This window comes from Pinus tabuliformis, chromosome 9, assembly GCF_031772625.1.
Source record: "Pinus tabuliformis cultivar Carrire ecotype Pingquan chromosome 9, CPIR1, whole genome shotgun sequence".
Classification (NCBI taxonomy): domain Eukaryota; kingdom Viridiplantae; phylum Streptophyta; class Pinopsida; order Pinales; family Pinaceae; genus Pinus; species Pinus tabuliformis.
In genome coordinates this window covers 340,148,931-340,221,019 of record NC_142307.1, presented here as the reverse complement: position 1 = coordinate 340,221,019, position 72,089 = coordinate 340,148,931, and the positions used below count along the sequence as shown (strand labels likewise).

Below are 72,089 nucleotides of genomic sequence, written 5' to 3'. Positions count from 1 at the left end.
CTTGACCTGATGGCAAAAGAATTCCCATATTCATAACTTTAATTTTGTGCAAATGTAGAGCAGAAAGATTTGTCCAATTTGACAATGATGTTTCCATATTCATTGCTTTAACATAATGTAATAATACATAAATTGGAGTCCTTCTATTGGCCACTATGTATGTTACCAAATTTTGGGACAAATTAAAATCCCTTAGAGTTAATGACTACAATGACCATGGAGAAAAAACAAACTGACAAAGAGGAATCTGCTCCAACAAGCTCAAAAACTTGTAATGTAATTAAAAGAAGCATGGAACATTTTAGGAATAAGTTCAATAATATGAGAGAAATGGTTATACCAACTTGTGGATTTTTCTTTTTTTATAAACTGTAGCACTTGAAATTCATTAATATATAAAAGTTTCATATTCACAAAGAACCTAGCATTCCATACATGAACAAATATGTCGAAGAACCTAACATTCCATACATCAACAAATATGGAGACATAGCAATAAAGAAGCTCTTTAAGATGGAAATTCACAAAAGGACAACTTAGATCCATCTGATATAAACTCAGTAAGACAATAGACTAAATCTAACCAAAACCAAATCCATTTCCAAAATGACATAAAATCTAGATTTGTCCACAAAGCAGATGCACAAAGGAATGAAACAACAATAAACAGGTACATTTGTTCCAACCAAAACATATTTTAACTGTACATTCATTCCAACCCAAACATTAAGTGAAATTACATCTTTTAGTTGTAAGTGTTATAGAAGAATGAATCGGAAAATGAATTTCACAGATTAATACAGCCACTACATTTAAAGTATCTGTATAAGAAGTTCGAAAGTGAAATCTCTTAATGTGAAATCTTTGCATATTGTCACAGACTCTATTCCAAAAAATACATAAGTGAATTAAAACACAATGCAAATGGGCTAGTCTTCCCACTATGAGCATCAAAATACCTTTATAAATCAATGTACTCCCAATTAAAGCATAATACAAATGGGTCATGCATTCTTGGCATTGAATTTCCCTTATAACCCAATTTATTTGAATCCAAACACAATGCAAAGGTGCTCGTACAAATCAATTTACCTCCAATTTTGCCAACTATGGACATTGAATGACTCTTATAAATGAATATACAATGCAAATTGGGCTGGTATACCAGCCCACTATGAGCATCAGATTACCTTTATAAATCAATGCACTTCCAATTAAAACAGATTACGAATGGGCAATTCACTCTGGGCATTGCATTTCCCTTATAAACCAATTTACTTGAATCCAAACACAATTCTTATAAATCAATTTACCTACAATTAAAACACAATCAATTGGGTTGTCAACTATGGAAATTAAATTACTCCTACAAATGCATATACTACACATCAAATGTAATGCATGTTATGGCCTAAATCTACCTCAGGCTGAGAAAGGCAGGTCTAGGGTAACATCAAACCATGCTTAACCTGGTAGCTAGCCCTACTAGGTCGGGAAAGGGCTCTCTCCTTGTTAATCTTAGGAAAATATGGCCAATAAAGCTTGAGATGACTGATGTAAAGACTAATTTTAGGCTAGGTATATGCTTAGAGGATTTTGATTGAGTTCTATGTTGGTTTGCTAGATCAAATGTGAAAGGCAGTTTTGGGTCTGGGGAATGAACTCAGTCTTGCAAGGGTTTCTGTGGGGCGAGGTAGGAAAATTCTTTAGGACCTTGAATTAAGTGAAATGGAGAGTCTTAAGACTAGGTTGGAGTTGGAGAGGGCATGAAAGTGTCATGATTCCTCTTCAAACAGTAGAAAACATGTAAAGCTAAAAAAACCCTAAGGTAGAGCACTGCAACATCAATGATTTCCACCTTTATACTTGACTGATTTAGTTAAGATGAAAAGAGAGGGATGATGGCACACATAAACACATGATAACTTGAATCACAGAAGGAAAAACAATACTAAATCACCTTGCCACAAGAATCCCACAAAATGCTGCAAACCCTGGTCTATTTCCTTGCCAAACTGCAGAGATGATGTACAATAGTGCTCAAAGCATTCACAAGCGTCCAACCTTTACAAATGACTAAAAAAGTACTAGATATAGGCAACAAACATGCTAGACTTTAGGGGTTGAATTTATGAGTTTAGGAGCTATTTCAACAAGATCTAAACTAAGAACTAAAAAATAGGGAGTGGAGCAACTTGCCTCTAAAACCTAGGAAACTGATTCATTCAGTTCAAAACCACCTATACGTGATGTATCTACCTCCATGAGTGATTTTTCATCATTTTTACGTCAAATTCCATCAATTTACATCATGATTTTGACCATGAGAGAGAAAAAAGTCAAACTGAGAAAAAACTAGGCGAAAAACAGAGTTTTTGGGCAAAAATGGCACTTTTCCATATTCTGCGTAGCGCTTTTTCCTAGCTATTTTTGGAGGCTTTCCACTTCACCAAAATTGCCCCAAGTGGGCTTGTTGGAAATTTATATCTGTCTACTTTCCAAAAAAAGTGGAATTTTTTATTTTGGTGTCCATTTGCCCCTCAAAAAATCAATTCTCCCAACATTGCTTCCTGTGTGGCCAAAAAGGGGCAGAGAGGGCATTTTTGGGGTGTTTTTGACCCTTTTGGAGGCCCAAAACTTGACAAAAATTTCTAGTAATTTCTGGGTATGCATGATTTTTCACAAGGAATCCAAAACTATAAAGTTTTCCTCCAGAGGAGGTCTCTATCAAAAGCGAGCGCCAAGTGGTGCTACGCACCAGACAAAAAAACCTGTTTTTTCCTTCAAAATTTCAAAATTACCAAAAAGTGTGACAAATTTCTTGAAATTTGGCATGAGTGACCTGAATTAAGTACTATGTTGGGCCAAGGAAGCTTCGGCCAAGATCTTGAGCTTATCTTGCTCTTTCTTGCTCCTCAAAGTTTTCATCAATTTGGCTTTTAAGCTCCTTATCCTTGCTTTGCAAATCTTGTTTCTTGCCAAATAATGAAAAGCCATGTGCCTCAACATCTTTTTCTCCTTGTTGGCTTTCTCAAAGAGCTTTTCCAAGTGCATATTTGCCCTCTCTAGTCAAGATTCACGGTCATCGTCAACCTCTTGCTCAAGCGGTGTCAATTTGACTTTCCTCCTCTTTGTTGCTTGCCTATTTTCCCTTATGTTTTGTAGCTCCATGATTGTCTACTTGTCCTCCAACTACTTGTTCCTTTGCTAAAGGTAGTTTATGATCCACTTAGCTCTTTCAAGGTTATGAGACAAGTCATGAATGTCAACTTCCCGTTCTTTGATGATCTCCTTGAGTTTTGAGCTTTGGGAGCCCAAATCAGTGTCCTCATCCTGAATCAAAATGAAATCTCTCTCTTGACCTTCAGAACGCCCTTTATCATGCAATTTTTGTTTCCCTTTGTCCTGTACCTGCTTTGCTGAAGAAGAAGGCAAATCCCCTTTCACCCCAAGTGAAGATAGCATTTGCCTATGGTTTGATGAAGGAAACAAGACCCCTTCCACCCCAGGTGGTGATAGTACTTGTTTGGCAGCTGCAAATAACCTCCTTGTGCCTTTTTGATAAGTGATAAATACTGGCACATTGGTAGTTTGAGTCTCATGAACCTCTTGCTGATTTGAAGGCCCTCCTGCCTCTTGAAACACTGATGGGGTCAATTGAGGGCATTTTAAAACCTCATGTGAAATGAAATCATCCCATGAAACATTCAGCAAACTCAGCTGATGCAAAACAACAATCTTGATCAATGTAAAGTGATAAATGTTGTTGTATTGTTGATGAGGAGGTTTTCTTTGCACCAATGTGGTCATTTTCTCAATATTTTTGCATATGAAATAGGGGAGATTCATCATGCTCACTCTAGTGAAATGCATCAATAATCTGACATGATAAGTGTACAAGCGAGAAAATCTCCCTTCACAGCTAAAGTATTTGATAATGAGCTTCATGAGTGGAGCATATGTGTCGTGTAGTTACCTGAAAGGAAAGACCCTAATAATTTGCTTCTGATAACTAGCCTTGATATAAGGCTCATAATGCTCTTTATCCACAAGTTGTCCTTTATTCCATTGTTCACCCACAGTTGTAATACCTATTGCTTCAGCTATAGTTTCAGGTGTCAAAGTGAAGGTAACACCTACTAAATTGACCTGGCCATTATGAAGATGAAGGAAAAATATTCTAGCAAGCTCAGGGTGGTATTTCACTCTTTCCACCATCTCACAAAACTGGTAGCAAGGTTGATGTTTGAAACATGTTACTACAAGAGGACAAGCCAATAATTTTGTGACTGTAGTGGGCTCCTCCCAGATGTGTTTTCCTCCCTTATGTGGTTTTCTTGGTGTATGAATTTCTTGGGAGGAATCACTCACAGTTTCCTCATCCATTTCATAAGCTGAATCTGTTTCCATATTTTCCACTGTATGGTGTAAAATGATGAGTATGAAGAGATTTTATATCAAGAATAGGTGACTGTTGTTTGATGAATGGGATTGATGAGTGGGACTAATGAAAGGAGGATTTGATGCTGACTATAGGGTTTTTAGGGAGTGATAGGGTTTGGGGATGCAAATTAGGGTTTGGGAATAGTGGGAATTTGATAGGGTTTTAGGGTTTGGGGATAGGGGGGTAGGATGAATGCAAATGAGAGAGGGAAAGGGAAATTAAATTTGGGAAATATAGTGGAGGGGAATGTGAAAATGATATAGAGGGTAAAATGGCAATAATGACAAAATTGCAAACCCTAGACAATTTTTGTAGTGCAACTGTGCAACAAACTACGGTTTATTTTTTCACCTATTAAAATACCATCAAAGCTGATCAAATCTCTTGTAATGGCACAATGAAAGTTTCCACTTACTTGAGGAATGATGATTGCAAAGTTTTTAGAGCTTGGGCAAGTCGATTGGATGAACTTTAGGCTTAGAGTACTAGTGCACCGCGCCAACACACAGGTGCACTGCGCTCAATAGGTGCACCGTGCTTGTTGATCTTTCAGTGCAATTTCTGTGCTCTGTGTGCCGTGTTGAGTAGGTGCACTGCGCCACTACCTAGGTGTGCCGCGCCAGGAAGATTTGAAACTTTTGCTGCAGTTTTTCTCCCTTTGCCTCAAAAACGTGATTTTCGTTTGTCCACTCTCTCATTAGGCACAAATGAAGTCTTTAACATGAAAGAACATTTTATATACAAGTGACTTTAATTTTTCATTTACGAAAAACCCACTTTCTAATGTTTGCTTTTCACTTGGTTCTTTAAAACTCTGTTTTACAGCTTGGCCCTCTTTTTGACTTTTGATGGACTAATGCTTTGAATTTCTTGTCTCTCTTACAGGAGCTGAAGTACAGGAGTTTGGCAAGGTGACTAGGGCTACATTTCCAGACTTATTACATATAGGAAAATTAAAATTACATGAAATTTTATACATAAAACGTAAAAACTCTGTTTTTCCTCAAAACAAGGTTTTGAGAAAAAATCAATCACTGAGTATGTCATTATTGAAGTTTTTGATGCTAAGACTTTATTTGACCTCCTCATGTGCCTGCTAACCATTATTGAGCTTTTACAAGACTATGATGACAAACCCTAGACCTAACGAGACCTAAAACCCTAAAAAAAAAAGTTGCAAATGTAAAGACAGAAAATGACTGTAAATGACTTGAACTTGTGAAAATAGGCCAGCAGGTAAAGACCATGAGGGAAATTTGATAATATGCCACTACCATCAGATGATCCATGATCCTAATGGAGTGCAGTTGATCAGATGGGACACCTAAAATGCATGCAAAAAGAGAAATTTTGATCACTGATGGAGGGATGAAGATACCGACACTAACAATGCAAACACTTTACTTAATGGAAAAAGACTTCCCATATTCATAACTTCACTTTTGTGCAAATGTAGAGCAAAAATATTTGTCCAAGTTGACAATGATGTTTCCATATTCATTGCTTTAACATAATGTAATAATACATAAATTGCAGTCCTTCTATTGGCCACTGCATATGTTACCAAATTTTGGGACAAATTAAAATCCCTTAGAGTTAATGACTACAATGATCATGGAGAAAAAACAAATTGACAAAGAGGAATCCGCTCCAACAAGCTCACAAAACTTGTACTGTAATTAAAAGAAGCATGGAACATTTGAGGAATAAGTTCAATAATATGAGAGAAATGGTTATACCAACTTGTGGATTTTTCTCCTTTTATAAACTATAGCACTTGAAATTCATTAACATATAAAAGTTTCATATTCACAAAGAACCTAGCATTCCATACATCAACAAATATGTCAACGAACCTAACATTCCATACCTCAACAAATATGGAGACATAGCAATAAAGAAGCTCGTCAAGATGGAAATTTACAAAAGGACAACTTAGATCCATGTCATATAAACTCAATAAGACAACAGACTAAATGTTATAGACATTTTTGTGCCTAACAGCATGGAGCATGAAATGTCGATAATCTGAGGGATCCAAAGTCCCTAAACATGTTGTTCTTACCCTTAGAGGAACAAGGTCAGCAAACCACAGCACTGAAAATCAGTTCTCCACCTGAAAACACTAAAAAACAAGCTATTTCTGGATCATGTCAGCTGCTCCACTGAGCATCTGCGCTGAATGTCAATTGCTCCACTCTGTACCTGCGCTGAATGTCAAATCTAATGAAGGCTACCTGCGCTGGGCGAGATTGGCCAAGTGGCACAGTCATTCTGCAAGGTGTCAATTGCCCAGGAAGCTTCCAAACTGACACTTGGGTCAAGGAATTCGCCTTGTGATGAGTAAGAGGGTCTTGATCTCCAAGTGGAAGCAAGAATCTCCAAGTGGACTCAAGAACTGAAGATTAACTAAAGTGGGAGAGGACACTAGTCAGCTTCATGTCAGTCTCAAGCTGACTCATCCTTTCTCCAAATCTCCTATATATAGAGCTCTCTCATGAGGTCTCAGGAGGCTGGAATTTTGTGCAAGTAAGGAAGTGCTGTTGGTTTGTGTATAGAACTATTGGGTGATTGCTTTGAAGGAGGTGAAGAGGAGATTTCTTTCTGTTGGGAGGTGTTGCTGGATTAGGCCTCTTATGGTTGTAACACTCTCAGAAACTTTACTTCTTCCATTAATAAAGCATTTGAGGTTCTTCTATATGCATGTGTCTCTATGGCGAATTGATGCTTGTATATTTGATTTATTCTAATCCTTGAATCAGTTATGGATGTATGCTTCTTGTAGTTTCCCTTTCTTGTGCTTTTGCGGGATCTTTGTGTAGCTGGGCCAGTGAAAGAGCAAGGAGCTGGGAGCAAGCAACAAAGAGGGAAGATTCGATCAACCATTAGCGGAAGATAATGGTTAGTGGATCCCTTTCTCCTCTCTCTTACATCTCATAAGGAAGTAATCTTGAATAGCTTTGTATTCAGTTGTTGCTGAGGTACTATCACCCTTAGAGTGGGATAGGGTCATTCCGTATTGGATACTTTTCCCAACAACAAATTGGCGACTCCGCTGGGGATCGTATCTTGTTGGTTGATTGTGTTTTTGCTATTCATTTCATAAACAAAGGGAGTACCGAATCGAACTGTGTTTGAATCTTTCAAATACAAAGTAGAGGGCAGCTACTCTAGCTCAGTTTCTGGGCAAGTTTATGATTTGAAGAGCTGATCCACAAGGACTCTAATAAGCTCTTAGTGATAGCTTTTCATCCTCCTTGTCATCCCTTAGTGTGTCCTTGACTGATAGCTTCTGATTTGAGCAAAAACTGTGAATTTTTGAGCAATCTGTGACCCGGAAACCACCAGAAACGAAAGTTTCGTTCTTCAGTGCAGGCTGTACAAAGGCTGTTTGCATTTTAGCGCAGTTCCCGAAGGGGCTACCTGCGCTGGACCAGTCCTGCCTTGTGCTGCTGGGGTTTCCTGCTGGTTCTTGCCTTGTTTTCACTCTTGTTTTTGCTGTTTGTTACTAGTCAGTGGGCCTATCTGAAACCAACTTTCCTTGTCACTATTCCGCCTCAGTTGTATAAAGAAACTTTGTTTGTTCTTTGTGTATTTCTTATGCATTTACAGTTTCCCATAACGAAAAGTGAACTAGTCTTGTTGTGGCCTCTTAGATCTAGACCTGTGATAAAGTGTCGTTTTGATCTTAAGAGTTAGTTTATTTGTTGTTCATAGCTGATTGAGCTTTTTCTTTCATCATTTGGTTTGAATTTATATATTTCTAGTGTCGAAACAAGTAAATCTTAAGGTGTCTTTTGATTTTGGACAAGCTTGTTTGCTTTCACTTGAAATTGAATTCAAAATTATACAACAGCTTTCTTTTTGCATTTCACCAACATTAAGAAAGAGAAAAGAAATACTTGCATTGTGCATGTGCATTGTGACAGCTTGCATGTTGATTTAGGAAAATGCATTAGTGTGTGCTCTATGATCTGTGTGAAAAGGTGTTATCTTTCTTTTCCCTCAGTAGTTAAGGTTTTCAAAGTTGAAAGATTGAAAAGCTTGCTTATCATCTTAGACTGCATTTAGGAGTGTTACTATACATCTCGTGGTGATCCATAAAGGCAAACTGCTAAACAAGATCAACCTTAAAATAAATTGAATTTACATAACAACGCATTGAAACATAACACAAACATCTAGAGGTCTAAGCTAGAGACGTGTTCCGGCGTCGTTAAAGGTGATATCTTAGCGTTGAGTGGTTGGGTGATTCCTCCACGGTGAAGCGATAAGTATCAATACGGACTTGCTCTCACGTACCGTCGCGTATATATTGGGAGAACCCTATAGGAATAAAGCCTTTATCCAATAGGAAACCGTGTCGGCCGCCCTACTGATCGCAATGCAGTGAACACAGCATTCACGAAGATCGACCACCCGTACCGTAAAACGTATTCTGTGGTTTTGCGAAAAGTTTGGCACACCCTCTGCCTAGAACTCCAGAGCAGTTTCTTTTGGCCTTTTTCAAACTCTATAACTGAAAAAGTCCAACCGAGCATTTGTCACTTCGGGCTCGTTAAAACATCGAAGGAGACTAGAGTCATCTTTAGCTTTTTCTCGACTCTTAAAAAGTGAAAAAGCAAGTTGTGTCTAAGCGTCGTTATAAAATTTATTTTAAACGGAACATAATCACCTCCTATTCCTGCGTTGATCTTAAGTTGAGAACATGGAACGCCCCAACCAAGGAACTCCACATGATGGAAATCCTAGTCCATTCTCCTCTTGGGGAGAAGTCGGTGCGCCCCACATGGCCACATTGTTGCTTCCAGGACTGACAATTGGCCTGCCTATTTGGCTATTCTCAACTAATGTAGTTCAGACCACCATGGTTCCTGAGCAGTCGAGTCAATAGTTAGATCAGTCTAGAGCTGCCCACCAGCCTTCTACTTCTTATAACTCTTCCTCTAATCCTTCATCTTCACAAGGTGGGGCTGGCAAAAGCCAAGCTCCCATGGAGAAGAAGGAGAAGAAGAAGAGAGAAAGGAAGAAGAAGGAGCCTAAGGTGACTGGGGTCAAGCAAAAGACATTTGACAAAAACCCACACACAGCACAGACCGGGCCTAAATCACCATGTGTCATATGTAAAAGAGACCACTTCCATAAAGATTGTCCCTGTATTCCCCGGATACTGAGGGACTGGTCACCTCGTTTGCACAATTCGGGAGCATCAACCTCTGATAACCATGTTGATTGCGTACCGTCAACCAGCGAAAGTGAAGGTTCAAGACAAAGAGGGGGAGTAAGATCCCCCTGCAGACTGTGTGAAGGCGGTCACGCCATCCACCATTGTCCCTTCTTAGACGAAGCGAAGAGAGTTTTGGAAGATCGTCTTGTTCCACCGGCAATACTTCCTCCTGGATACAAAAAACTCGTGCCGAGTCCTTCGTTGGTTGAAAATACAGCTGGCCTGCTCAAGTGGTCAGCTGAAGCGTCAGTCATTGAAAATGAACCTACTGAATCCAGACCAGACGAAAGTCTATAGGTCGATACGGCAGTTGACCCGGTTCTTCCTTCAGAGGTTTCATCCTCAAATGACACCGTCACTGAAGATTCATCTTCAAATGACACCCTCACTGAAGAGAATAAGGATGACACCATCCAGATTCTTTTCATCAACACAGATTCTGATGAGCATCAGGGCAATGCGCCCGTTCCTTTATCGCAGGAAGGAACATCGTCAGGATCGTATCCGGCCGTGTATTCGGTCCCACCACCAAGCAACCTGGTTGTGTCTTTTGATTGGAACCAACTAGGCAGACCCCGGTTACCAGCCGGTATACCATTCAGAATCATAGTCCAAATCTACAGAATGGTAATGGCTGGAACTATCATTGATGAAGGGGCATCTGTGAGTATCCTTTCCTCTATTGCTTGGAAAGCACTGGGTTCCCCAGAGCTTTTGCCTGAGATAAGAAATCTCTCAGGTTTTGATAAAGGAACCAGTCGACCATTAGGGATCCTCCCTAATGTGCCTGTTACATTGAAAGGGAAGACCGTTCAAATGAACGTGATGGTCGTTCAAGGACCCTTGGATTATAACCTACTCCTTGGACGAGACTATATATATTGCATGGGAGCTATAGTCTCCTCACTCTTTAGAGTAATGTGTTTTCCACACGAAGGAAGAATGGTCAAGCTCGTAGACCAACTTTCATTCCCAGGATCACGCATCGCAAATAGTCAAATACCAACCCTCAATGGTCTATTCACCCAAGAAATGTCTCCACCCCCAGTCCTCCTTCCCGATGAGTGCGAGTGATTCGGAAAGATGGGACTGGAACCCAGGGGGCATGCATCCTGGTCTGCTTCGGGCAGAGGAAACCTTGGGTATAAAGTAGAATTTCTGCGGAAGAATATGACTAGTCCGTACCCCGTCCGGAAGAAGGAAGAGGGGTTTTTCTGGAACAGGATTCTTTTGTCAAAGTTATGTGTTTGATGATTTTAGTCATTCACCTTTGTCTAAACAGGTAGGCTACCAAAGAGAGAGATTCTTTTGCGGCAGCAAATTGTAACCATCTTTGGGTAAAAGGCAAGCCTCACCCATTAAAACTAATGTTTTAGAAGATAAGTAGGGGCAGCCTCCAAAGAAAGAGATTCCTTTGCTGCAACAAATAGTAACCATCGTTGAGTAACCTAATGATAGACATCGCCAGAAAAAGAGTTTCATTTGCGGCAGCAAATAAAACCATTTTTTGGATAACCTGAAAGAGGCAAGCCTCACCCATCAAAACAAATGTTTTGAAGGATAAGTAGGGGCAGCCTTGAAATTGTACCTTATACCTGGGGGCATGCAAACCTTTTGGAGTGTAAGCAAAGAGCGGTCATTGATCGTTTCCTAACTTACATAAAGAAAGGATGAGAGGGAGCAAAGCTTAGTGAAGATGAAGCTCTATAAAAAATAGAGATCTCACAGGAGACATTCTTATCTTATGACTGGTATATCGAGCAGTTTTAGCATAAAGTTCATGCTCGTTAAAAAATAAACGCAAGATCCGAGCAGTTTTAACGCGGTCTTCATGCTCGTTAAAAAATAAATAAAAGCAGTGAGCAATGTTTCCTCCAGAGTTTAAGCTCATTTTTATCTAAAAAAAGAACCTATCCCGGTAAATAACCTTTGTGATCGTAATTTTATCAGCCATAAAAAGCCTTGGTCGTGTTTTGCACCCGCCACCTCCACCGTGATTTGGCCGATCGTTCACCTCCATATGATTGTTTACCTATTTTGAGGAACAGCTGCGAAGAGTGATTTCACCTAGCCATCCTTGTGACACTGCCGTGATTGGAAAATTCCAACCTGTACCTGGAATCTGTTGCTATCCCTGTTTATCACTTGTTCCTCAAAAGACGAGTCTTCTTTGAGCTCTTTTCATCTGACTCGTAAAATATGAAAAGTTTGCCGAGTTTTGGCCTTCCAGCTCGTTAAAGTGACCGGAAGAGCTATCCCTCCTCTAGATTTTAATCTTGTTGGACCTGAGGGATTATTACACAAAAAGGTCGAGCGCTTGTTTTATTCGGCTCGTTAAAGTTATCGAAAATTCATCCCTTCTGTATTGTTTTATACTTTTTCGGACTTAAGGGATTAGATGACGAAAAAGGAATTTTGGAGTTAACTTTCTGTACCTTTTCAGACTCTCTAAAAATGAAAAGGACCGAGTTTTCCTTGTCGTTAGACTCGTTAAAATGATTAAATAGCGACAAACTTGTCTTTAGACGAGAACGAGTTTCCCTATCGCTAAGCTCGTTAAAACATAGCGATGGGCTTGCCCGAAGGGCAGGTTATAGAACAAGCATATGTTATCCTCCTCAAGCTTGACAACAATAAAGAGGTACTGGTCAGAAATGACTGGGGAAAAATTGGGAGAACCTCAAAGCTTTAATGGTAGCAAGTCGCTCTTGAACATGACACTTTGTCCTCCGTATCACATCGGGTTGGGTTGTTTCATTCACCGGTCTCATCACCATGGTCCTCGCCAAACCATCCACATTTGGGGTAATGCTACCGATCCATCACATCAGTGTCGTTATATGTTCAAGAGATGTTGTTCAGAAAGAGTCAACCGTGTCCCATCCACTGCCATACATTATCCTTCATCCACCCATGATCGCCACCCTGAATCATATTTCACAGATTGTTTTCACCTCCACTAAAATCATTAGCTCCGTTCCGTGACACTGATGTGGGATTCATTAAGGCCCTCCTTTGACGGATCGCTTCTTGTCGACTTCAGCTCATTATCCAGGAAGTTGATCTAGGAACACCCCCCCCAGTACTTTGAAACTTGCATGCCTCAATGGCAAGTTTCTCACTTCCGGCGACAGGTATACATCAATGACCTTCGACCAGAAGATTTTGCGTGGTGTTCGACGCCAAGTCCTTTATTCACACCACGTGAATTGTACTGCAATACCTTGAGGGTCATTGTCATTATTGATGATTCCTCTCGCGCTTGTTAACGGTTTACCTTATTGACCGGTAATCAAGCGATGTCTTTCCATGTTCGACTTCAGCGCAATTCTCACATGGATCGACTTGTACTTAGAGTGAAGATCGAACGAGTTTGAAGACCCCGGATCTAGTTTCATCCATCCGGGCTGCGATATATATTCAGGATATAAAGACATTTGTTATGTACATCATTGCAACAGATGATCATCCTACTCAAAGGATGATAATGTCAGCAGAGAATTATCAGTCTACCATCAGACGATCGTCTGTTCTATGTACCAAAATGAATTTATAAAGCTGAGCATGGGAATGCCCGCCTCAGCTAGATCATGAAAGCAGAATGAAAAATAATGTATTGTATTGTATTTTATTACAGGGCACCTCTCAGCGATTGAATGAATTTCGGATCCTCCTGATAAAGCATTTCACCCGATAAACGACCTCATACTTTAGGGGGCAACTGTTATAGACATTTTTGTGCCTAACAGCATGGAGCATGAAATGTCGATAATCTGAGGGATCCAAAGTCCCTAAACATGTTTTTCTTACCCTTAGAGGAACAAGGTCAGCAAACCACAACACTGAAAATCAGTTCTCCACCTGAAAACACTAAAAAACAAGCTATTTCTGGATCATGTCAGCTGCTCCACTGAGCATCTGCGCTGAATGTCAACTGCTCCACTCTGTACCTGCGCTGAATGTCAAATCTAATGAAGGCTACCTGCGCTGGGCGAGATTGGCCAAGTGGCACAGTCATTCTGCAAGGTGTCAATTGCCCAGGAAGCTTCCAAACTGACACTTGGGTCAAGGAATTCGCCTTGTGATGATTAAGAGGGTCTTGATCTCCAAGTGGAAGCAAGAATCTCCAAGTGGACTCAAGAACTGAAGATTAACTAAAGTGGGAGAGGACACTAGTCAGCTTCATGTTAGTCTCAAGCTGACTCATCCTTTCTCCAAATCTCCTATATATAGAGCTCTCTCATGAGGTCTCAGGAGGCTGGAATTTTGTGCAAGTAAGGAAGTGCTGTTGGTTTGTGTATAGAACTATTGGGTGATTGCTTTGAAGGAGGTGAAGAGGAGATTTCTTTCTGCTGGGAGGTGTTGCTGGATTGGGCCTCTTATGGTTGTAACACTCTCAGAAACTTTACTTATTCCATTAATAAAGCATTTGAGGTTCTTCTATATGCATGTGTCTCTATGGCGAATTGATGCTTGTATATTTGATTTATTCTAATCCTTGAATCAGTTATGGATGTATGCTTCTTGTAGTTTCCCTTTCTTGTGCTTTTGCAGGATCTTTGTGTAGCTGGGCCAGTGAAAGAGCAAGGAGCTGGGAGCAAGCAGCAAAGAGGGAAGATTGGATCAACCATTAGCGGAAGATAACGGTTAGTGGATCCCTTTCTCCTCTCTCTTACATCTCATAAGGAAGTAATCTTGAATAGCTTTGTATTCAGTTGTTGCTGAGGTACTATCACCCTTAGAGTGGGATAGGGTCATTCCGTATTGGATACTTTTCCCAACAACACTAAATATGACCAGAACCAAAGCCATTTCCAAAATGACATAAAATCCAGATTTCTCCACAAACCAAATGCCACAAATGAATGAAACAATAATACACAAGTACATTCGTTCCAACCCAAACATCTTTCAATTGTACATTCATTCCAACCCAAACATTAATTGGAATTACATCTTTTAACTGTAAGTGTTATAGAAGAATGAATCAGAAAATGAATTTCACAGATTAATGCAATCAATGTATTTAAAGTATATGTCTAAGAAGTTCAAATGTGAAATCTTTGCATATTACTGCAAACTCTATTCCAAACAATAAATAAATGAATTAAAACACAATGCAAATGGGCTGGCCTGCCCACTATGAGCATCAAAATACCTTTATAAATAAATGTACCTCCAATTGAAACATAATACAAATGGGTAATGCACTCTCGGCATTGAATTTCCCTTATAACCCAATTTACTTCGAATCCAAACATAATGCAAAGTTTCTCTTACAAATCAATTTAACTCGAAAAAAATCATTTGGCCAAAAAAAAAAAAAATTCCATCTCACACTGATAAGGTTGGGTAATTAGTTGTGTGATTTTTTTAGGACCTCCATTGGATACCATAGAAAGTAAACTCCACCATATACAAATAAGATAACCCTTATAACAATTCAATCCAAATATCCAAAAAACACCACAGAGATGATTTCCTCGTCAAAATTCATTACAGAGCTAATCAGACAACAGAAAAAATAATTGCTCGCATTAGATTTGAAGGCAAAGAAGGTCTAAACACCACAAATCAGATGGACCACAAAGCATTCAAATCCCATAATAGACCATAGGGTTGAGGTTGTCCCTTAGATACCATAGAAAGTAAACTCCACCGTATACAAATCAAATAACCCTTATAATAGTTAAATCCAAATATCCAAAAAACACCACATAGATGAACTCAGTGTCAAAATTCATTACAGAGCTAATCATACCACAAAGAAAAATAAAAAAATATAAAGTATAAAAAATAAAAATTGCCTGCATAGATTTGAAGGCAAAGAAGGTCTAAACAACACAAATCAGATGAACCACAGAGCATTTCAATCCCAAAATAGACCATAGGGTCGAGGCTACCCCTTGGATACCATAGAAAGTAAACTCCACCATATACAAATCATATAACCCTTATAACAGTGCAATCCAAATATCCATAAAACACCACAGAGGTTATTTCCGTGTCAAAATTCATTACAAAGCTAATTATACCACATAAAAAACAATTACCCGCATCAAATTTGAAGGCAAAGAAGGTCTAAACAACAAAAATGAGATGAACCACAGAGCATTTCAATCCCAAAATAGACCATAGGGTCGAGGCTACCCCTTCACACCCTACTTAAATCGCATCACCCTTGAGTGGAGCTTCCAGCTATAGGTTCCTACCCCAAATGAGGGTTTATAGCCCCATCTTATCAAATTGTAGCCTACCAGAGGAGCTTCCTAAGCGTATCAAACACTTTAGACTCAAAAAATCACCTGAGATTTAGTGGGTACATGGGCTAAACCTAGGGTCAAATTAAATCAAACACTGCGCCCAAAAAATTAAGAAAACAACTCACGTTCAGGGGAGGGTAAGGGGAGGGTAACAAAGCAAGCAAAATTGATAGAAATCATAACAGAAATCAGAAGAAAATGCAGAAAACATGCAATAAGAGCTAATTTCCCAGCAAATTCAAGTGTTCAAAAACACAATAGTGCAGCAAGAGAAAAAAGAACAAAAATCCCAACAACAGGTTTAGGTGTTGAAAAACACAGTGGCTGGTAGGATTTAGAATCCTACCAGATAGACACAGAAGCCACCACCATGTCCAAACATCCCCCAGACCTTGCCATACCTTTTCTGCAACAACCACACAAATTACCTGCAACCAAAACTTGTAAAACATGAAAAATTAGCAGTTGGCAAAAACATACAAACAAATTACAGGCAATTCGAAAAAAAACCCATGTATTTAGAAATTTACCTTCATGGACCTCGAATTGGTTAGAATTTTGTAGTGGCTCCTTCCCGAATAATAGGCCGTGAGAATTGAACAACGACCAAGGTATTTGTAGACCCTCAACGGTGCAGAACGAACAACAACAATGACATTTGTAAACCCCCGACGATGCAGAGTGTTTAACAACAACAACATAGTTAAACCCCCCTTGAAACAGGTAAAGCAACAAAACCCTAAACCCTGAACAGCAATGCTAGGCGTAATTAAACAACCACACCATAAACCCTAAACTACTAACGAACCACTGCAAGAAACCTCACCCGGTGAATATCTCAAGAATGGTGGACAAGGCGAACCAGTATTGGAGCCGTCCCAAGCCATCGTTGGTGGAGCGCATCACCCACACACCGGACCTAAACAAAACAACACCGGGTAGAGAAGACATCACACAAAAGAGACGGAATGAAACCCTAAATGATGAGGTAGCTGAAAACTTAAATGCCCCCACCCACCACAACATGTGGCATGAACTATTCGAAAGGTGTCATACAAGGTTGGCAGGTGTCTCCACATTGGCAGCTGAGGTGGATAGGAGGGCACACAGGTAATGGTGTCACTCCCCTAGAACTTGGTCCACTGGATCTGTAAGAGGGAATAATATTGTTCCTTGCGATTTGCTTGTTTATTGAAACGATATTTTCCTACTGCCATGTGTTAATGTTGCGCACTCCAGTGGCTTTGAGGTCAGAGGAAAAGATGGTAAAGAAGAGAATGCAACTTTGCGTATTTGACTAACTAAATCTAAAACGGTTAATAATTTATTTTGTTTATGCTAGTAATATTTTATTTTACTATTTAATATAAATTAAACCACTTCTTATTCTTGAATTTTTAAATTTATATTAAATTTTACATAATCTTATTTTAAAAATTATTCAAAATTACTTTACCTAGTGATAAAAAAGACCCCAAAAAGATAGCTACCATGTAATAAATTAATAGTTGGCTTTATACTTTGTTTTTTTCATGATTATTATACTATTTCCATCTTATATTGTAATATTCTCATTTAATAAATAAGACAATAGTTAATCATTGACTTATTATTCAATATTTATTCATTGTATTTTTTATAATAATTAATTAGGTTTGTTTTTTCACAATATTTTAATATGAAATAATAATAATTTAATATTTTGTTATGTTATATTATTGAAATTTATGAAAATATAATTATAATTAATACATATTTAATTAAAATCAGATTCTTTAGTTAAAAGTAATAAAATCTGTCTATAAGGTGTAGATAGTGATGGGCGTAGTATTAAGTCATTTTGTTGCGAGGAAATTAAGTGGACAAAAATCTATTTATGTTAACGGCTATTGTGGTGTGATTCTCAAATCGATTATGTTAAGTGTTGATGTGGCCTAGCTGTAGTGTGATCTAGCTGTAGTGTGATCCTAGGTTCTGAACGCATATTCTTCAGCCTCCCATAAGACCAGGCCCCACACATAGGATTATGACATTTTTCAAGGTACTACCTTCAAACAGGGGCACAAAGAAAACGATTGATATCGTTTCATATCCAAACTCTAGACCAGTGAGGATCAGTGGGACCTCACCCCGCAACACGAGACCCCAGCAACTAAACCGTATCAGATCTATCCCTTGGAGACGAACTAGGTCCTCCAAACCTCAGCAGTGCACATAGTCCCCTAGACAATGAGTTAGTGGATAGTCCTTACCTCCCACTGACCCTTCATCTCACAAGCAAACTTTGTGGAATTTTTTTCAATGCTCTTGAGCCAATCTCGAATGTTAGGAGAATGGGTCTAATTCTCTTCATCAAAGCATTCCATACATTGTATCTTTTATATTCTACCTTTTATATTCATGCATTGTATTTTTTATAAAAGACCCTAATTTTATGAACATAATTGTATTCAAAAGTCTCTTTGACCTACTTTATGGTCCTCAGTTAAACATAAATATAATTGTCTTCTATCATCTTGATTATAACATTTTCATCCAACCTTACTTAAACTCATCTTTCTTTCATTCAACCCTACTTAAACTCAACCTAGATCTGACCAGAAAGAAAAAAAGACACTATTTTATTAAAAAAAAATAAAATGGCATTAAAAGTGTCATGTCCTTTCCTGCATCATAATACATATCTCATACCCTCCCTCTCGGATATATGTAAAGCGTATCGGCCTCACGAATTCAACACGCAATTGTTGTTCTCTTTCCCATCCATGATATACATATCCCCGTTCATTACAAGCTTTTCGCCATGTCTCTCGAACCTGCAATCCCTTTTAGCAACCGAGTGGTCAGATTGGGCCAAAAATCAACAATAATCCCATCTCGCCCATCGCAGCGCCAGCATTGCAAGCTCTGCCCTTCCGATTTACAGATGCTCTACATCGGTTACATTCAGAAGGGTCTCATCTACCAAATGCTCTTCGCTGATAATCACCATTTTATTTCGGCGGTGGAGCTTCTCAAGAAGAGCCTCGCTGAAGTCCTCGTCCATTTCTACCCCTTGGCTGGAAGGCTCATCACTTCCTCAGATGGGCTTCTGCACATCGACTGTAATGATGCCGGCGTGGATTTGATCGAAGCATCTGCGCCAGATGTCGGGATTCAAGAAGTAGCGAGTACGGAGGCTGATCCAGGTGTTGTTGGCCAATTGTTTGCCCTTGACGGCGCTATTAACGTTGACGGTCGTTTTCTTCCTTTGCTGGTGGTTCAGGTCAGTCCTAAACCTCTTATGTCGGTTTTTAATGGTATTACTCAATCTTTTCTTGGACTCAAATGTTCTGATATACTTTTTCTAAATTTGAATATGAACAGGTGACTAAGCTGAGAGATGGAATCGCGATATGCTTCACCGTCAACCACACAGTCGTAGACGGGACTTCATTGTGGCATTTCATAAACTCATGGGCCGATCTCTGCAGAGGAGTGGCCACAATCTCTCACCCGCCACTTCACAGCCGGTGCTTCGACATAAAAGATTTCCACATAGCTCTGGAGCGGCCTCCAACCTTCTCCCCGCCTCCGGTGAGAGAGAAAGTATTTCACTTCAGCGAGGAGACGATCTTGAGGCTAAAGGGCAGAGCCAACCGGAATAAATTAGAGAACCCAATTATAATATCGTCTTTCCAGGCACTGTGTGCCCACATGTGGCACGCCATCACACGGGCTCGCGGCCTGCTTCCCCACGAGCCGACGTCCTTAAAGATCGGAGTGAACTGCCGATCCAGATTGATTCCTCCTCTGCCTTACTCTTATTTCGGCAACGCCGCCCAACTCGTTACCGCCACGGTCACGGCCGGAGACCTCCTGGCGGCCGATATCTCTTCCACAGCGTCGTTGCTGCACCGCATCATATCATCGCACACCGATGTCAGCATCAGGGCGACGGTGCAAAGATTTAACGAGCACCCCACTGTGAAGCTGGATAAAATAATGGTCGATAACATTGTGCTCATTGGGAGTTCCCCGAGATTTCCAATGTACGACAACGACTTCGGATGGGGAAGGCCGGTGCGGGTAAGGAGTGGTCGTGCCAACAAGTTTGATGGGAAAGTATTTCTAAATCCTGCCAGGGAAGGAGGAGGAAGCGTCGATCTCGAGATCAGCTTACTACCTCCTTTCATGGCCGCCTTGGAGGCCGACCCCCAATTTCTTTTCCCTATATATGATTAGAAGAAAATTAGAGAACTCCGATCGTATGGTTTTAGAGAACAGTACTTATCTAAAGCATAATCTAGTTATGATAAAAAAAATTAAACAGCTCAGCCGTGGTGCTCAAGACTTTAAACCTTTTCAGATCCGCTGGCTGGGATTTCGAAATTTGCTTATAGATCCTTTCGTTGGGATTTGCTTCTATCTATTGGCCTTTCTTCCATATTTACAGGCCGTGTAGTCAAAGTACGATCAGTCCGTGTAGTCCGAGGAAATCTTTTCTTCGCGTTTACCATGAGTATGGCCAAAATAAGATAAGATCGCATCTTATGTGATTGCTTTTGAGATACACATGATTTTATTTTTGTCTTTTATAATTGCGTTGAACTTAAATCAGATCTGGTTTAATGGTAAACGAGAAACCTGATCGGCTTACTAATACTAATATGCGATTGGCAAAATTTATAAAACTTAATTAAAGTTGAAAAAAGATTCTTATTAGTATTATTAAAAATGTTAATAATAGTTGAGTGTGATTTTTTACAAAGTTTTCATGCAATTCGATTTATTTAGAATCTAGTTTAGATTCATTAGTGAAATTACTATTGAAAATTGTAATTATTCTACTATGTGAGAGTTGGTTACATTTGGAGAGTAAGATTAATGACTGGTCTAGTGAGTTTGAGTTAAGTCATATTTGGGGAAAAGTTGAATTTAGAGCGTGTTAACTCATATTTTGGAAAAAATTGAATTGAGAGTGAGTGTAAATGTGCAGTTATTTTGAATGAGACACTCACTAGGGAATTTAAATTTAAGTTATATTTTGGGAAAAGTTGAATTTAGAGCGTGTTAACTCATATTTTGGAAAAAATTGAATTTAGAGTGAGTGTAAATGTGAAGTTATTTTGAATGAGAAACTGACTTGAAAATTTAAATACATGTAATCAAGTTTATGGGATCAATACAAGAGTACCCACTCATTCGGTTTGTGTGTTAATTTTGTGTTTTTTCTTTTCGGCTTTTCTAACAAATTGGCAGCTTTTCCAACAAATTTTAGTATCAGAGATATAAAACAAAAATCCAAAAAACTGAAGCCAGCATGTTAAGTGTGAAGCCAAATTCACGGAGGATTCTAAATCAGATCTTTCTAGATCTCCAGGATTCTAGATATTTCTACACTGCCATTAGTTTTTCTAGAATCACATGCAAGATTCTAGATCCTCCTACACCGCCAGTGGTTTCTAGATCATTCCAGATCTCCATCCAAATCACACACAGGATTCTAAATCCTTCTTTTGACTCTATAAATTTGTAATTTCTCTAGCCAAGGAAGGCCAGCCAAGGCCCAAGCCTGTTATGTAATGCAAAGTGATTTCTGTTTTCCAGTGATTGTTTTATCTATTCTACTATTTCTGACTGAGTAATCTTATTGTTTCTCCATTTGTCTGTCTCTGTGAATTATTCTCTGTTATTGTCGTCTATGTCTCTGAGTATAAATACACTGTGTGTTATGTATGCTCTGGTCTAACAACTGGTATCAAAGCTAAGTTCACCGTGCAAGCCGCTTAGTGCCATCGCCTTGCTCTGGTAACGTTCGTTAAAACATTGGTTGTTACCCCTGGCGCTGTTGAAGGATCTTTCCAGGAAACAACTGAGGAATGCTAGAACTAAAAGACAGTTGCTGCAAGAAAAACAAGGTCATGGACCTATGTTGAAACGTGTTGTTGGAGTTTGAAAAGTGGAGATCCGTGAAGTTTGGAGTTGAAACGTGGTGTTCATAAGTTTTTTTTACATCAAGCTTGCACATATACGTCAATTTTTTTTCTAAAACCAACATATGTATGTGTTGAATGTGAAAAGGTTAAAACATTATATATGTTTTTATATTTATTATGAAACATATATAATTATATGTTGGAATTTTGAAAAGTATATTTTTAAAAAGAGCAAGAATTTTGAAAAGGGTATTTTAAAAGGAGAAAGAGTAATAATTAAAGTTTTATTTTTTAAGTGGAGTTTTTTATGTTTTGGGGTGTGAATTTGATTGAAAAGGGAGACAACAGTTATAGATATGGAGAAGTTAAGCGGGGCTAATTTTGCCCTTTGGAAATCACAGATGGAGGATATACTGAGTTTAAAGGATCAATATTTTCCGATTGAGGGCACAACAAAGAAACCCTCATCGATAACAAATGAAGAGTGGAATAAGCTAGATAGAAAGGCAATTGCAACAATCCGCCAATATTTAGCAAAGAATGTTTATTTCAATGTGTCCGAAGAAAAGATGGCTGAAGTGTTATGGAAGAAGCTCCATGATCTATATGAGAAGAACACAACATCAAACAAAATGTTCTTGATGAAGAAGCTTTATAATCTCAAAATGAAGGAGGGTGCTTCAGTTGCTTAGCACTTGAATGCATTTAATATTATTACTAATCAGTGTGCCTCTGTTAAAATCATTTTAGATGATGAAATTAGAGCAATTTTGCTAATGTGTTCTATGCCAGACAGCTGGGAAAATTTAATTGTAGCTATGAGTACCTCAACAACTATAGGGACCCTGAAGTTTGATAATGTCAGCAGCAATTTAATGAATGAGGAGCTACAACGCAAGTCAATTGCGGAAAACCAGGGAGGAGAGGTTCTAGCTTTAGATGATCATGGTAGGAGAATGGATCGAGGCCGGCAAGGGTGATCAAGATCGAGAGGCAGATCAAAATCAAGGAGAGAAAGGATCATCTGCGTTCATTGTGGGAAACCCGAGCACATGAAGAGAGAATGTCGATTCTAGAAGAAAGGACAAAAGGATTAGAGACTGTCTAGTACAAATCACAAGTCATCCAGCACAAATGAAGGTGAGACTACTGTTGTAGCCACATATGGTGATGTGTTGTTTACTGTTTCAGTAGAGGATGCATGTGTATATACATCTAGCAGTAGCTTTGATTGGATCCTTGACTTTGGGGCATCTCACCCTGTAACCCCTTGCAAAGATAGTTTTGTTTCATATAATCCCGGTGATTATGGTAGAGTGCATATGGGGAATAATCATTTTTGCAGTATTGTTGGAGTGGGAGATGTTCAAATCAAGATGAAAGATGGACAAGATATATTGTTGAAAAAGGTCAGGCATGTACCAGAAATGTGCATGAGTTTAATCTTCATGGGACGACTGGATGATGAAGGCTATTTGACAAGCTTTGGAAAAGGAGGCTGGAAAATTAGCAAAGGTGCATTGGTCGTGGCCAAAGAACCCAAGATAGGAACATTATACACATTGAAGACACTGATAGAAAAATCAGATTTGGCTGCTGTTAGAAGAGAAGGAAATTTAGCAGATCTGTGGCATAAGCGTTTGGGTCACATGAGCAAGAAGGGCTTAAAAATCCTTATTGGTAAAAATTTATTGCTAGGTTTGAAATCCTAAAATATTGATCTTTGTGAGCATTGTATATATGGTAGACAAAGAAGGGTTTCATTCCTTAGAGATGGCCACGACAGAAAGAAAAATGTGTTAGAATTGGTACACTCAGATGTGTTTGGGTCTGTTAATATCAAATCATTAGGAGGAGCATCATATTTTGTCGCATTTATAGATGATGCATCCAGGAAGGTTTGGGCATATCCTATGAAAAATAAAAGTGAAGTGTTTGGAATATTTCAAAAATTCCATGTTGCTACTGAAAGAGAGACTAACAAATTGTTGAAGTGTTTAAGAATAGATAATGGTGGAGAATATTGCTCAAATGCAATTAAGGAATATTGTAACAGGTTTGGCATAAAGCATGAGAAGACTGTGCCTAGTACTCCTCAACAAAATGGTGTCGCAGAAAGGATGAATTGGACCATTATGGAAAAGGTGCGAAGTATGTTGTCCAATTCCGGTTTGGAGAAGAATTTTTGGGCTGAAATAGTGAGGACCGCTTGCTACCTCATAAATAGATATCCAACTACATCCTTGGATTGCGGTATCCTTGAAGAAGTTTGGACTGGTAAGAATTTGAATTATTCTCACTTGAAAATCTTTGGATGTGAAGCATTTGTGCATATTTCCAAAGAAAATAGAACTAAGCTAGATGATAAATCTATGAAATGCATTTTTTGGGGATATGTAGATGAAGATCTTGGTTATCATCTATGGTACCCAGTCAAACATAAAATTATTAGAAGTAGGGATGTTATATTTAATGAGTCAGAAATGTTCAAGAGGACTGTAGGTGAGTTGGAGGTCAAGAAGGTTATTGACAGGTTTGAAGAGCAGCAGGAAAACATACCACCAATACAAGAAAATGAACAGCAAATTCAGGAGCATGAAGAACAAGAAGTGGAAAATAATGAACAACAAGAAGAAGGAATCTTGCAGGAACCTTTACAGGAGATTCAACCTAATATGCAGCACCACAGTTGGTTCGCAGATCTTCTAGGCCTCATAAGCCTTCACAAAGGTATCCTCCTTCAAACTATATTTTGTTGACTGATGAAGGTGAACCTAATTGTTTTCAAGAAGCTTGTAAAGTTGAGCACAGTAAAGAATGGAAGAAAGCAATGGAAGAAGAAATGAACTCTTTGCAGGAAAATAAAACTTGGGAGTTGGTAAACCTCCCAAAAGGTAGAAAGGCTCTACAAAACAAATGGGTGTATAGGATTAAGCATGAAGGTGACGAAAAGAAGGAGAGGTATAAAGCAAGACTTGTGGTGAAAGGTTTTGCCCTGTTATCACTCAGGTTGTTCCCCAAAGTTGTAAGAAAGCGAATGTGGCCGAGGTAACCACAAACCAATATTTTAGATACAGATTCTAGCCAATCTGCATCCACAGAGCCCTCTCTAGATGCATATTGGCTAGAATCTATATCTAAAAGATTGGTCTGTGGTTACCTCCGCTGTATTCCCTTTCTTACAACTTTGGGGAGCAACCTGAGTGATAACATGCCCAAAAAAAAGGTATTGACTTCACTGAAATTTTCTCACCTGTTGTGAAAATGTCATCCATTAGAGTCATTCTTGGTCTAGTTGCTACTTTAGACCTAGAATGTGAACAGTTAGATGTAAAAACGTCATTCCTTCATGGTGAACTGGAGGAAGAAATTTATATGGAGCAGCCAGAAGGCTTCATAGAAAAAGGCAAAGAAGGTTTTGTTTGCAAGTTGAAAAAGTGTCTTTATGGGTTGAAACAAACACCTCGACAATGGTACAAGAAATTTGATTCATTCATGTTGGAACATGGTTTTTAGAGGTTGGAAGCTGACCATTGTGTTTATATCAAGAGGTATGATCAAGGGAAATATATCATATTATTGTTATATGTGGATGACATGTTGATTGTTGGGCATGATAAGAATAAGATCAATAGGTTGAAGAAAGATTTGGGTAGCAAATTTGCAATGAAGGATTTGGGACCAGCACAATAGACACTGGGCATGTGAATTATGTGTGACAGGAGAAACAAAAGGTTGTGGTTGTCACAGGAAAAATATATCAAGAAGGTGCTTGACAGATTTAATATGAAGGATGCCAAGCCAGTTAGTACACCACTTGCAGCCCTCTTCAAGCTGAATACTGAATTATGTCCTAGTAATGATAAAGAGAAAGGAGAGATGAGCAGAATTCCTTATGCTTTAATAGTTGGCAGCTTAATGTATGCCATGGTATGCACACGACCAGATATTGCATATTAGTGGGAGTAGTGAGCAGGTTACTTACTAATCCAGACAAACAATACTGGCAAGTAGTAAAATGGATTTTAAGGTATTTCAAGGGTACTAGTCATTATTGTTTATGTTTTGATCATGATAAGACTATGCTTGAAGGATTTACAGATGCAGATATGGCTGGAGATATGGATACTAGAAAGTCCACTATAGGTTATTTGTATACATTTGTAGGTGCAGCGGTATCTTGGATGTCAAGGCTACAGAGAATAGTAGCCCTCTCTACAACAGAAGCAGAGTACATAGCTGCAACAGAAGCTTGTAAAGGGATGTCGTGGATGCAGCGATTCCTAGGAGAGATAGGAATAAAGCAGGACAAGTATGTGTTATATTGTGATAGTGAGAGTGCCATTCACTTGGCGAAAAAACCAGCATTTCATTCAAAAACCAAGCACATTGACTTAAGATACCATTGGATTCGGCATGTGTTGGAGGAAGAACAGTTATCCTTGGAAAAGATCTATACAGATAGGAACCCTGCTGATATGCTCACTAAGATTCTACCACGAAATAAACATGAGTTATGTAGAGGCATGATAGGACTCAGTGTGAATTCAAGACTCTTATTTGGCTTCAAGTGGGAGAATGTTAAGTGTGAAGTCAAATTCACGGAGGATTCTAGATCAGATCTTTGTAGATCTCCAAGATTCTAGATCTTTCTACACTGCCATTAGTTTTTAGAATCACATGCAAGATTCTAGATCCTCCTACACCGCCAGTGGTTTCTAAATCATTCCAGATCTCCATCCGAATCACACATAGGATTCTAGATATTTCTTCTGCCTCTATAAATTTTTAATTTCTCTAGCCAAAGAAAGCAAGCCAAGGACCAAGCTTGTTATGTAATGCAAAGTGATTTGTGTTTTTCAATGATTGTTTTATCTATTCCGCTATTTCTGACTGAGTAATCTTCTTGTTTCTCCATTTTTCTGTCTCTGTGAATTATTCTTTGCTATTGCTGTCTATGTTTCATACTATAAATTATGCGTTATGTATGCTCTGATCTAACACATGCTCTGGTCTAACACAGCCGAAGAAGAGAATAGTCCAAAAATAATTAAACGGAGCTTTAAAAAGGCCGTTGCGAGTGAGGCGGCAGCGTGAGTCTCGTTGAAAACTCGCAATTACTTTGAAAAGTCAAGTTGTGTGACAGTCAAGTGGCTGTCATAACCAGCGGAACAAGGCCGCAGCCCCAACGGCCACAAGCCAAGTTTGAATCTTTTTAAGGTTTGAAGGTTTTAAAGTTATCCAAAAAATTTATTCGAAAAGGTGTTAAATTTAATCGAAAAGTGTTTTAAAGTGTTTATTGCAAAGGTTTTATTTTAAAGGGTATATGAAAGTTCGAAGTATTTCATTAAAATGTCTCAATGCATGATATGTTAAAAAGATTAAAAGGTGTTTGGATATAAAAAAAATTTCTGGGATTCTGGTTAGTGCAGAGGTTTTATTTTAAAGGGTAGCTGAAAGTTTGAAGTATTTTATTAAAATGTGTCACTCCATGATATGTTAAAAAGATTAAAAAGTGTTTGGATATAAAAAAATTGCTGGGATTTTGGTTTATTTTTAACAGTTTGGGTAATTCCTCGGCCTTGGTAGACAAGTCCTTCTGTAATTTTCTCTAGGGTAAAGAAATTGGGGTTGGCCTCCAAAATAGCCATCTCTCCCGCTGCCTGGTACAACTTCTTCCAGGGTGGCACGAAAACAGGCAGTAAGCTGATCTGGAGAAATTTGTTGGCATAACCATTCAGCCAACCAACTCCCTTAAGATCCTTTGGTTGACTGGGATTTCAAAGTTGCATCAATTTTATTTACTTGTATCAAATGTTTTACAACCTGTGTAGTCAAAGTGCGATCGGTTTTGAAAGTTTATTCCGACGAAATCTTTCCATCGCTTGTACAATTAGTATGGCCAAATAAGAAAAGATACATCACCGGCTTGTTTTTAATTTCTATATATATTTGGAAGGGTTATTAAATTTTAACTTAACTATAAATAATCATGAAATAGATATTACGATTTAATTTTTAAATTCAAAATTTCAAAATAATTATGTGGTTTTTATATTTTTATTAAATTTATTAATTAAAATAAATATTGTTGAGTTATAATTTTCTTAATATTCATGAGTCATTGTTTTGATTCATAGTATTGTAACAATGTAGAGTTATCAATTTCAATTATATTGGGCTAAAAATCTGAAAATTTGCTGGTACTATTGGATTAATGGAAAAATAAGTTGATCTTGAGAGGATATGGATTTGTTGGGTTGACTATAAATTTATTATTAAAGAGAATGAAAAACAATAAAAAAGTTAATCTGGATGGGATACTGATTTGTTTGGTTTACAATAAATTTAACATTAAAAAAATGAAAAGCGATAGTTTATTAAATAATGTTAAGTTTTTTATTAGAAAATAAGAATGAAAACTAATAGCTATAAGGTTTATAAAAATTCTATATTAAAAATTTGTAATTAAATAATAGTAATTTTTTTATTAAAAATTAAAAATTTTTAATTAAATTATTGCTTAAAAAAAATATTTTATATTTTATTAAAATAAAAAGTTAAAATCTATTTTTTCATTTTTAATTTTTTTGGATATAGAAATCATCATAGTTATTATGATCAGTGATGTGGAATTCAATTAATTTTTTTTTTTTTATAATCTACACAATATGATCTGTACACCCTTACTGCTAAATAAATTTGAATCCTATAAAATAGTGATTAAGATAAATTTGAATCCTATAAAATAGTGATTAAGATATAAATTTAGTAATATATGGAAATCACTTCAAACATACATTTAATATCCAATGTAACAGGTTTGTGAAGTACTATATCTACTTACTAGATTTGGAAACACAACACTTCAGCTTTTTGGCAGTAAAGACATCCGGACAGTCAGATTTTGATCACTAAATGATAATTTTTCTTTGGTTTAAACTTATTTCTTTGGCAAATTGATTTTCTTTTGCATAAGATGACATTTCATACATTATTTAATATGCCTGCAAATTAACAATCGTGGTTATAATGCTGATCGGCATTATCAACAATCACCATTATTAAGTTTAATTATTGTCATTATAATCAGATTAAGTTTATATTTTCTAATAAATCTAATAATAAAGTTAATGTTAATATTAATATTTAATAATTTTATTATTAAGATCAATATTAATAATTTAATTACTAATTTATAATTATATTAACAATATTAATCGCTTAATAATTTATTTAAACTTTAATAAATTTATAAAAATATAATAATAAATATACATTAATTTATAAATTAACACATAAATAATATTTTAAACTAAACATTAATACCTTATTACTTTGATTAAATATAATCAATATGAACATCAAGTTCAATCTAATTAATGATAACATTATGTTTAATATATTTATAATTAACCATAGAGAAGCATGATGATATAGTGCATAATACTCAATCTTATGTATTATTCACTATGTCATCATTAAAAACATATTAACATATTAAATATACATTAATCTATATTTTAACACGTGTCACCTATGGTTGGTTATGTTTAATATGGTTAACCATAATCAACGTAAGCATCAAATTCAACCAGAGTGAACATGGGTGCCATGGCGAGCCATAGTCACCATGGGAATTAACTTGAATATTGTTCCATATGTGGCAAACAAAAAACAACGTCATAATGTGGCAAACAATAAACAACATCGTAGTGTCACAAACACAAAACAAATTTGTAATGTGATGAATAACAAACAACATCACAATTAGATAAAATAATGACGTTGCAATGTGATAAACAAGAAACAATATTGTAATTTGACAAACAAGAAATGAGATAGCAATGTGGTGAAAAACAAACAATTTAAAAATGTGACAATTAACAAACCATGTTGTAGTGTGGCTACATTGAAATGTTACATACGACAAACAACATTTCAAAATAACAAAGAGTAAATGATGTCACAATGTGATGAATAATAAATGACATCACAATTTGTCAAATAATAAATGTCCTCATAATCATAATTAGGGTTACCGGGTTTACCATGTTGACCTACATTTACAAGGTAAACTGTGTTCAGCCATAGTTAACTATGTTGAGCTAGCTTTACTAGGTCAACCATAGTCAACCTAGGTATACTATTCTGACCTAAGATTATCTAATTTTTTATGTTTACCATGTTGACTTGGGCTTATTAGATTTTCTAGGTTGGCCTAGGTTTACTAAGTTGACTTAGCTTTACGAGGTTGACTAGGGTGACCTAGGTTTTCTAGGTTAACCTAGATTTATTAGGTTCATAAGACTTACTAGGTTTACTAAGTTGACGTAGGTTTACTAGGCTTATTAGGTTGACCTAATTTTACTAGGTTTAGTAGATTTACCTTAGATTTACTAGGTTGATATAAGTTTACTAGGTTTACTTCGTTGACTTAGGTTTACTAGGATGACCTAGATTCAATGGGCTTACTAGATTTACTATGTTGGCCAAGATTTTTTGGGTTGACTTACATTGACTAAGTTTACTAGATTTAGTAGGTTCACCTAGGCTTACTAAGTTTACCTATGTTTCCTACGTTGGCTAAGGTTTACTAGGTAGCCTATGTTTATTAGTTTGATCTACATTTACTAGGTTAACCTATATTTACGAGGTTTACTAGGTTGACCTAGGTTTAGTATATTTACCATAGTTTACTGGCTTTACCATGGTTTACTAGGTTTACAAGTTTGACCTAAGTTAGCTATGTTTACCAAGTTGACCTAGGTTTATTGTGTTGATGTACATTGACCTAGGTTGACATTCGTTTATTAGTTTTACTAGGTTGACCTAGGTTTATTGTGTTGATGTACATTGACCTAGGTTGACATTCGTTTATTAGTTTTACTAGGTTGACCTAGCATTACGAGGTTGACATATGGTTTATTGGGTTGACCTAGGTTATTCGGTTTACTAGATTTACTATGTTGACCTAGGTTTTCTAGATTTACTAGGTTGACCTAGTTTTGATTGGATGATCTAGGCTGACTTAAGTTTACAATTCTTAGTAAGTTAACCAAGTTTATTAGATTTACTAGGTTGTCCTAGGTTATTAGGTTGGCGTTAGGAGTTGATCATGTCTAAAAAATTAACTCAACACTTACTTGACAAACTAGGGGTCATACACTTCAAGGCACAACATGAGCAATGCCAAGAGATCCTAGAAACTCTGAGGAATCACTCTTGTTTCCAACTATTCATCACAAGCTCCCAAACCCTAAAATAATGTACAAGTAAATTAAACTAAATTTCTGCACTAATTTGACAAATTTATTAAAACTATCAACTCAGGATTTACCTATTTCACTCCTCAAATCATTCAGCACACTAATCTTGTAGATTTATACCAAAAACAACATTACATAAAGAAACATAGAAGATGTATTCAATCAATGCCAAATAAGTTGTTGGCAGTCCAAACTTTGACACAAATTTCAACATTGTTCTATATCTTTCACTTTTCTATACAAAGTGTGGTTTCTACTGATGCAAGTCAATTATGCAAACATCACCAAGCATAAAGGGAAATCCTACTCTATTCTAGCACTGTTTCAATCTAGGAAAACACTCCAACCAAACTTGGGCTTCTATCTCTCACCACAGAAGGAGGCTAAGTAAAAGATGGTGGTATCATGAAATTGGAAATAAAACCAATGCTATTATAACCATAAATAATGAACAAACTAGTCTTTCAAATAGCTTTCCTATGTTCACCCCTTTTTATCACACTACCTGCATTCATGTATCAATCAAAATGGTCTAAGCATTGAGTCTGAAAAATAACACAAGCCACAAACAAGGTTGACAATGGATTAAATCAGTACCAAACAAATCAATTTCCAAATGACTCATTCTAAATCGACCCCAGTCGAGTGCAGGCATAAATCTTCATATAATTTCTACAAAATAAAACCCAACACCGTGACTTCTAAGAAATGATATACTCCAGTACAAATATAAGAGACATGATTCAATTCACAATAAGCAAAAAAACTCCAAATCAATCCAAATCACCAGAAAATAAACTTAGAACTTCAATAGCCTCGTCCAGTTACACTTAGACACATAAGCTACCCAAAAGAACGAGAAATCTAAGTTCTTGAGTCTAGATGACTCAAGAGCTTCAAGGAAAATGAGATTCAATGTAAATGAAGTGTTGTTGTGTTACTTAGAGTTTTCAAAATCAAATAATTTCATTACTCAAGGATATGATTTCCAATGAGGTCATAAGTATTTTTGAGTCTTATAAAAAAAGAACAACCATTCCAGGGATTGTTCCTGCACTCGCATCAATCAAAAAATGAAAGAGCATGACTTAGATGCATTCGTTGATCAATTCCTAGGTCTACCTATCATGCATTCATGGATTTGAAAGATACTATAGAAATATATAAACTCAAAAGAGAATAGAGAATATAATAAGACCAAATCATCATGGTAAATACCACACTATTGATTGATACAAACCAGACCAGATTTATACCAATATTCTCACCACACCGCATTGTATACTTGATGTGTGTCAAGCTGGATTGGTTGGGCCCAGACCAACTAGATCGTACCCTCCTAAAATAAAGTGAAAGTAGAAATTGACATCAACCTTCTTTTATTACTCAAAACCAATCTTTTACATGAGGAGATCAATTGTCAAAACCTGGCTAATCCAAAGCAACACCTTGACTTCGAACTAACATTACATCGACAACATAACAGGGTATTGCTAACCTAGACTTCTATCAGGGTTTAGATTATATAGAAATCATATTACATCTCATGCTTCGATAAAGCCATCAATATACAAGAAAAGAGGATCATAACAAACTGTCATCCATGGGGTTTTGGCACATTCTCCCTCTGATCACAGAAATTTGGTTCTTTGAAAAAAGGGTTCTTTTAGAAAAATGTTGCTTCATCTCTGAATATTCTATTGAATACTGGAGGAAAATACTTGTGCACATCCCTCTTATTTCATACCTAACAGATTCCAATGAGCACTAAATCTGGGAGCTAAGTCATAACTAGTCACTTTATCCATTAGTCCACGTCTTTGACCGTGAGCGAGAGTCCAACTAGTACAAGGACTTCATATAGTGCAGAATTCTCAGATTACACAAAAATTGAATGTGAAGGATAAATTAAAGTTTGGCGACTGATTAATAAATATAATAAACCTTAGTAATATAAAAAAATGAAGTAATTTAGAAAGATTAAATATTAAACCTAATAACTTTTAATGATAAGTGACTAGAACTCACTTTCTCAAGTTCACACCCAAAAAAAACATGAAAATGTGTAGACATGGGCTTCAAAATTTGTAAAATAAAGGATTCTTAATGGGAACATATGGTAAAAAATATAGCATTTTAAGGGCTTTGCATCCCCCTAGCTTGATTCTTTTCAGTTTCCTTACACAACAAAAACATACCAACATCTGCACGAAAAAAAACTTCGAAACTCCTACTTCATATTTTCTTGATTTGGATATTAATATCGGACCTTGTAGTTTGAATCTTCTTCAACTACCTATTATATTTTTTTACCTTGGTCTTCATTTATGTTGCATGTATTCTCCACTTTGTGACTTTTTCCTTTAAATTATTTGTTTCCTTTCCAAGTTCCTTATTCCTCTCCATAAATTACAAATTCTGGGTTCTTAGATAACAATTTAAAACCTCCACTTTTATGACTTTTTCCTTCAGGGATTAAATCTTTCTTTCTCTCTTAGTTTTTCTCAACCAAAAGGAGAGAGGAATTGAGTCCTCCTATTCTTAAAGAACTGAATCTCCCAATTTGTTGACAGAGTTATCCATGGCAGGTACCGCATCCACCAAAATAGAGAGATTTCCATTTTCAGTCACTGACCTTTTACCAAATATAGATATTTTGTCACTAGCTACATGATTAAATTTCTTGTGCATACAAACTTATTGTGAAGATATATTACCATCAGGGTCTTGTAGCTACTCGTTTCTATATAACCCTTGTTCTACAAAATTATTTTTCAAAGAATTCATCCCACCAAGGCTTTGAGTTTGCCCTTCTACATGTAATAACTCCATATGAATATCCTGCAAAGTATTATTGGCATCATGATTTTGGACCTTCTCATCTGTATGTGGAACCTACTCAGTATCATGTTCATTATTATACAAAGGATCAAAGGATTCACCTATCACAGGTACTCTCTTAGAGGAAGAGGGGCCATGCATATTTCTCGCCATAGCTCTAGTGAACACCTGGGTTGGTGAATGTACCACAAACATAGTTAGAATGTCTCCTATGACTCCCTTTAGTATTAAATTAAGCCCTTCCTACAGTCTCTTAACACCACTTGCCTTCTTTTGGAAAATCTTGGGACTAATCTTCTCCTTCAATTCAGATATCTATTTTTCTTTCTTAGTACCCATTTTCTTACTTTGGTTAGATTTACTAACTTCCTCACCCTGACCAGACTTAGAAATAACACTTTTATTTTGAACATAATTGGCCTTCTCATTCTGAGAAAATTTATAGTTAGAGCCTCTAATACTCATAGAAAACCATTCCATTAGCTAAACTTGAATATCGATTACCTATTTAGGGTTTCCAAACTCTTGTGCTACTAGAAAATCCTCCCATGTAGATCCCTTCTTCTTTAACTCCTCGATAACCAGGATCTTAACTGACCCATAATGATATTGCTTGTACCCTATTTAAATGGAAGGAATTTTCGTCATTTCTTTAGACATTTTAATCAAAATTTATAATGGGAAATGCGCAAAAATTAAGTAGTTGACCCAACTCGAAATGCAGTAGGAGTTGAATAAGGTAAAAGAACGTAATAAAATATCACCCTTCATAGGTCAAAAAAATTGCAGCACATACATAAGGTTTCTCCATTTCTCAACCATGCAGCTATCCACTCCTTTCTTCCAGTCAATACTATAATTCAACTTTTCAAGAAAACTTTGCCATATCCCCTATTCCACCTTAACCTTTTTGAACCGTTGCTTGTCTGTATAGGGTAATTCAATTACTTGAGAGATTGTTTTTTTCGAAACCTCGAACATCAATGTGCCTAATGTAGAATTTTTTTCTATCAAATCCATCTTCGAATTCTCTCATGACACCTGAGTCAAAAACATTAAATTTATATAGAAAGGGGAGCCACCACGTTTCTTGGAGAATTGGAAAGCTGGTCTCATACTCTAGCATTCCTTCAATCTACTTAATTGTCGAAGGTTTTGTCTTGACTGGTGCCGCAATGTTCCTTCGCACTGACTTCATATTTGAGCCTAGATCACACTGAATTACAACCCTGTGTTTAAAATATCCATCCCTTGAAGTTCCAATGAGTGCAAGAATAACCTCTCCTACCAACACAATGTCCGAGTAGAAAACATAATGCTCCAACAAAACCCATTATTGACATGAAACACCATATAGAGTTTTCAAATTCCCAACAAACATAACTCTAAGCTCGACACGAATATTTGTCATAATTAATGGTCTTGGGTGATAGTTTTAGAAGGAAAAAATCATAACTCCACAATGATTACAAAACATTTCTTGGTGGAAGGTAATAATATATGAACCAAGGAATATAAGTATTTTAACCCTACGAATCATTTTAAAGTGCTTCCTTCTTTCTACCATAATGATGGAAAATAAGCGAGAGATAACCATCATCATCACAATCCACATTCGATGAGCATAAAATATGAGATAGAGAAATCGATTTAAAGATAAAAAGTTAACATAGGTTTTATGATATGCTAAATACGCCAACCATTTATGTACACTTAAAAACTATGTTATAGATAATCACTTCTACCAACTAAATAATAATAGAATCAAATTATCCACTCAATTCATATAGAAACATAATTCGTGTAGACAAAATCAGTAAAATTTCTGCAAATTCCTGTATTGCTAAAGCATTCCTATACTGAAGAAAATGTCCTCGCACTAATAAAATATGCATGTACTTGGTGCAATATGCCTAGACTTTAGTTAAAAATCAAGATCTTGTGATTCAATCATTCATAGGGAAATCAATGGTTGATACACCACAATGAACACAACTAAACTATATCATGGTTGGCATTAGACTAATTTTCCTTATAGTGCAATATCAGATGCCACTGCCAATGTGTTGGGAAAAGAAGATCGAGAGAATTTAGAAGTAGTGGGAGTAAAGAAGCATGAACATGAGTGTACTTAAAATAATGGGAGGGAATATCATTAGGGGCATTTTGAAATAAAAATAGAGTAGAGTAACAATATTAGAGAGAGGGGGGTAATAGAAAAGGGGAAAAAGGGGTCTAAAAAATAAAGGGGAACAAAAAGGGAAAACAGAAGTAAGACATGGTATCAAATTTAGAATAACGGGTAGGATATTAATATATCGAATAATGAAGAGTTAAGAGGGATTAAAAAAGAGGGAAAAGAAGAAATATAGAGTACACAATTATGAAACAATGATTCCTTTTCCGAATAATAATGCTTTAACCGATAAATCCAAAAATAGTTGTAGTGAGAATTTCAATCAGATTGCATACAAATGAAGCAATTCATCTGCCCTAAACTTGGTAAGGGCAAGGTTTTTGTTGATTTTTTCCTGTTGTCACCAAAACCATTCATAGGAACCTACTTGTTATAGACATTTTTGGGCACTGCAACCCAAATCATATATGTCCATAAACCAAGGGCTTATGAGTCCCTAAAAGTGTTGTTTCATGCCCTAAAGGAACAAGGTTAGCTGATTACATCATCTCCCAAAAGTTCTCCACAGGAAATTGCTCAGAACTGGTAAAAAATGGACCATACAGGTTGCTCAGTGCTAAGGGTGTGATGCATCTCACCTGCCCAGTGTAAAAGGTGCGATGCATACTAGAAAGCCCTTCTGTAGGGTGCGATGGGCGAGAATGGAGAAATGGTAGAGACAATTTGCGAGGTGGATAATCATGGAATCTTCCAGAAACTTCTCTTGTGACACTTGCCTCTCTAAATTTGCCTAGGGATGAGTAAGAGATCATCAATCTCCAAGTGGAATCAAGAACTATCAGAGAGAAGACACTAATAAAAATCCCAGAAGCTGGCTCACCTCCCTGCAATCATCTATATATGGATCCCTCATCCCAGAGATCCAAAGCCTGGAATTTTGTATCTTGTAAGGAAGTGTTGTTGGTTTCTTGGTGGAACATCATAGTGTTGGGTGATCTAAGCTTTTCATGAGGTGAAGAAGGGCTTTCATGCTTGGAGGATGACACTGGGATAGATCAATGGGTTGTAATCCTCTCTTCTAATCTTTATATCAATAAAGCTATTCAAGTTTTCCTCCACATTCTTGTATGTCTGATAGTATATGCATTTGTGTGGTCAATATATATCTGGTCCTATATTGCTTATGATTGTATATCTCTACACTTTGAAGGTATTATGCTGCTTTGACTTTATAGGTACTCTTTGAAGTGGAGCAGTCAAGAGAGAAGTGGCAAAGACCTATCGGTGAGGAGAAGGAGCAAGCAAAGAACCAAGCGAAAGATAGAGGTTGGTATTATTTGATCCTCTCCTATCTACCTCTCATAAAGGAAAATGAAAGTAACTTTAATCTGTTTGTTTCTAAGACAGCTACCCGTCTTAGTGGGACTAGCAACTCTGCATAGACACTAGATTTCTCGATAAAAAAATGGTGACTCCACTGGGGAAAAAATAGCTTGTTTGCTTGTTTATACTTGTTTGCTTTATAAACTTACAGACAGAGCCTGAAGTTAAGCTAGCTAGTCTTCGAACTGCATTTTCTATGCAAGTGCAAAGTAGATCAATTTTGCTTCAGTCTATCTCCGGGTTTTGTTTATAAACTGAACAATCGATTTGCAAACATCCTAATTGCACTAGTGGTTGCTCTAGTAACCTCATTAGATCAACCCCTGTGATTTCTATTTAGTGACTATCATTAGCTTGGCCTAAATCCCTGAACTAAGCTGTAAACTATGACCAAGAACCAAGTTGAAGTCTCGTCCCAGGACCATCGCACTTTCTACTCTTAGGAATCTAGATGCATCGCACCTCTCGTGTGTAGTAGGTGCGCTGCATCACACTTTCCCTGTGTTGCAGGTGCACTGATCAGATAAGACCTCTTCTGCTTCTAGATTTTGGTTTCTTTGCTCACTCTCTTTAGATTTATTCAGGGGTTTTGCTGTATGTGATCAGTATACCACTGTGGAAACTCCCTTCCTTTGCATGATTCCGCATTTCCAGCACACCACCTTTACAGGCTTTCCTGGAGATTTATATCTCCCTCTATATTTAGACCTCCCACTCGATGTCTTATTTTTGTTTCTGTTCAGGGACCATCCTCGTATAGACAAGGCATCACCATTCTGTCTCTCCATATTTTTCTGTCTCATTTCCTCCGTCAGCAAGGATGAGACTATTTCATCAAACTGTAAGGCAATTACATTGCTACCTATTGGAATAACCATACTATCCCATGAATGTCGTAGAGAACACAACAAACTGATGCACTTATCTTCATCTAAAATTTTAATATCAATAGATAATAACTGACTTACCACAGTATTAAATGTGTTCAAATGCTCTGTCACCGAGTCTCCATCTTTCATCCTCAAGTTATGCAACTTTTTCCATTGGAACAGTTTATTCACCAGAGACTTAGATTGGTACAAAGTCCCTAACTTGTCCCACAAAGCCTTCGCCATAACTTCCCATGATACATTCAACAATTCTAAATCTAAGACATACAACCGTATTGTGCTCTTTGAATTCTAATCCAACTTCTTCCATTCTTCGTTGGACACTCTTGTTGGTTTAGTACCTGGATCTACCGCGATCCACTGATCTTTATCCACCAACAGATCCTCCATCTTGAGTTTCCATAACTCAAAACTCTGGTCATTAAATTTCTCGATCTCTATTTTTCCATTTCTCGCCATCTTCTTTCACCACCAAAATTGATCCTACAAATCTCCCACTGAATAGGGTCTAACACGCCTGAGTGAAACCCATTAGTAACAAAGGCATCCCCTTGAAGCCAAAACAACTCTGATACCAAATTTAGGTTTTACCCCTGTACAAAAATTACCTGCATATGAATTCTAAAACACAAAAAATAAATAATGTGAGAGCATAACACATAAAACACATATACATAGAGATTTTTCCCTGGATCCCAAAACCGGGACTACCAGCTTGACTTTTTTGTCATTATGTTCCTTTCAATGTTACAATACATATTGATACATGCCGAAGCATCCAATACCATGGAATGAAAACCATCACATGTAAAACCATGTATCGAAAACCATCGCATCCAAAACCATGTACCAAAAACCATCGCATCCAAAACCATGTGCAAAAACCGTGCACAAAACCATAGGTAGGTCTGGCCAACCTAATATAGGGTCCAAAAAATAAAATTTTCCAGGGTGCTGCCCCAGACCGCATAGAGGGGGGTTACCTGCACCCCTCAAACCCCCTGTGACCCCCACGCTATGCAATCGACACAATGAAGGCGGGGCTCTGCCCCCCCTCTAACTCCTCGTTAACTATGTGGGCTAGTCATGGAATGAATATAACACAACCAAACAATTTCTACTTTAGGTGGATCTACCTATATACCCTTGCTATAAATAAGATGACCAAGGACCACTCCTGCTTTGTGATGAGCCTCAATATCATAATAAGAATATTGAGACTTCCAAGTCTACCGATATAGGTGGATATTGGTGGCCGCCCACCTATTCCACCTAGATCTCTAGTTGGTTTCATTCTTTTCCTTTTTTATTGTAGCATTTACTATTTTTAGAAGTTTTTAAGGCCTAAACTTCCAAAAGTAGTTTTGACCCCCTAAACAAATTTTGTTTGAGATATGCAACAAGCTTGTGGCCATGGTTGGGGCTTGCCACAAATCCTATAATACTTGGAGATATCATTCCAACAAGGTATTGTACATGCCAAACAAAGATAGTATGACCAGGTTATGACCCCAGGAAGTTGGTTTCCCATCTAAACCCAACAAGGCCCACAAAATCTTGGTGTTTCATCTCTTGGGGTTAGGGTTTTGGTTGTTTAGGTTTTTCCCTTGTCATTCAATAATAAATAGGCCACTGATCCTCATTATAACATAGTTTAGAGGCATGTATCCACCACATCTCTTCTCAGAGATAAGCTACCATCGCTCGAGCTAGTTTATTTCGATTTTTTTTGTAAACATATTTCAATATTTGATATTAATGAAATGAAGTGTTATTTCTACTTCTTCTCTGTATTTATGGTTATATATGTAATTTGTTGTGTTCCTGTTTAAGTTCGAATAAGTGGTATTAGAGCAGTCTGCTATTTCTCTATTTTTCTTTGCATGTCCCCAATGAGGTCAGGATATAAGGAGTTAGGGCTTGAATTGGTAGAATATTTGCAAGAACATCCTCACAAACCCCGATGGCCTCCCATGGCAGAAGAGAAGAAAGACAAGGGGGCAAGATATCCTTTCAAAATATTGCTCGAAGAAGCCCTTGAGTGACAGGGGAACACGATGATGGAAACATTTTCCCAGATCCTTCAATGACTACCAAAAGGCGACGCATCTCCTTCCAGGAACCACTCTAGAAGCACTACACCTTTTAAGGTGCAAGTTAACTTTGGCATCCCCATATTTAAAGGTCAAATAGATGCAGACACCATAGGTAAATGGTTGAATATTCTAGAAGGATATTTTTTTGTTCATGATTTTTTCGGCCTGGAAAAGATTACTTTTGCACTTCTCAAAGTTGCGCCCCACCTAAAGGACTGGTGGGAACCCTACTATGAGAAGAAGGACAAAAGTACACCCTCACTATTTTTAGATGCACCGAGTTGGAATTTGTTCCGAGACACCATCAAGGAGCAATACTATCCTATCAGGAGCTATGAGGATAAATACATAAAGTGGACCATGTTGTGGCAGGGAAGGGACCAAGATGTGCCAGAGTTTACCAATGTTTTTCATACCCTTTGCACAAAGTTGGGTATCAAGGATTCTGAGCGACATTTGTTACTCAAGTACCATGACTATCCACTCAGGTACATCCAGGATGAGATGGAGTTCCTAGACATATTCTTGCTCGACATAACGTACTGATATATTGTCCAAATTGATCAAAATTTTAAACATAACAAGTGAGACTTTGGGTCTGTGAATTTGAAGCAAGGGAAAGGCATCCCGAAACCACAGAGAAAAGGAAAAATCCAAGGTGGGGTGACCCAAGACAACCCGCTGAAGCCACAAGAAAATAGCAACAGTGCGAAGACAAAGAAGGACAAGGGAAAATGGTGTGAGTTCGATAAGAGCTCCACTCACAACACAAGTGAGTGTCAGGCCAAGCAGTCACTGGTGGATGAGATGAAGGCTTTCGAATCAGATGCATGTTCTGACTCTGAGTTAGAACTTGACAAGGGGACGAAAAAAGGAGGAAGATCATTCACACGGAGCTTAGTGCCACTGTGGCCACCACGAAGATCCAGAGAATGAGCCTGAAGATCAAGAGGAGGGGGAACACCTCTTCTAGTCACAGATGTGGCTGAGGGGTTCTCCACTGCAGTTCATTATCAATGTCAAGGGCCAAAAGAACATCATTTCAGCAGAGGTCGTGAAGTGGTTGGGCCAACTGGCTATAACACATTTGCATTCGTACACCATCGAGTGGCTTCACTAAGGACGAGATCTCCGCATCAGCCACCAGTGTCTCCTTCCCTACAACATCAAGCCTTTCACATATGAGGTATGTGTGATGTTGCTCCTCTTGAAGTTTGTGATGTATTATGAGGAAAACCATACTTGTGGAAGTGACATGTTGTATATGAGTCTAGACCTCACTATGTGATTATTACTTTGGGAAATAAGTTCTATAGGATACAAAAGGTAGCCCCACCTACCACCATCTCTTTGATCACTACAAATAAATGCAGTAAGATCATTTCACAAACCAAGAAATTTTTCTCATTATGATTCGCCCTTACGGAAAGAAGAATATTGTGGACATGAATTTTAGACATGGTTCCTCCGTACAATAGCAACAAATGGATAAGGTCGTGGAGGAGTAAATGAAAATTTGTTCCTCACATACTGGGGTACCTCTGCATTTTTGAGAAGCGTTCCATCGATCTAACCCTAAGTGCACTGCTACCTAATGGACTGATCTATCGACGCTCTATACTAGAGAACGATGAGATCAATAGGAGATTCAATATTTGTTGCATAAAGGGAAAATCATGCCAAACTCATCAACCTGTGGGAGCCCGATTGTATTGGTATAGAAGAAGGATGAGACCTGGAGACACTGTATTGACTATCAGGCACTAAACAAGATCACTGTTTGGAATAGGTACCCAATCCCATAGATTGATGACCTTATGGACCAGCTCAAGGGGGCCAAATATTTCAGAAAGATTGACTTGAAGTTTGGTTATCACCATGTTCCTATCGAACCCTCCAATGTGTGGAAGACTACCTTAAAATTCAAGGAGGAGGTTTTTGAATGGGTTGTCATGCCTTTCAGGTTGATGAATGCCCCCACAACCTTTATGAGATTGATGGACGACATCTTGTGACCCTTCAACAATGGCATCATGGTTGCGTATTTTGATGACATCTTGATTTTTAGCCAAAATTGGGAATAACACCTCCATAATATTCATCAGGTCCTCCAAACCCTTTGACAACACAAGTTGTGTGCCAATTTGGAGAAATGCACTTTTAGCATGACCCAGGTTCAATATTTAGGGTACATCATTAATGAGCAGGATGTTCATGTGGACCCATCCAAGATACAAGTCATTCAACATTGGTCATCCCCAACTGCCCTAACAGAGCTCTGAAACTTTCTAGGTCTCGCCAATTTCTATCGTAGGTTCGTGTTGGGGTTCTCTCATATCACTTGGCCTTTAAGTCAAGTCTTTAAGAGCAGAGCCAAAGAAATTTTCTTTTGGTTTGAAACCCAAAAATAGGTGTTCTACGAGTTGAAGCATCACCTCTTCTCAACACTAGTTTTCACATTACCATACATGTAGCAACCATTTTGGATTGAGATAGATGCCTTTGACTATGCTATTGGTGCAGTTCTTACATAGAAGGGGCAGCTAGTGGCTTACCACAGTGAGACACATTTAGACATATTCTGAAAGTATCCCAACTATGAAAAATAAATGTATTCCGTTGTACAGGCATGTCTTCAATGCAAGTATTATATTCTGGGGAAGGAAATGATCATCCATAGAGACCACCGACCCTTGTAGTTCATATAGACACAAGGGAAGTTGCAGAATGATCACCATCAGAAATGGTCCACAAGCCTGCAACAATTCCATTTGAACATTAAGTACAAGAAGGGAATCACCAATAATGTTGCAGACTTCCTCAGCCGACCACCAGTCATGGCACTGATCACTATGTTCGACTCCTATGGGAACGAGACTTCGAGGTGGCTGCATCTTTACAAGAGTGTTCCATAATTCTACATCACATAAAAAAAACTTCTAGAAGGTAAGAAAGTTCCAAAATTTCACCCCCAAGATGCATTGTTATGCCACCTGGGACACATATGTGTACCTTCAAGTGAGCATGCCAATATGATTTGGGAGGTGCACTACAATAAGGTTGCTGGAAATTTCGGAGTAGAGAAAAAAATGGTAGTACTAGATAAGTATTTTTATTGGCCAAATCTTCATTAGGATGTTAGAAAGTACATTAGATCCTGCATTTCCTGCACCATTGCTAAATCAACCATCAAGAAGCAAGGCATATATACTTCTCTTCCTACTCCTAGTCAACCTTGGGAATCCATCTCCATGGATTACATGTCGGGCATTCCTTCTACTAAGCACCGAAATGACTACGTTTTGTAGTCATCAATAGGCTCTCCAAGATTGCCATTATGGCAGCCTACAAGAAGAGTATCACAACATAGGGCACTTCTACGATATTATTTGGGAGAGTGTGGTTACACTTTCGGATCCTGCATTCCACTATCTCAGATCAGGATATCAGATTCCTAAGTTCATTTTGGTCAGGTCTCTGGTCGATGATTGATACCAAACTTACTAAGTCCACGACTTTCTGACCCCAAACTGATGGCCAAATAGAGGTTGTCAATAGGATGATCGTAAACATTCTTTTCATGAACAACTTGAAGCATCCATGCACATGGGATGAAAGCCTCCCCTATGTCCAACATAGCTACAAAAAAGCTCTCCATAACTTGATGGACCATAACCCCTTTCAGGTAGGGTTGGGAATTTTGCCATTATATCCCATTGATGTGGCCATACCATTTGTAGCTACTCAGGTAGATTCAACTCATGCCATTTGGAAGCCGACAAGGCTAACAACTTCTTTGAGCGCATTCAGCACATCTTCCAGTAGGTCCAAGATATATTGGACAGAGCCAATGCTAAGTACAAGCAGTGCCATGATCAACCTCGGGTGTCGCATAAGTTCCAGATGGGTGACAAAATTTGGCTACATTTAGAGAAGGAAATCCTCAATGGACCCCACCTCAAGATTTCCCCACTCCGATATGGCCCATACACCATCACCAAGTTTGTAGGGAAAAATAACTTCAAGATCATCATTCCACCGTTCCTTGGTCTGCACCTAGTGTTCAATATAAACCGCCTTCAACCATGCTTTCCACCATTGCTGGACACATCTGATATTGCAGAACAACTCACACCAATAGAGCTAAACCCAAATTGCATGGAACATGCCACAATTGATCAGATCATGGAAATTCATATCAAGAATAGTTTCCAATAGAGGATCCATCTATATCGAGTTGTCAATGCAAGCCAACTCCTTCACGAGGGAAAGTGGTTCACGAGGGACCAAGTTCAAGAGAAATTTTCTCACCTCATGGAGGCTCTACACGAAATGGGGACCATTGCTTCCTAAGGAGGGAGGACTGATCCAACAGAATATTGGTGTCAACCCACCTATTCTACCTAGACCTTTAGTCGATTTCATTAGTTTCCTTGTTTATTGCAACATTTACTATTTTTAGCAGTTTTTACAGATCCTAAACTTCTGGAGCAGTTTTGACCCCCTAAACGACATTTTTTTATGTCTGCATGAAGCCCATAAATGTAGGAAAAGGCATACCAAAAATCATGCAGTACTCGGAGAGAAATTTCCAACAAGGTATCGTACGCACCAAACAAAGATAATATGACCAAGTTACGACCCCGTGAAGTTCGTTGCCTAGCTAACCGCAACGGGGCCCATAAACTCTTGACGTTCCATCTCTTCAGGTTAGGATTTTGGTTGTTTATGGTTTTTCCTGATCGTTCAATAATAAATAGGCCCTTCAGCCTCATTGTAACATAGTTTAGAGGCATGTGGCCACTACATCTCTTCTCAGAGATAAGCTACCATTTACCGAGACAGTTTATTTCTATTCTATTTGTAAACATATTTCAGTATTTGATATAAATGAAATGAACTGTTATTTCTGCTGCTTCTTTGTATTTATGGTTATATCTGTAATTTATTGCATTCCTATTTAAGTTCAATCAAGAACTTTAATTATCAACCTGGGGTTCATATAAACTTAAGAGGTGACAGTGTGAGATGCATAGTAGGTCAACTTCTACTCATGCCAGCGTCAATCAATGGATAAGATCAAGGCATACAAAGATCACCCTTTCAAATAGATCAAGGAAGGGAATTGCATGAAAAGACAGAGATTTCTACTCTAACTGCAAGAATGGAAATATCATTGTACTTATAGAAATGAAAATGTTATTCAATCGATCTCAACATTAGTTACCATTCTAAATTTTGACGACAAAGATTATTAGAGGGTGTGGGGGAAGCGAGCTAAACTAGGGTTTGCAACAGGCATCAGTGCTGGTTACCATGGATGGGTGAGGAGGGGGGAGTTCCACTCCCTCCTATAATCTTGTAGTTTTGAACCGATTCAAGAAACCTATGGAGGCAGAAACTGGGAGTATCAACATAGAAAAACAGAAAAACATCAGAGCACAAGAATAAGAAGAGAATCATGAGGAAGTCAGAAGAGAGAAGAGAAAAGAAGGAGGTAGTCAGAGAGATGATCACAAGAATATGACATAAATCTGTAAATAGGTCAGCCATCACACCTCGGGTTGTTTTAAGTGATCTAGCGCTGTAGATGCATAGGGATCACATGGTGGCGTATGCAATAATATGCAAATTTATGGGGATATGGCAAACGGAGAAGGCTTTGCATGCTTGGATAAAGAACCACTGGAAACCTAAGGGAGAAATAAATCTTCACCTTGGGTCCAAGGGTTTCTTCACAGTAGTGCTCAAATATTTAGAGGACAAAGACAGAGTGTTCGAAGGAGGACCATATTTTTATTTTGCTGCAGGACTCTACATGTGACCACGGGTGATGAATTTTGTCCCGGAAATAGAGACATTCACATCAGTGGTGGTATGGATTAGAATCCACTCCCTACCTCTAGATTATTGGCTGCCAGAATCCTTAAAAGCCATAGGCAATAAACTAGGTCATTTTTCTAAAATATCAGATGCGACTCTACGAGGAAAATGCACCTCCTTTTCCCGCATATGCGTAGAAATGGACCTATATGGAGCACTTCCGAACGAAATTATTCTAGAAGTATATGATGAAGAATGGGTGTAGACGGTGGACTATGAACATGTTCCATTCAGATGTCACAAATGTCATGAACACAGGCACCTGTTCAGATATTACCCATTAAACAAAAATGGAGAGCAATATTAAAACCAACACAGGCAAAGAGACTGAAGACTTTTCTAATGTGGGAGGTAGAGGGAAAGGAGGGAAAAAGAACCAGAAGGAAACCAACTAGGAGAAGCAACCAAGTCATAACAGATTCAAGATATTAGAAGAAGAAGATGAGAACAAGGGAACGAACTAGATACTAGAGGATAGTCCTACAGAGAAAGAAAATAATGATAGCATGGAGGATATACCTGAAAATAGTAAACTAAAGGAGGATCTGCCAAGCACTATGGAACTTGACGGGGACCATGAGATGACCCCTAACGAGGTTGGAATGGAGGACCATGATCTATAGGAAATTCTTGAAAGGGAGAATCTTGATCTAGAAAAGTTCTTGGAGCAGGGAACCACCAAAGGGGTTGATTCTCTACCACAAGAGGAGTTTGACAGAGTACAACAGCTCTTCCTTTGGATATCTCAAACAAAGGGTTTTGGAGTCAAAATAAACCATGATAGCTAGGAAAATAGAGGGGTAAAAACGATGGAGGAAACATCAAGACACGCTCCCAAGAACCCAAGTAGGAAAAGAGGAAGAAAACGATAGAATGAGCTGCTAATAGAGTGTGGGAAGCTCATGATCAACTCAGGTAAGATGAAAGACCTTACTAGTTACTCATTTAGAAACCTTTCTTAATGAAGCTTGCAACCTGGAATATTAGGGGTCTAGGAAGCAAAAGGAAACAAAGAAATCTTAGTAATAGAATAAAGGAAGAAAAACTAGATATGGTGTTTATCCAAGAAATAAAATGTTCAATAGATAAAATAAGAGAGATACATAGAAAATGGCTCATCAAGTATGAATATATGGAAGTAAAAGTAGACAACATAGCTGGAGGGATTCTCACACTTTGGAATCCCCAGAAACTTGGAATACTAGATGTTGAAGCATCCAAGAACTACCTATCAATGGTGATCCAACCTTTGGGTGATAAGGAAGTCTATTTGATCACAAATGTCTATGGTTGTCAAAAACTTGAAGACAAATTCATGCTTCTTAGCTCATTGGAGGAGCTAAGAGAAAGATATCCTGTTATGCCCTAGATTTTGGGAGGGGACTGTAATATGATCAGATCTCTTTCAGAAAAAAAAGGTGGGACCAAAACACTAGGCAGAGACTCCATAACCTTTCATAACTTCCTAAAAGACATGAGACTAGTGGATACAGAGACAAGAAATGGTACCTTCACCTTGAATAATAAGTGGGGGGGGACTTCTTAAGTTGCTTCTAAACTAAATAGATTCATAATCTCTAAGGATCTCATTCTCACAGGCCTTGACTTGTCTGCTTTAATCCTCCCTTTTGGAGGCTCAAATAACTAGCCTATCCAACTTGAAGCTTCTTTGATAGGCACTCTGAGAATTAGAACTTTTAGGTTTGAAAATATTTGGCTCACCCACCCTAACTTCATCAACAATATTGGAAAATGGTGGGCAAAAGATATGGCTGTTCAAGGAACTAATATGTTCCTTCTGCATTAGAGACTAAAACACATCAAACTCAGGCTTAAAGAGTGGAACAAAAATGAATTTGGCAATATCTTCAAAGCCAAAAAAGAAGTTAACCAGAAACTACAGGGAATTAACCATGTCCTCATCACAGATGGCTTTACCGAGGAAAGGAAAATACAAGATGACTCTCATCAGCAGGAATGGGAAGAAAAATGCAAGCAAGAGGAGATCTTCTGGAGACAGAAATTGAGAGTGCAATGGATAAAAGAAGCAAAAAGAAACAATTTTTTTTTTCACAAGTCAACCATGGATCCAAGGTCTCATAACAGGATTTCAAAACTTAGAGATACTCAAGGAAAACAACTCAACACCCACAAAGAAAAAGAATTTTCTCCTATACAACATTTCCAAAGCATATCAGAGAAGCCTCTCATAGATAGATCACAATATATCAACAACTTCACAAAGTACATTCCTAAGCTTGTAACAAGAGAGGACAATTACAATCTTAACAGGCCAGTGATTGAAGAGGAGGTCAGCGAAGTCATCGAAGAGATGCAAAATGGGAAATCTCCAGGCCTGGATGGGTTCAATGTAGACTTCTTCAAAGCATGTTGGGAAATAGTCAAACAAGATATCCTTGATGTGGTGGAGGAATAGAGGAAAAACAAAACTATTTTGAGGGAGCTTAATGCCTCTTTCATAACTTTGATTCCAAATCATGAAAAAGCTATGACACCAAATAGATTTAGACCCATAGCTTTATGCAATGTGGTGTACAAAATAATATCCAAAGTAATTGCAAACAGGCTCAAGCTCCTTCTTCCAACTCTAGTGTCTAAGGAACAAACTGAATATGTGGAAGGAAGGCAAATTCTAAATAACATCATTCAAGCTCATGAGGTGGTTCATTGTCTCAAGAGTAATAAACAAGTAGGTATGATTGTACAACTTGACCTAGCCAAAGCTTATGATAAGCTAAGCTGGGCTTACATCAGGGAAGTAATAAAAGCGCATGGATTTGACCACAACTAGATAAGATGGGTAATGGTGCTTGTCACCACAACTAGCTTTTCAATCCTACTTAATGGTTCTCCATCCAGAACATTTAGGCCTTCGAGAGGCCTCAGACAAGGAGATATGCTCTCCCACTTCCTCTTTATTCTCATGATCGAAGGTTTAGGCAATGGAATCAAATCAACCAAAGAAGAAGGAAAAATCCAGGGTCTCAAACTCACCCTGAATGGGAATGCCTTGACTCATCAACAATTTGTGGATGACACCATGCTACAGGGTACACCCATAGTTAAGGAAGCTAAAGCTTTCAAGAAAATCCCGAATGACTTTGCTATGGTTGTTGATACAGAGGAAAGCTTTTCCTTTTTAATCGTAACATTTCTATTCAGAGAAACCTTACCAGAATTCTCAGCTTTCAAAGAGAACAACTTCCTACCAAATATCTGGGAATACCTCTAATGGAAAATCCTCTGAACAAGGTAGTTTGGGAGCCAGTCACTAATAAACTCCAGGATAAAGTCTGGAAATGGACTATCAGGTCTTTGAATTTAGTAGGAAGGCTAGTGCTAACAAAAGTTATCCTACAAACTATTCCCATATTCATGTTTTCATCCCTTCCTGCTCCTAAAGGAGTTGTGTAACACATCAGAAATATCCAAAGGGACTTTATTTGGGGAAAAGGGGAAGAGAAAAAGAAATGTGCTTTGGTAGCATGGGATAAGATCTGTAAACCTAAGACATATGGTGGTTTGGGACTTCATGACCCTGAAACCCTAAGCAAAGTTTTGGGGGCAAAATTATAGTGGAGATGGCTAAAAGAATCGGTAACCCCTTGGGCCAAGGTCTGGAAACAGAAGTATGCAAATAACTGGAAAGAAAGAGATCACATTCGAATGTCTGGGCTCATCAAAGGCTCCCACATTTAGAACAAATCTTGGGAGAATAGAGCCATTGTTCAGAAACATAGTTTCTGGGAGATCAGAGATGGAAACATAGCTTGGTTTTGGGAGGACAACTGGCAACAAGAACCTAACCTGTTAAGAGAAGAACTAGCCAATCTCAAGAATGACACTGACAACAAAGGTTTACTCAGGGTAAATGACTTCTAGGATCAGGATAGGAATAAGGGAAAATGGAGAATATGGAAGGACCTGGTATATAGTGAAGAAACCCCTTTGAAGGCCTAGGTAGAAGCTCTTGCAGTGATCTTGGAACAAAGAAATATTTTGATATCAACTTCGTCAGACCAACTGAGATGGGGAAGAAACAACAAAGGCAATTTCAACCTCAAAGAAGCCAAGAGAATGGCCCTAGGGCTTGACTTTCCAAACCCTGATAAGGTATGGAAGGACCTATGGCAGAACCAGCACTAGATGAAAATCAAATTGTTCATGTGGTTGGTGCAACATAAAAAGATTTTGACTTGGGAAAACCTTCAGAAAAGAGGTGTAGCTAGTCCATCTAGATGCCAGCTATGTGAATTACAAGAAGAAACAATGGAACATCTACTCAACCTCTACCCTTTCACCTCCACCTTGTGGAATTGGGTGGCTTCAATCTTCAGACAAATAAATAGGGACAATTTCAGCATTACTGGCACTTTGAAGAATTGGAGGAGAAACTTCTCTGAAAATGAAGTAATCAACAAAGCTTGGACTCTGGTTCTAGGCTTTCTAATCTGGGATGTTTGGAAAGAACACAATGATAGGATTTTCAAGAATATAATTGGCTCAACCCAGAGAATCATAGCTCAGATCATTAGATAGCTAAAAGAGACTATAGGAACCCTTCTAAAGAAACCCTTCGAGAACCCACCTCAAGACCAAGATGCACAAATACTATTACATTTGGGTCTACAAGTGCCTTTTCCCCAGGGGTTGTATGTCATATAATAGCAGATAAGGACTTCTGGAAACCTCCTCCTCATGGTTTTTTGAAATTCAATATAGATGGAGCCTCTAAAGGAAACCTGGGGGTGGCTGCGTATGGCGAAGTCATAAGAGATGAGCAAGGATACATAAAAGTCATCTTTCATAGTCATTTGGGGAAGGCCACTAATAATATGGTGGAACTCACAGGCATAGATCAATGCCTAGAAATCTTGATTGAATCAAATTTATATAATACTATCATTGAAGTTGACTCTAAATTGATAATTAATTCAGTCAAGAAAATAAGTAGTGGCACAACACCAGAAAAAGTGTCGAAACACTGGAGGTTATTGCAGGTTTATCAATGTATACAATCACACCTGAGAGCCCTGAGAACCCTTAATTTTGTTCATGTGCGCAGAACAGCCAACACATTATCAGATCGTTTGGCAAACGAAGGAGTAGTCTGTTCAAAAAGTAATAGAAGATATGACTGGATGTCAACTCCCCCAGGGAGATTGCGGGAAGATTGTCACAGACAGGCTACCAAAGACAAGGAATACTTTCAAAGCATGATAAATAACCAGAGAGACAACTAATGGGAACATAAGAAAATGGAATAATCACGGGGAAGTAGCAAGTGGTAAATAGCAGGCAAGAGGGCAGACACTTGAATAAATTTTGCCCTGAACTCCATCATCGTATGGATTTCGGGTTGGTTACTGCATGTAGGTCAATTCTACAGACGGACCCGAAAAATATAGAAAGATGGCCTATTTAAATAAGTTGATATATGAGTTTTTTTGTAAAGATAGAGTATGGCAGATAAAATTGGATTTAAGCATATTTCCATCGATATGCAAAAGATCAACGACGTAGATAGAAAGGACTTGGAATCGTTGGATCTTTTAAATCGATGAATAGTAATGGTGAAAGAGCATGAAGTTAATTCATGGGGAATGGTTTTGCAATAGTAAAAGTGGTATTTTGGGCACCCTCAAACCCTTGAGTGGTATTGAAGGGTGAGCACCTGATGCCACTCATTGAGCAACACGTAGCAATGAGGAGGAGAGAGGAAACCACTACTGGTCAACCCGAAATCCCTTACAGTCGTTGGATCTAGCGCATGCAGATCAACGGTTGTGGTTTGTCGTGAAAGTTGATTGATCCAGCCAACGATAACCGTCAGATTGAGCGCCAGATCAATGGCCAAGATCTAATCGCAAATCACATTAGAGTGAGGTCAAGGGATGGCGAAGTTAGAATTGCAATTCGTTGATGAGGAATTTAGCGACACACAAATAGTCGTTGGATCGGAAACTGGAATCAATGGTGGAGATTGGGCCGATCGAAGATCAGTGATTGAAGAGCACCATGGATCGCCGATGGACCGGGAGTGCGGACCCGCCGATATTTATTATCACGGGTGTAAAAGATTTGAAGTTCGGCCTTTTGGGTGTTGAGCAAGAATTCCTTTGTCTTCTGATATCATGATCAATTCCGGTTTTTAAAAGGAAACCTGATAAAGTGATGTGATCGGGTTTTAAGGCTTTAAGCCTCATTTGAATGCTTCCAATAGGTTTTGTGGGCCATAACCCACAGGAAGATGTTTTGTTTACAACGCCTTTGTAGTCTTGTTCAGGATTTTCACAGCTTTTGGAGTTTGGTTTGGGTTTTTCCAGCCCAACTGCCTGTTAAATTTTGTCAGAGCTGGTGCTGCTCTTTGTACATTATGTATTTTTCTAGATTAATGGAAGGTCCCACTCTTACTTCATCAAGAAAAGGAAAATGTCATTCAACCAAATGTAAAGACTAACTCTAGTTGTAGGAATGTAAAGACTTTGCTACTTGTGGAAGTTAGAAATACTAACCTACTTGCAGAATGTAAACCCTATTATACTTGCAGAAATGTAAATCATTAGTCTAATTGCAAAATATGAAATAGTTGCTTTGCAAAGGAAATCAATCTATCAACAATAGTGCTTGTAACTAAAACCATAAGAAAGCATGAATTCAAGAATCAGGCCTAATCTACTTTGCATTGATGAATCACCCTTTTTATCACTATTTTCAAGGAAACTTAACTTTAGTGACAGATTCCATGTGCATTTCATAAGAAAACTATCAATACTATTCAGATTTGGAAATCTGTAGTCTAACCGCAATTACAGATTTGTACTTGTAGTAAAGGAAAGGCAGGTCTAAAGTGTCCTTTGGTCCTCCTCAATCATGGCTTCAAAGCCTTTGGGTCATTATTCAAGCCTAAGAGACATAAATCTAGCTTTTAGTTAAAATTTGGTCAAGTTTTGATAATTCTATAGGATGCTATAATATCGCTGCAAGAGTGTTATAGGATGTTACATGATTGCTCTGTTTTGCTACAGGATTGGGTCTATGAGCATAGTGAGGGTGGAAAACATGTTTTGAATGTGTTAAACGGTATATGAGGGTGTATGATGGTTGTATGAGGCCTCTTCCAAGTCTAGCACTTCTGAGAGGCCCATTTTGCACAAAATCAAATGCTCACAGTATCCTTCAATGTTGTTTCGGTAGCAGAGTTTTGAGGGAAATGTGAGATGACAAGGAAGAGGTTGATGATGACAAGAGAGATGAGGATGAGAACGCCAATCCTACAAGACACTGGTAGTACCTGTAGACCAACAGTCAATCTAGTTTTGTAATTGAAAATAATGCCAAACTAAGGATCAAATTGTAGCAAAATGAACTTGACAAGAAAGGATGAGTTGAATTTGATGAAAACAAATAGGAAATGATGGGTTAAATTTTATTTCATTAAGAGTAAATCTATCTTGCAACATGCATATAACCTGTTAGAGTCGGCCTTGCCAGTCCTCTGTCAGAGATCAAAACTCTTTTTGCATTTCATTTTTAGGTGTCTCGCTCGATTCACTTAGTTGCATTCCACTAGGGGCATGCCATAATCTGACGGAAGGGTCTTGTCAGTCATTTCCCCTCATGCCTTATCCTGTTGATTTAGGTCTGTTTGTCAAATCATTTTAAAGGTCATTTACGGTCCTGTTCTAAATCTCTTGGTCAGCAAAGAGTTATTAGGTCTAGGGTTTAGTTGATTCAGTCCTCAAAATGTCCAATAAAGCCAGCAGGCCAGAGGGAAGTTTGGATTTTCATCATTAATATTGCTCAGGGATGATTCCTCTTCAAAACTCTGTTTTGAAGAGGAAATTGTCAAATTGATTGTTTGTAATGAGTATGTCTTTTTAGAGGTCCTCCGTCATGAATTACTTCAACTGCAGCCTTGGTTATCCTTCGCTAAGACATGCCACCATCCCTGCAAAAGACAACAAAGAGATTCATTATTCAGTCCAAGATCAAAAACAGAGTTCATTGTAAGAAGTGTCAAAGTCTTCAAATAGTGGGTTTGTAAGAAGCAAAATCAAATTCTCAACTATGTAAGGTAAATCCATTGTTTTTACAACCCATCTGCATGCCAAAGATATCAAAGAAGCCCAAGTGAAATGTGGAGGAGCAAAATTGAGTCTAAAGGCCGGAATTATGGAGAAATGTTGAGCACGGCGCACTGGGCAGAGTGCACGATGCACAGAGCTGGAACAGAAAATTTTTGCCTCTGCTCTATAAAAACTCGAATTCCTTGCTCCAAATAAATTTCTAAGGCTGTGAAACGCTTTTGCATAGTGTTTGGTGCAATTGGACAAGTAGAGTGTAGTGAACTTTGTTGAGTTTATCAAAGAAAGCAAAATTGCCACTGAGGACTGTGGATGGAACTACTGTTGTATAGTATCTTTTGAGGCTGTGAATGTTTGTAAAGCTATAAAACTTGATACAGGAAGCAGATCTAACTGTAGCATTTTATCATGTGCTTGGAAGGCACTAAGGGTGTTGAGTGGATCTTTTGCTAGCACAACACAATCTCAACCTTCGTCGGCAGATGGTGATGGACTGTGCAAAGCTGGGGAAAGAAATAGAAGTCATCAATGTGCTAGATATGTTGCGTGTAGTGATGACATTCCTTTCACGGGAGAATCTTGTAGCAAGCATGTTGATAATGTTACTCATTTGAAAAATTATAGAATAAGCTTAAGTACAAGAGCTCATATGAGATGGAGAGCATGCTATTCATCTAATTCCAGTCCAGAGTATCCTGATACTATTACCGTTAAAACACTGTGGGAGGTTCTAAAACCGACTATTTCATATCTCTCATCTGCACATTTGTGATTGGCCAAAGATGCTCTTAAGTTAGCCTTTGAAGCTCACGATGGGCAGAAGCGGATAAGTGGGGAGTCGTTCATCATACATCCAGTAGAAGTTGCCCGTATCCTTGGCGAGCTTGAATTAGATTGGGAATCAATTGCAGCTGGCCTCTTACATGATATTGTGGAAGACAGTAATGTTGTTACTTTTGAAAGGATAGAAGAAGAATTTGGTCCAGTTGTACGTCGCGTTGTCGAAGGAGAAAGAAAGGTTTCCAAGCTTGGTTACACAACATGTGTACTCTGCCTCACATGCCGCCACATAAACAACATAGCATCGCTTCAGAAACATTGAAGATTTTTGCACCTTTGGCTAAGTTGTTAGGGATGTACCAAATCAAGTCAGAGCTTGAAACATTATCCTTCATGTATACAAATCCAGATAAACTTGCTGACCTGAAAAGAAGAGTTGAACAGCTAAACAAAGAACAGGAAAAGGAACTTTCTGAGGCAAAAAGAATTTTGGGTGCAACAGTTATTGATTATGCTTATCCAGTACATATAGAGATTGAAAACAAAATGATAGCTGCAAAAGTTAACAGGAAAACCTGTGTCCCCAATGCATGCACTTGCAAATGCTGAAGTTGTGGAGGTAATCACTTATGATGGTCCCTCAAGAAAAATAGTTTTCAATCAGCATCAATAGTGGCTACAATATGCAAGGACTCGAAGTGCCTGTCATAAGATAATGAAATTTCTGAGGGAGCAGGTGTGGCGCATCCATTGTGCGCGACGCACAGAGCCTGAGTTTATAGTGTAATTTCCAACGGGCGCGGCGCACCCACAGAGCGCGGCGCACAACAGAGAGCCTGAATGCTGGGATGGAACCAAGATACAATGTTGAGATCGTTGCAAGGAACTATTAGTACTCAATATATAGAAAGGACGAGAGATCGCCCGCATCTTATCCTCTACCATGGATACTGTCGACATGCTAACACAATCTATGAACCCACTCATGGCGTACTGGGACCCATCCACATCAAATCCACAGTGCATACGCATTCAGTTTGCCTTATGGAGAACCACCCATGAGCCCAGAAGAGATAATTTTGGGCGTTTACAGTGTTGTGTTTTGTTTTTTCCATGAGTCAAAATCTCCCACAGTGAGCCTTGCTTTCTGAGCAAGTTCAGAAATTTCTGCTCTGATAAAAAGAGGCATGAAAAGCAAGGTTTTCATATTTTACATTTACAATTCAAGCCTCTGACAAGAAGAAAAAGGCCTTAATCTCTTCTCCTACAGATTAATCTTTACCACCTTCTGAGAAGAAATTGGAGCCAGTGGATCCTGATTTTTATAGGATCAGCTATAGTAAATGTTTTCGTGCTTATGGAGTAGAATTCAAGGAGGAACCTGATGGCATTGGAGTTTATGCTGCAAGAGACGTGCCACATCTTCACAGACCTAGGGTGATTATGGAGGTTCCCATGGAATTGATGCTTACAGTCAGCAAGAACCTTCCTTGGATGTTCTTCCCAGACATTGTGCCATTAGGGCATCCTATATTTGACGTTATTAACTCCATAGATCCTGAGGCTGACTGGGACTTGAGGTTGGCTTGTCTCCTATTGTTGGCTTTCGACATCAAGGATAATTTCTAGCAGCTTTATGGTGACTTTTTACCTAGTGTTGAGGAGGAAACCTCTAGAACTACAAGATGAAAATTTGGCTAGCATGATTAGAATGCAGCAACAACGTACAAGGAACTTTTGGAGAGAACACTGGTGTGCAGATGCTCCATTTAAACTGAAGCGCCTTGCTCATGACCATGAATGTTTTCTTTAGGCAGTAAGTATTGCACAATCACGTTGCATTACAATGACTATGACAATTGGGGCCAAAGTCCAGGAGGCCAATATGCTAATTCCATATGCTGACATGATGAATCATTCATTTAACCCAAATTGTTCATATCGATGGCGTAAGAAAGATCAAATGCTAGAAGTGGTCATCAATGCTGGACAATCCATAAAGGCAGGAGATGAGATGACATTCAGTTATATGGAGAAAGATGCGAAATGATGTATGCATGGCAAGATATGGCTTTTCATCTCCTGTGAATACGTGGGATGTGGTAGAATTTTCAGGGGAAGCAAAAATACATTTGGATTCTTTCCTTTCAGATTTCAATATTGCAGGGTTGGCAGATGAATTCTATCATAATGATTCATCACCCCATAGACAAGATAGCTTTGTTGATGGTGCCATATTAGCAGCAACAAGAAACTTACCAAGCTGGTCAGAAGGGGATTTGCCTTTCCTCCCAAGTATAGAAAAGACAGCTGTTGAAGAGCTTCAGAAGGAATGCTGGAAAATATTGGGAACGTTTCCTACCACTGTTGATCAGGTTCTCAATATTTTAGAAGCTGACTCCAATGGTAGTAACAAAATTTGTGAAAGCGTAATCAAATACCAGATTCATCGGAAGCAACTAATAAAAAAGATTATTGAATCTCTATCACTGTACATGGAAAGGATATTGTTTTGACCAGTCAGAAATTTCAACTTTCAGCATTCCGAGCTAATGTTTGAATTCAAAAGTTGTGCCTAGGATCTATTAATATTCATCTTGATAACAATCAAGGAAACCAATGTGGCTGCATTTCATTATCTTGTGCACCAGGAGAGGCAGAGAAGAAAGGACCCATCGATAATATTATAAGGTATTCTCGAGCTTAGCAAATTTCCAGCTGGGATCGTCCATTGACACGTCTTCCCCTTTATTAAAGGCAAAAGAGCTAAATACAAAACCATTTTTATGAAGAATTAGTTTTCATCGAACGCCAAAAGGTAAGCAAACAAGATGGCTCGGGAGTTGAACGATCCTTCTGCGGTGAACAACTCAGATTAGTTTCACGGCAATCGACTCATTCTGAACGCGTGTAACTTGTTCTCTTTGTCCTACATTGCCAACGCCTAAATTTAAAACGTGTAACATCAACTGTAGCAGAGAAATAAGCCACATGGCCTATTTTGTCTTCAGTTACGATTTCATGAAATTTGCACCTACAGATTTTTGCCTCCTCATTGGTCATCAACCTATTCGAGCAGAAAATGTAACGCTTCTCCTTTACTGATGGTTGGCTTTCCTTTCTGTTAAATAACGATTAAATAATTCCCATTTTTGGGTCGATTGGATTTCTGATAGAAAAGTTGTATTTATTGTATTGAAAATCATCTGTAAGGGTTGGAGTTTCTGGGAATAGCGTGGAGAAAACCACAGTACTTTCATTGTACAGTTTTGGCTTGGATATTAATAGAATGATGCAGCTCTGATTCATGAGATCCCTGTGGTGTGACTTTAGCAATGCCTTTTTCTTTCTATGTTTCATATGTATTCTGTTATGTTTACCATCCATTCATAATCATTTCTGGTTGAATGTTCTTTAGTAGAAGAGGTAGAATTCAATTTGTGCTCTGCCTTGTAAAGCATTCATATTCCGTGTATCTTCTTCTGTCTAAAAAGGATTCATGCGTATGCCCTTTTCAGCTTTCCTCAGTAGTCTTTCCACTCCATTTTATTTAAATCTGATTGCTAAACCCCTCCCGCCTATCTTGCCTCACGAAATATTCTGTGTCTTTGATTTAATTTCCCAGCTCATGCGGTCCCTTGGTCCCACAGAGCCCAGAAAATTCAGTCATTCAAAAACCACCTTTTTCCATATCTATTTACTAGCCTAAAATCAGTATTCATTTTAAGTCATCCCAGACCATATCGTTTACTTCACTGAGCATGACTCGGAGAGAGCCCTCTCCTGTTCTGGTAGGGCTAGCTACCAGACTGAGCGTGGTTTGTGGTTACCCTGAATTTTGCCTTCCTTCAGCCTAAGGCAGATTTAGGCTCTAACATAGTGGCGACCATACTGGGGAGAAAATGTTTTGCTGGTAGATTGTCTTGTCCCAGTACATATCTCAAGTTCAGAGCTGATTGTTGATGGTGGACAACGATCAGACATAGCAAGGCTGAAATCCTTCACCTGGCGACTCTATTCACTGAAGAGTCCAGCAATCAATGCTTCATGGTGACTCCACTGCAGAGAGATCAGTAGCTTTGAGATTTTCAAGATGGAACAGTTTGCAAGAAGATACGCTCCCATGAGCCGAGATCACATTCCGGGCTTTCCAAATAAAATTCTGAAGGTAGATTGGTCAAGGAATCTGCCTACATTTAAAGATGATGGTAGGCAGGATGCTGTTTTACATCTAGTTCGATTTCACATGCATAAGTTGAAGGTTGATTTTCCTGAACATTTCTTGATGAAGATATTCCTAGCCACTCTGGAAGGTGAAGCCCAATCTTGGTATGAAAATTTTCCCGCTGCTTGTATTTACTGTTTAAAGGATTTTCATGCCCTATTCATTGAAAGATATAAAGCATCTTATCCATCATTAAATTTAGTCCAGGACTGTTGCAAGCACGCTTATGGTTTTATTGAAATCCTTGAAGAATACTATGAGGACGATAATTTCATGGATGAAGAGATCATGGAAGCCCTGTATGAAAATCCATTTCAACAACATAAAGACGATCATGAAAAATTGCAGCAGGATCAAGTTTTTAGTACGGTGGAAGATGAAGGAATTTTGCATCTTGACAGACAACAGGAATTACATGAAATGGATCAGCAGTATGAGGAGAATTTGTACACTCCTTCACCTGAAATTAATGACGACAATCACTGCTTGAGTAGAAGAAAACAAAAAGTATTATATCCTCTATCTGAAGACGAGATAGATCAACTCTTGAATGGTCATGTTCCAGCTCAAGTTAACGCTGATCTACAGTGTGCACATGGTCAAGAAGGTGATGGTGGAACTTCTTCCTCTTTTGAAAAGGATGATGGTCCTCTCAGCAGCTTTATAGATCAGCAGGTTGCAGATGTCCATATGGCTGAAAGTGATGAAAGAAAAAGTGTCGTTTCAGATTTGTCCATAGAAGAAGACAGCATGCAGGGAAGTCCAGTTCTAATTGATAATGTCAAGACAGTCATTTCAGATCTAGATTCAGATTGTGATGACCAAGAAAACCTTGTACTGAATCCCATGAAGGAGAACCCTGCTGCTGAAAACATCTGGAATGAAGAAGACAGAGTTATGGATCCAACTGTTCTCATGTCATCATAACAAAGCCTTCATAAAGAGGTAATCCAATCAGTTCATAAACAACATGATGAGATCTGCGGTCAAGTAAGTGAAAAAGTTTCCTTGGATGAATCGTTGGTAGATGATAGAAATGTCATGCTTGAGTTTCACGAATCAATTGAAATTTCTTTTCTCATGATTGATGAAAGTAATGAGAATCTGGCTGTCATATCATATGAAGATGATCAAAAATATATTTAGACTACCGAAGATCATATCATTCAGGATTCCATTTCAGATTCTTCTTCCTATGTTTCATGTTTTGCAATGTGTTTTGAAAAGGAAATTTGCTCATCTACTTGTTCAGAATTTTTTTAGGACCAAGAACATACTCTTAATGAAGTACATTATGAAGAAATACCAGAATCAAGAGAAAAAGATATCTTTTTTTTCCAGCAGGAGGTCAATCTTCATGTCTTTTAGGATCCTCTCACAAATTTGTTGCAGCCAGCAGTGAAGGTGATCATTGTAGTATTCAGTGATGAAGGAGATCATGGTCAATTATGTTTTTGGATGCCCAGTTACCAGTGTTTATTGTGGACCAGGAGATCTGATCGGGAGAATCAGTCAGGAAGGCATCTTCTTGATTGGCTACATTGGCATTTTGATATAGTTTGATGGTATATTGTCTTGTAAGAAACAAAGGTGGTTATGTACTGCCACCAAGCTTTAAATTTTAAGTTCAGGTCTTAGTATTTTGAGTTAGTTTGTTAGAGTCAAGTTTTTTCAGTCATTTCTGTTTGCATCGAGTTAGTTTGAGTCAAATTTCCAGTCAATAAATAGAGTCATGTTGGTTTGTCATAATAATGGACTCCATAGCCCAATGGATGAAGGCACTATCTGCTCTCCCAAAGATCTGCTATTCTTGGCACCTCCAAGAAGCTGGAGCTACCATCCCCATTACAGCCAATGTTAGAGTCGGCCTTGTCAGTCCTATGTCAAAGATCAAAACTCTTTTTTAATTTCATTTTTAGGTGTCTCACTCGATTCACTTAGTTGCATTCTACTAGGGGCATGCCATAATCTAACGGAAGGGTCTTGTCAGTCATTTCCCCTCATGCCTTATCCTACTGGTTTAGGTCTGTTTGTCAAATCATTTTAAAGGTCATTTACGGTCCTCTTCTAAATCTCTTAGGCAGCAAAGAGTTATTCGGTCTAGGGTTTAGTTGATTCAGTCCTCAAAATGTCCAATAAAGCCAGCAGGCTAGAGGGAAGTTTGGATTTTAATCATTAATATTGCTCAGGGATGATTCCTCTTCAAAACTCTGTTTTGAAGAGGAAATTGTCAAATTGATTGTTTGTAATGAGTATGTCTTTTTGGAGGTCCTCCGTCATGAATTAATTCAACTGCAGCCTTGGTTATTCTTCACTAAGACACGCCACCATATTTGCAAAAGACAACAAAGAGATTCATTATTCAGTCCAAGATCAAAAATGGAGTTCATTGTAAGAAGTGTCAAAGTCTTCAAATAGTGGGTTTGTAAGAAGCAAAATCAAATTCTCAACTATGTAAGGTAAATCCATTGTTTTTACAACCCATCTGCATGCCAAAGATATCAAAGAAGCCCAAGTGAAATGTGGATTAGCAAAATTGAGTCTAAAGGCCAGAATTATGGAGAAATGTTGAGTAGGACGCACTGGGCAGAGTGAGCGGCACACAGAGCTTGAACATAAAATCTTTGCCTCTACTCTATAAAAACTCGAATTCCTTGCTCCAAATAAATTTGTAAGGCTGTGAAACGCTTTTGGACAGTGTTTGGTGCGATTAGATAAGGAGAGTGTAGTGAATTTTGTTGAGTTTATCAATGAAAGCAAAATTGCCACTGAGGACCGTGGATGGAACTGCTGCTGTACAGTATCTTTTGAGGCTGTGAATGTTTGTAAAGATATAAAACTTGATACAGGTAGCAGATCTGACTGTAGCATTTTATCATGTGCTTGGAAGGCACTGAGGGTGTTGAGTGGATCTTTTGCTAGCACAACACAATCTCGACCTTCGTCAGCAGATGGTGATGGACTGTGCAAAGCTGGGGAAAGAAATAGAAGTCATCGATGTGCTAGATATGTTGCATGTAGTGATGACATTCCTTTCATGGGAGAATCTTGTAGCAAGCATGTTGATAATGTTACTCATTTGAAAACTTATAGACTAAGGTTAAGGACAAGAGCTCATATGAGATGGAGAGCATGCTATTCATCTAATTCCAGTCCAGAGTATCCTGATACAGTTACCGTTAAAACACTGTGGGAGGTTCTGAAACCGACTATTTCATATCTGTCATCTGCACATCTGCGATTGGTCAAAGATGCTCTTAAGTTAGCCTTTGAAGCTCACGATGGGCAGAAGTGGATAAGTGGGGAGCCGTTCATCATACATCCTGTAGAATTTTCCCGTATCCTTAGCGAGCTTGAATTAGATTGGGAATCAATTGCAGTTGGCCTCTTACATGATACTGTGGAAGATAGTAATGTTGTTACTTTTGAAAGGATAGAAGAAGAATTTGGTCCAGTGGTACGTCGCGCTGTCGAAGGAGAAAGAAAGGTTTCCAAGCTTGGTTACACAACATGTGTACTCAATGTTATGAAACCAACTCAGGAAAAGATAGAAAAGATAGATCAATGCCTTAGAATTCAGCCTCTTCGAGGGGGCAACCTCCTTTACATTACATAAATGAACAATTCTTGGATGATACAAATGAAAAGACCTCCTTTCTATATATAGGAGTCTAAGGGGTAGTAACATAATCAGAGCCGACATAACAATAATAATGTAAGGGCACAATAATAACAATAGTGGGCTTCTATGGGGAACAATAGTAACAATATGGGCACTACAAGGGTACATCAATATAATAAGTGCGTTTTACTAATAACAATAAGGGGTTACACTAGTAGTATAGGGGCCTAACATGCCCCTCTCCTTCAAAAAGCGTTGTCCTTAATGCTTGAGTAGTTCTTGATGCTTCTGTATAAAATTCTTGTCCTCCCATGTGGAATCTTCAGAGGTTAAGTTCTTCCACTTGATGAGATACTCTGAAATTAATCGATTTCGTAGCTGTCGGGTTCTTGTTTCCGTGACTGCTCCAGGTTCCAATATGATTTTTCCTTCCTTTTCAATTTCTGGCAATATTGTTTGAATTGGGATATTTTGCAACTTTTGAATAAGTGGCCATACTTATTCATCCTTCTTCCATTCATCCCTTGATACCAAATGTTATGAAACAAGCTCAAGAAAAGATAGAAAAGATAGATCAACACCTTAGAATTCAGCCTCTTCGAGAGGGCAACCTCCTTTACATTACATAAATGAACAATTCCTGGATGATACAAATGAAAAGACCTCCTTTCTATATATAGGAGTCTAAGGGGTCATAACATAATCAGAGCCGACATAACAATAATAATGTAAGGGCACAATAATAACAATAGTGGGCTTCTATGGGGCACAATAGTAACAATATGGGCACTACAAGGGTACAACAATATAATAAGTGGGTTGTACTAATAACAATAAGGGGTTACACTAGTAGTATAGGGGCCTAGCACTCTACCTCACATGCCACCACATAAATAACGTAGCATCGCTTCAGAAACATTGAATATTTTTACGCCTTTGGCTAAGTTGTTAGGGATGTACCAAATCAAGTCAGAGCTTGAAACATTATCCTTCATGTATATAAATCCAGATAAATTTGCTGACCTGAAAAGAAGAGTTGAATAGCTAAACAAAGAACAGGAAAAGGAACTTTCTGAGGCAAAAAGAATTTTGGGTGCAACAGTTATTGATTATGCTTATCCAGTACATACAGAGATTGGCAACAAAATGATAGCTGCAAAAGTTAATGGGAAATCCTGTGTCCCCAATGCATGCGCTTGCAAATGCTGAAGTTGTGGAGATAATCACTTATGATGGTCCCTCAAGCAAAATAGTTTTCCATCGGCATCAACAGTGGCTACAATATGCAAGGACTCGAAGTGCCCGTCATAAGATAATGAAATTTCTGAGGGACCAGGTGAGGCGCATCCAATGTGCGCAGCGCAGAGAGCCAAAGTTTATAGTGTAATTTCCAACGGGTGCTGCGCACCCACAGAGCGCGGAGCATTGGGTTTGTGCACGGGGCACAAGAGAGAGCCTGAATGCTGGGATGGAACCAAGATACAATGTTGAGATCATTGCAAGGAACTATTAGTACTCAATATATAGAAAGAACGAGAGATCGCCCGCGTCTTATCCTCTACCATGGATACTGTCGACATGCTAACACAATCTATGAACCCACTCATGGCATCCTGGGACCCGTCCACGTCAAATCCACGGTGCATACGCATTCAGTCCGCCTTATGGAGAACCACCCGCGAGCCCAGAAGAGATAATTTTGGGCGTTTACAGTGCTGTGTTTTGTCTTGTCCATGAGTCAAAATCTCCCACAGTGAGCCTTGTTTTCTGAGCAAGTTCAGAAATTTCTGCTCTGATAAAAAAAGGCATGAAAAGCAAAGCTTTTCATCTTTTAAATTTACAATTCAAGCCTCTGACCAGAAGAAAAAGGCCTTAATCTCTTCTCCTACGGATTAATCTTTACCACCTTCTGAGAAGCAATTGGAGCCAGTGGATCCTAATTTTTATAGGATCAGCTATAGTAAATGTTTTCATGCTTATGGAGTAGAATTCAAGGAGGAACCTGATGGCATTGGAGTTTATGCTGCAAGAGACGTGCCACATCTTCGCAGACTTAGGTTGATTATGGAGGTTGCCATGGAATTGATGCTTCTAGTCAGTAAGAACCTTCCTTGGATGTTCTTCCCAAACATTGTGCCATTAGGGCATCCTATATTTGACATTATTAACTCCACAGATCCTGAGGCTGACTGGGACTTGAGGTTCGCTTGTCTCCTTTTGTTGGCTTTTGACATCAAGGATAATTTCTGGCAGCTTTATGGTGACTTTTTACCTAGTGTTGAGGAGGAACTTCTTGAACTACAAGATGAAAATTTGGCTAGCATGATTAGAATGCAGCAACAACGTACAAGGAACTTTTGGAGAGAACACTGGTGTGCAGATGCTCCATTTAAACTGAAGCGCCTTGCTCGTGACCATGAACGTTTTCTTTGGGCAATAAGTATTGCACAATCACGTTTCATTACAATGACTATGACAATTGGGGCCAAAGTCTAGGAGGCCAATATGCTAATTCCATATGCTGACATGATGAATCATTCATTTAACCCAAATTGTTCATATCGATGGTGTAAGAAAGATCAAATGCTAGAAGTGGTCATCAATACTAGACAATCCATAAAGGCGGGAGATGAGATGACATTCAGTTATATGGAGAAGATGCGAAATGATGTAAGCATGGCAAGATATGGATTTTCATCTCCTGTGAATCCGTGGGATGTGGTAGAATTTTCAAGGGAAGAAAAAATACATTTGGATTCTTTCCTTTCAGATTTCAATATTGCAGGGTTGGCAGATGAATTCTATCATAATGATTCATCAACTGATAGACAAGATAGCTCTGTTGATGGTGCCATATTAGCAGTAGAAAGAAACTTACCAAGCTAGTCGGAAGGAGATTTTCCTTTCCTCCCAAGCATAGAAAAGACAACTATTGAAGAGCTTCAGAAGGAATGCTGGATAATATCGGGAACGTTTCCTACCACTGTTGATCAGGATCTCAATATTTTAGAAGCTGACTCCAATGGTAGTAACAAAATTCGTGAAAGCGCAATCAAATATTGGATTCATCGGAAGCAACTAATAAAAAAGATTATTGAATCTCTATCATTGTACATGGAAAGGATATTGTTTTGACCAATCAGAAATTTCAACTTTCAAAATTCCGAGCTAATGTTTGAATTCAAAAGTTGTGCCTAGGATCTATTAATATTCATCTTGATAACAATCAAGGAAACCAATGTGGCTTCATTTCATTATCTTGCGCACCAGGAGAGGCAAAGAAGAAAGGACCCATCGATAATATTATAAGGTATTCTCGAGCTTAGCAAATTTCCAGCTGGGATCGTCCATTGACACGTCTTCCACTTTATTAAAGGCAAAAGAGCTAAATACACAACCATTTTTATGAAGAATTAGTTTTCATCGAACGCCAAAAGGTAAGCAAACAAGATCGCTCAGGAGTTGAACAGTCCTTCTACGGTGAACAACTCAGGTTAGTTTCACGGCAATCGACTCATTCTGAATGTGTGTAACTTCTTCTCTTTGTCCTACATTGCCAACGCCTAAATTTAAAATGTGTAACATCAACCGCAGCAGAGAAATAAGCCACGGGGCCTATTTTGTCTTCAGTTACGATTTCATGAGATTTGCGCCTACATATTTCCGCCTCTTCATTGGTCATCAACCTATTCGAGCAGAAAATGTAACGCTGCTCCTTTACTGATGGTTGGCTTTCCTTTCTGTTAAATAATGATTAAATAATTCCCATTTTTGGATCGATTGGCTTTCTGACAGAAAAGTTGTATTTATTGTATTGAAAATCATTTGTAAGGGTTGGAGTTTCTGGGAATAGAGTGGAGAAAAACTCAACACTTTCATTGTACAGTTTTGGCTTGGAGTTTAATAGAATGATGCAGCTCTGATTCATGAGATCCCTGTGGTGTGAGTTTAGCAATGTGTTTTTCTTTTTATTCTTCATACGTATTCTGTTATGTTTACCATCCATTCATAATCATTTCTGGTTGAATGCTCTTAAGTAGAAGAGGTAGAATTCAGTTTATGCTCTGCCTTATAAAGCATTCATATTTCGTGTATCTTCTTCTGTCTGAAAAGGATTCATGTGTATGCCCTTTTCAGCTTTCCTCAGCAGTCTTTCCACTCCATTTTATTTAAATCTAATTGTTAAACCTCCCGCCTATCTTGCCTCATGAAATTTTCTGTGTCTTTGATCTAATTTCCCAGCTCATGTGGTACTTTGGTCCCACATAGCCCAGAAAATTCAGTCATTCAAAAATCGTCGTTTTCCATATCTATTAACTAGCCTAAAATCAATATTCATTTTAAGTCATCTCAGACCATATAATTTATTCTTCACTGAGCGTGACTCAGAGAGAGCCCTCTCCTGTTCTGGTAGGGCTAGCTACCAGACTGAGCGTGGTTTGTGGCTACCCTGAATTTTTCCTTCCTTCAGCCTAAGGCAGATTTAGGCTCTAACATAACCTACAGACATGAAATATTGAACAAGAATGTAATTTAACTCCTAGATATGAAAAAACAAAATATGTAAGAGAGTAATGATCTAAATCCTAGCAATCTACAAAGGAAAATAACCACATATTTTTGGATACTACTATAGACTCTTCAACCACATTTCCTAAAAGGGAGTTGGTAATCAAGCATGCAACAACAATTTTTTTCTTGCAAGTAAACTTCTACTAATAAAGAAGGAAATGATGCTACTAAAAATCATGCGTAGATATGATACAAAAAGAGATACGCGAGCCTCTAGGTTGGGCCCTAACCCAAGGGGACTCAACACTCTAAAAAAACCTTAAATGTCAGACAACATTAAAATTTTCATTGAAATAAAATGAAGTTCAAGTACATCATGCAAAGGAAAATGAGAATGATAGTCTCAAGCTCTTCACTCTTAGTAGCTCTTCCTTCCTCCAAAAATTTGAATCCTAGTGATCCCTTAGGCTTGTTTAGCTATAAAAAGATGATTGAGGGGAAGCTTCCTTGGAAGGAGGACGACTTCCCTCCAAAATCTAGAAAAAAGTGGATCCAGCTCCTTTAGATCCTCACAATTACTTGAGTTCATTGGATTCTAGTAGACCTTGAGTTGTTGATGACGAATTTTAGGGATCAACTCAAGTTGAAGGAGTAAATGTACAGGACAAACCTCCTACATCTCCTCTAGGTGCCTCCAACATGCCTCTTCATAGTAAATACACTGAAAATGCTCTTTTTCTTGCACATTAACCACATTAGGCTACGAAGTATGACAAACATCCTTTAGTCTTTCGATTAAGCACATTATAGCCAAAACGATGTTAATTTATGTGAGAAAAAAAGGAATTATAGGTTGGAGGATATGAAAATGGGCCTTATAATATACAATTAATGGGGCACATCATTACTCCCTTGTTGAAGGTGTTTGTCACCATATGAGCAACTTACTCACTGATTTGTAGCTCATGCATGGCCTTAGTGGCCTCTCTGACATCCCAATGCACCTGAGATGGTGTGCCATTTTATAGATAAAAAATTGCAGTTTCCTCTATGGCTTCCCACTCCCTTTGTTCATCTACTTGATCTCTTCTCTCATATAAGTAAGGGAGGACTGAGCTTTAGCCCTATCCAATTGATCTTTAATCTTTGAACAATTCTCCTGTAGAGTGGGGTCCTTTATAAGGCATTCCTCAACCTATTAGGGGAGTGGTATTCCCTGATATGTAGACTATGGGGAACAACATGCCATATCCTCTAGAAGGCCCACAAACTCTCAGTCCCAAAAAACCTAAAAATTCCTTAAAATCAAGGATGTATTGCTCTTACTCCTCCAGGTAGCGAGGAGCTAGTTTAGGGTCTAAAAAGATGATGCTATGGTTTCTTATGAAAACTTTGGGACGTATTAGTTCTTCTATGATATATAAAGGCCCACCTACTTCCTTTTCCATAACTTTCTTCACTTCCTTAACCCTTGCTTCATCATCGACAAGACAAGAGGACAGGGTCATCAATTTTACATCTCCCAACCTTGAATTTTGGTCCCAAAAGTTCATGTATGTGAGGATCATGTTGTGAATGTAGAATTCAACCAATTTGGCCTTATCTTCAATTCTTGCTTGTTGGTAGAAGTCAATGGACTTTATATAATCTTAAAATGGGAGAGAGTCATATTGTGACAATGTCTTGATTTGAAATTGCAACCATTGTTCTTTGAGGAATATGACATATGATTTGGATAGCTTCATGTATTGGATGACCTCTATGGACAAGATTTCCATGGTGGAAAGTTGTGCCTCCTTTTCCTGTGCTTGCTCTCTTAACCTTTCATTTTCTAGTTGCATTTTATCCCACTTAATTGACTCTTTGCATCTTAAGTCAACCATTTCCATACCCATTTGATGCATTTTTTCCTCCATGAGGCCTACATCCTCCACTTTCGTTGATTTGGCAATTTGCATCCATCGACGAGTTCGAGTTCTCTCATTTTCTAATTCAAATAGGAGGGGAATTACAAACTTTCAAGGTATAATTCTTCCCTCTTCAACAAAATTGTAATAGTATCCAAGATTAGACCCTTGGAGTCATTTTGGACCTCCTTCTCCGTCCCTTCCTGTTGCAATTTTTCCTTATCCTGTAGAAATTGTTTTCTTTCTTGTAGCAAGGAATTTTCTTCTTGTGAATGCTTGACTTTAACTTCCCTAGTGGTTAGCCTCCTTTTTATGGATGAGGTTTCTCTCCCTTGACTTTGAGGGCAGCGGCTTCCTCAATTTTCCTTTTTCTTCATCCCAATTCTCCTCCTCAATGGCTGACGGATTCCTCAATTCTATTTGGGTCCGTTGAAGGAGGTTGAGGCTTCCCTTATTTGATCCTAGTGCTTTTCCTCATTTTAAAGTATAAGGGGCCGTACTTGGGCTACCTCCTGTTTGGCTTGATGGGTGTGCTAAGGGCTACTATGGTGGTATTCACCTCTTGTTTTTCATCCCCTCTTAAGAGGCTTACATGTTGCTTTTTTTTCTCTTCCTTTGAGGTCTTGCAGGCTCCCCAAGGGTCTCTTCTGTTGTTTATGTTTTCCCTTCCTTTTCCTTTCTCTTTTTTCCAAAATTTTCTTCAATTTAATACTCATTCTCTTCAGATTTTTCTTCTTCCTATTCTTCAACCTCTTATTCCTCCTCTTATTTACCTCATGCCTTAGTAGCACTAGATTTGGTGGTCTCTGCATGTTCTGTCAGAGATTGGGGTTATGTCTCGATGAAGGCCTCCCTATCCATGTCCATAAAATCAATCCATAAAACAAGGCTCCAAAGGTGACTTAAGGCATAATTCATAACAACGAGCCTTATGAGGCCATGATGGGTGATGTACTAGTGTTTCCCTTCTCTCATCCTTTGGCTCATTTCAATCATGGACTGAAGGAGAAAATGTGGGATATTGAGCTTGCTCGGGATGGAAACACTATTTGGAACCTCATCTCATAACGTAGTCTAAATTGATAGGAATAAACAACCCTCAAATTCCTTCATAAATTATGTACTTGAGGATGTTATAGGCCACTTCATCCCAAGGGTAAGGAAGGCTCTCCCTTCTAACTCCATTCTTTCCTTTAGTTGGATTTTCTTCAAGGAGGAAGAAATTTCTATTAGCTGTGATGGCTTTTTTCCTCTCTTCCTTACCCCATATAACTCCTAAAGGAAAGGTGATGACTTTTCTAATGATCTATGCATTCAAATGGATGGAAAGTCCCCTTACAACAATGGTGGCACTGTTTTCCTCTTGAGAGTGAAGGGTCATGGAAAATTCATGGGTTATCTCATCATCATACCCCTTTAATTTTTCAAAGAACATCATCCATTGGTGGCTTAGGAATATATCTATGATAGGTGGGTTTTGATGGATTCTTTTAGTGTCTGTGGGCCTTATTCTATTGAAACCCCCACCCATGTTTCTTCCTAATGCTTCCTCAAGTTTTCTCAGAGATTTTTTTTGTGAATGGTTGTGTTCTAAGCAACCTAGGGTTTCAAGCACTAGTACAAAATGGATAATTAATTACTAAAGGAATGACTAAAATTTGCATATAAATGACCATTTTCTAGTCGGTGACCAGTAGTAGCTAATTTACAGTATCTTATAGCGTGACTGTAATAGTCCAAAGTAGATATAAAGTTAATTTCCTAATTAAAATCATAATCAAAAAAATAAGAACATACCTATATTACCTGTGATCGACGTCTGCCAGATGACAACAAGGTTTTGGGGACGACTCTCCGCCCAACCGTAGGCTCAATTATGCAAGAATTTGCTACAACTAGCCACTCCCAAGCCCTCAATCAATGTACTATTGTTAATGACTCCTAGGTCTTAGAAGACCATTCTCCCAAGAGAATGAAAGATGGAATGCCTCCCATCCTCCTCACCCTCTAATAAATAGAGAAAACATTGGATGGGGAACCACATGCACACGCTCCATGTGTCTACATGCGACTTTTATTTTTAGTTTTCTTTACTTTTCTTTCGATGTTTTAGTTTTCTTATTTTATTTCATTTCTTTTCTTTAGCTTTCTTGTTTTATTTTCTTCTTTTTCCTGCTTTTCTTGTGTTATTTCTATTTATTCTTATTTAGAGAATAACCACTTTTATTTTTATTTTTATTATTACTTTTTATTATTTAAGTTATTTATTATTTATTATTTATATTATTATTTATTATTTATATTATTTATTATTTATTATTTTTATTATTTATTATTTATTATTAAGGGGAGGGATATTACATACTCTCCCACTTTAAGGAACTTCATCCCGAGGTTATGTTTTTATTATTATTTATTATTTATTTTCATTTACTTCCTATTTCCAACACCCTCTACTGAACTAGTATAACCAGCAAACATCCAAAGTCCCCAACACCCTGGGGAATCTCAAGGAATCTCTGTCCTTTTTCCCACTTTCGGCACTAGGCATAAGCCTGACCCGGTATGTATCCTAGTCCAAGGT

The 72,089-nt window shown here is 38.2% G+C and overlaps 2 protein-coding genes and 3 pseudogenes across 2 annotated transcripts; all 5 read left to right on the top strand.

Annotated features, from left to right (window-relative positions):
- Positions 1-18,737: 18,737 nt before the first annotated feature.
- LOC149148614 (BAHD acyltransferase DCR-like) lies at positions 18,738-20,158 on the top strand. The gene is made up of 2 exons (XM_089442222.1): positions 18,738-19,199; positions 19,301-20,158. The coding sequence occupies exons 1-2, from the start codon at positions 18,738-18,740 to the stop codon at positions 20,156-20,158; spliced, it is 1,320 nt and encodes a 439-aa protein (XP_089298348.1).
- A 5,480-nt stretch (positions 20,159-25,638) lies between these two features.
- Positions 25,639-55,848, top strand: LOC149148613 (putative GTP diphosphokinase RSH1, chloroplastic pseudogene; annotated as a pseudogene).
- A 669-nt stretch (positions 55,849-56,517) lies between these two features.
- LOC149148612 (protein PLASTID TRANSCRIPTIONALLY ACTIVE 14 pseudogene) lies at positions 56,518-57,929 on the top strand (annotated as a pseudogene).
- Positions 57,930-58,070: 141 nt separating this feature from the next.
- LOC149148611 (putative GTP diphosphokinase RSH1, chloroplastic) lies at positions 58,071-64,295 on the top strand. Its single transcript, XM_089442221.1, has 4 exons — positions 58,071-58,100; positions 60,611-60,668; positions 62,266-62,978; positions 64,131-64,295. Exons 1-4 carry the CDS (start codon positions 58,071-58,073, stop codon positions 64,293-64,295), a joined length of 966 nt encoding a protein of 321 aa, XP_089298347.1.
- Positions 64,296-64,982: 687 nt separating this feature from the next.
- LOC149148610 (protein PLASTID TRANSCRIPTIONALLY ACTIVE 14 pseudogene) lies at positions 64,983-66,221 on the top strand (annotated as a pseudogene).
- The last annotated feature ends 5,868 nt before the right edge of the window (positions 66,222-72,089 follow it).

Excerpts from the sequence above, each read along its gene's own strand:
- LOC149148614 (XM_089442222.1), top strand. The coding sequence starts at position 18,738 with ATGTCTCTCGAACCTGCAATCCCTTTTAGCAACCGAGTGGTCAGATTG. Across the intron at positions 19,200-19,300 it reads TTCCTTTGCTGGTGGTTCAG|GTGACTAAGCTGAGAGATGG; the intron begins GTCAGTCCTAAA and ends GAATATGAACAG.
- LOC149148611 (XM_089442221.1), top strand. The coding sequence starts at position 58,071 with ATGGCTCGGGAGTTGAACGATCCTTCTGCG. Across the intron at positions 60,669-62,265 it reads TTCTTCTTCCTATGTTTCAT|TATCTTTTGAGGCTGTGAAT; the intron begins GTTTTGCAATGT and ends GCTGCTGTACAG. Across the intron at positions 62,979-64,130 it reads AGCTTGGTTACACAACATGT|CTAAACAAAGAACAGGAAAA; the intron begins GTACTCAATGTT and ends AGAGTTGAATAG.